At 47.6% G+C, this 61,471-nt stretch overlaps 1 pseudogene across 1 annotated transcript; it reads left to right on the top strand.

Annotated features, from left to right (window-relative positions):
* Window positions 1-3,680: 3,680 nt before the first annotated feature.
* On the top strand, window positions 3,681-60,010 carry LOC147115568 (monocarboxylate transporter 14-like; annotated as a pseudogene). The gene is made up of 5 exons (XR_015078638.1): window positions 3,681-4,041; window positions 17,849-17,992; window positions 18,702-19,718; window positions 57,314-57,481; window positions 57,772-60,010. The product of XR_015078638.1 is annotated as a monocarboxylate transporter 14-like (transcript).
* Window positions 60,011-61,471: the final 1,461 nt, after the last annotated feature.

The following is a 61,471-nucleotide window of genomic DNA, read 5'->3' as shown; positions in this document are numbered from 1 at the left end:
ACTCATTTGTAAATATTTTCTCTAACCTGAACATTCTTTTTCCTACCTTTCCCCGTTTTTTTCTTAGGCCTGAAAGCCTGCGCCTTTCTTGCCCAGCCACGCCCGAGCTAGGTGATTGGGCGTCTGCTAAGCTCCTCACCCCCCCCCCCGTGTCACGTTACCCAGGGCAACGGCGTCAGCCACGAGGGTCAGGGTGCGCGCGCAGCAGGAGCAGGTGAGACGCGGCGTCTCTGTTCCGCGCTCGGCTCGGGCGGGGGGGGGGCGGGGCTCTCGACAGTGCTCTCGGCCTTGGTGAGTGTTCCGCGCTCGGCTTGGGCAGGGGGGGGCGGGGCTCTCGACAGTGCTCTCGGCCTTGGTGAGTGTTCCACGCTCGGCTCGGGCGGGGGGGGCGGGGCTCGGACAGCGGGGCGGGGGCTCTGAGAGCGGCCCCTTCCCCCCCCGCCCCCCTTCCCCCCCCGCCGCCCCCCCTTCCCCCCCTCCCTTCCCCCCCGCCCCTTCCTCCCCGCCCCTTCCCACCCTTCCCCCCCGCCCCCCCTTCCCCCCTCCCTTCCCCCCCCGCCCCTTCCCCCCTCCCTTCCCCCCGCCCCTTCCCACCCGCCCTCCCTTCCCCTCACCCGCCCTCCCTTCCCCCCACCCACCCTCCCTTCCCCCCACCCGCTCTCTCTTCCCCCCACCCGCTCTCTCTCTTCCCCCCAGTCGCTCTCTCTCTTCCCCCCAGTCGCTCTCTCTCTCTCTTCCAACAACAACATGCCCTCGAAAAGGCCTCGGCACCGCCGGGCACTTCAGCTAGTATAACTTATAAAATTACTTGGATGTCAGGAGGTATCCCCTTACACTGTAAAAATTTTCGTACATAATTGCTGGGCAGTTGGTGGGCAATTCGCCCAACTCTGTGCCAGCAATTAGGATTTCCCCGTCGGTGCGGATCATCTGTTAAGTCAGAACTTGACAGATCGCAAGTTCGGGATTTAACGCATGTGCAAGCTCATTCGGAAATCCCGAACTTGCTGTCCATTTCAAAGGCGGTATGATGGTGAACTCTGAGAGTACGCCGTCATACCCATCGCAAATTCTGCCCAAATATGTAATATAATTTGGCAAAACTTAATTTCATGCTACAGTGGGGGGGAGGGGGGGGGCAGCAGAGGGTGGCGGTTGAAAGGGTTACTCGATGACGTACACTTTAGTACAGTGTCATTTAGCTCTGGGACTTAGCTTTAAATCCAGCCTAGACTGAAAGGTTAACTACTCATAATGGGGGTAATCTCACTTGACTCTTGTTAGAATGCTTTGGTTGCAGATTGGAAAATAAGGAAATTGAATTATAAATGGTGGATCCAATCAGGGTTTGGAGTCCAGAAATATAACTTTGTGGCTGCCAATTGTACAGTTGAATGACCTGGTCACACCATCAATGGATATTGATTCCCACTCAGAGTATGTTGGTTACTCTCCATGGGTGAGATTTAATATTTTTCAAACTAATTTCTAGGTAGTCCACTTCAGAGTAGCACACAGTTCCACACTGCTGGTGAAAGTCCAATGGAAGTTAGTACTCCATACATTTAGCAAACAGGACTGTCTTTTAGCTAATATAATACAAAAAGAAAATACTGCAGATGCTGGAAATCTGAAATAAAAACAGAAAATGCTGGAGAAACTCAGCGGGTCAGGCAGCATCTGTGAAGAGAGAAACAGAGGGGTCGATTTTCATTAAGCTGTCGGGAAGGAGGCGGGACTACAACTTTCGGGTTTTAGTCCCGCCTCCATCGACGTTCGGCCAATCCACGCGATTTTCCCTTGATTGACCTTGTTGAGCCTGCCCAGCGGGCTCAGCAGGCCAATTAAGGGCCACCCGGCAACAGGTGACGTCACAGACTGAAATTTCATCTGTCAAGAGGTCTTGGCAGATGAAATATCCGTGTTTCACAGCTGTTTGAAGCTGTCAAACTCTGACAGTCTGACTTCTAACCCGAGTCCTTCTACACAGACTCAGTTAGAACTCACACCAGCAATGAAAGCTGAAGGCTGTCACTTTTGACAGCTCACAGCCATTTTGCTTTCAGTGCCAGCTGAGTGATGGACTCCCGAAACCTAGAGGAAGAAAGGCTGTTAAGGTAAGTACAGGTAATTTAAACTTCTTTACACACTTTAGACACACCAAACACACTTACCTTTGCACTCATACACCCATCACTCACCTGAACACCGACATCGCGACCCCCTCCAAGTCCTTCAATCCGACGGCCCGCCTGCTCTAACCTGGCGTGGTTTGGAGCCGTCGGGAATCCCACACAACACCCCTCAAAATAGGGATTAGGCCAAAAGCTGCCTGTTAACTACCTGTTAACAGGCAGTTAATTGGCACTAATCCCTTCCTGCCTCGGGTCAGCGGGTCCCAGTGCGGGGCGGGTACCCGCCTCCTCTGAAACTTACGTGGAGGCGGGTTTTGGGCGGGATGGTGTCGAGACCCCCGAATTCGGGATTTCCATCCCCCCCCCCCCCCACATGCCTGAAACCCCGCCTGACGGCTCCAGGAAAATCGACCCCAGAGTCTTTTAGCTGCTACAGTGCGCTATTGATTGCCGCTGTAAAACGTTTGCAGCAAAGACTATCTAGCAGAGATTATTGTGGAAGTAGTGAGGCAGCAAAAGAAAAGAAAAAGCAGTTAAAATAATACAAAAATTGACATTGCTTCAAACAGCTATATTTTTACTATCTATCTAATATATAATTCCAATGACATAGTTCAGAATTATTGCAATTATAAATATGTGCTCCAAAAAATATAAAGTGAGGCTTGTGTTGTTGCTGGTGCTATTTCAAATCTGGGTGCAGGATATCTGTCCTTAAACATGATTAGAATGAATATTTAGGCTGATTTAGAATCCTGACTCTGTATATTTGAGACAAATCAGAAATTAGATTTATGGTTTCAATGTATTCAATTAATTCAAAGACAAGACTCAGGACTTTTGTGCACTAGAGAAGATAGAAAACGACTGTGTTGTTTGTTAGTTACTCAATAACCTGTATCTAATGATCGCCTAGTTTCTTAAACTGCATCCATGCAAAAAAGCCCTGAGTCTAATTTATAAAACAACTTGAATATATGGAAGTCCCAATTCCAGATTATAAATAATAATTCAACTTTATTGTCATTGCACAAGTACATGAACAACAAAATGTGATCTTGCAAGCTCCCATGACTGGGAGAAGCAAAGCCGCTGCGTTGGTGCGCGCCGCCATTCCATTCCCACCATTCCTCCTGTCTGACAATCTTCAGCCCAACGCCCGGGCCTGCTCACCAGCCGCTCCTCCTTCTGTGACCTTCTCACCAACTGCCCCTCCTCGGGACTCTTTCTGTGACCTTCTGCACCTGGTCTTAACCCTGCTGGTCACTCCTCCAGGTAATAACCAGGCCTGGCTCTAGCTTAACTTCCAACAAGCCTTGCCAGTGACCCTGTCCCTAGTCCCTAGTCCCAGGAACATTTGAGTACATCAATTTGCTAATTTGAAGTTCATAGTTAAGAATCGTTTCAATCTGAATGAATAGAGGGAAACATAAAGCAAAAAAATTGAAATAAAAATTAATTATGGGACGGTGCCACACCAAACAGTTAAAAGATGAACAAAGCATTTTTAACTTGATATAAAATCTGATGTGGGTAAATACAAAAATGAAGGGATGGAAAATTGCTGTTAACATTGAAAAGAAGTATGACCAATTATTTCTTATTATTCTTGCAGATTCTCTTCATCCTTGAATGTCAAGATGCCAATCAATGGGGGAAACATTGAACACCACTCAGAAGATTGTACTAAACCCAGAAGTGAAATGCAAAGAACAAATCCAAACGTAGACAGGGGCTGGGCTTGGATGGTGGTTCTGGCATCTTTCATCATGCATGTGCTTGTTATGGGATCACAGATGGCTCTGGGGATACTTTATGTTGAGTGGCTTGAGGAGGGAGTTTAATCAAAGTCGTGGATTGACAGCGTGGATTGGATCATTGGCAATGGGTATATCACTGATTATTGGTAGGTTTGTCATTTATTGCTATAATTTTTTTTGTTGGAAAGAGAAGGATGTCCTTTATTATAGCATTTTAGGGATGCACCTGCACATCAAATAGATGCGAGTGTTATGGTTCATGTCACAATCAGATACCACTCTCAACCAAACTACCTCTGGTAGAAAAAGCATTGTGCAATGGCAGGGGGTGAGCAACTGGTCAACCCGTTAACTCATCCGCACAGCTCAGCAGCCACTTACTGATCTATATCAGCAGAGGCCTGGGACCAGGTGGCTTGTCCACCATCTTGGGTAGGGAAAGTAAACAAAATGGATGGCAAATGGTTTCTTAGTTTATAAAAAGGCATTAAAATCAACAAATTCCCAAAAATATAAGCATGAAATATTCCAGTTAGAAGAAAACATTTGGCTCAATAGGTGAGTAAAGTGTTTGGATCGCTTCAAGGCTGAGTGAAACCAATCTCTGAGCTCCCGACCAGAGAGTTTGCTTAAGTGGCTGTTGCATTACTTGTGATTTTCCCAATGATTTTGCTACTGTGTATTATGTTTCACGTATTTTTTCTGTGTTCACTAAGGCAGGGTGCTAGTGCTTAGGAATGGAACATTTTTCCACTTCTTGGACCTCAGCTTCCAGCATTCCAAGCTCACTATAGTGCAGGCCAGGCACAGCTAAAAATGGTAATATTGTATCTCAATCTCAGCTTCAGAACAACATACCCAAGTGCAAATCATCTATGTAGACCAAGAACAATAGCAAAACTACTGCATGAGCATCTTGAGAACAGTTATCCATGTGGATTCTCTGAACGAGTGCCAAATTTATGTCAACTTTTGGTTAGGGATGTAGTGTATGTACTTTGCAGAAGGAACTATATTCTGCAGCCCCTGTATACTGCAGTACCAGTAGTGACCACCCCTGTATATAAACCTGTGTAGTAACATTTGCATAGTAGTTCCAGGTTGCCCCCATTCAGTAAAGACCTGTTATAACCAACTCCTGCAGTCCGTGTCTCAATTATACATGGACATAATACAGGCGACGAGCAGATACGAACTTACCTACAGTCTGCACCACCTCATGGGGATCCATCCCTGAACCGAAGTTATCAGAGGTCGAGGCCAGAAGGAAGAAAGAAACAGAAGAAACGGGCGTCGACCGTGGGCATCCGCCTCTGAGTAAGATTTGCAGGAGAGGCTGTCGAGAGCGGGGCTTGGTTATCCTGCCGATGGTGCTTCAGCTAATCGGGCTGGTGGCAGGTAGTACACTGATCCTTCCTGGGCTGCTGCGGTCTAGAGCTCGAGCGGGTGGCTTTGCAACGGGGCCGAGCAGCGTTGTCGGGAAGAGGAGAGAGAGAGAGGGTGGAGCACACAGGGCACGGCCGGTGCTATGAAGCCGGGTAGCGTACAGACCCGAGAAGAGGGAGGCAAGAGTCCCGCAGGGTTGTTCCGACGACGGGGAAAGAATAAAAATTAAACGCGCAGAAAGCCGCGAGGAGCTGCAGTTTGCCACAGGAACCGCTGAGAGCGGCGTTAGCAGCAGCGCGGGGGAAGTGCGCGAAGACCATAGGGCGCCGCCATCAAGGCATAAAACGCCAGCAACAGCGCTAGCAACAGCGTAGAAGACAGAAAGCGCGGGAGGCGCCATCTTAATCCAGCAGGGAAGAAGGCAATTTTGTTAGCGCCATTTTGTTAAATCAGGGAAGAAGGCAAAGCGCGGGAGGCGCCATCTTAGATTTCCAAGATGCCGAAGACTGGCAATATCACTGCCTTCGATAATGCAATAGAAGACTGGACCACGTATGTGGAAAGTGTCGAGGTATATTGCGAGGCAAACGAAGTAGCCGATGAGAAAAAGGCATCGGTACTGCTAAATTTAATGGGCGCAAGAACGTACGGCCTATTGCGGGACCTGATTACTCCAGCCAAACCGAAGGCGAAGAGTTTTAACGAAATTGTTGCTATCCTACAGGAACACCTAAATCCTACACCGCTGCTGATAGCAGAAAGATTTAAATTCCACAGGAGAAATCAGCATAAAGATGAGAGCAATGCTGATTACCTTACGGAACTACGCAAGCTATCAAAGCACTGCCAGTTCGGAGCAGGACTGGCAGATACCTTACGGGACAAATTTGTCTGTGGACTCCTGAGTGAAGGAACCCAGAAGAGGTTACTCTCAGAGAAAGAGCTGATGCTAGATAAGGCTTTCAGCGTGGCAGTATCATACGAAGCAGCAGCAAGGGGAGCTGTGGAAATACAGCAAAAGCCACAGGAATACGGCAACCACGAAATGACACGGGGATTTGCAAAATGTTATCGCTGCGGCAGAACAACCCATGACCAGAAGGACTGCTGGTCCAAGGACAAAATATGCAGGCAATGCGGAATGATGGGACACATTGCACGAGTTTGCAGGTCTGGGAAGAAGACCAACGACAACAAAAAGGCTACTAAGGAACCGTACAGGAAAGTACAAAAGATGACGGACAGTAGTTCCGAAGACCAGATGAGCGATAGTGAATCCGGGAACAAGAGACTAAGCTGTCTCAAACTTCACAACGTAATCGCAAAAGAGGATCACCGAACCATTTGGGTCACCCTCACGATAGCAGGGTCCCAAGTCAAAATGGAATTGGATACAGGATCAGCTCTAACCGTCATGAATCGACAAGACTACGAGTGGCTATTCTCACACATACCCTTGAAAGAGACATCCATTGTCTTGAAGACGTATACGGGGCAAAAAGCATACCCCAGAGGAAAAATAAGGGTGCCTGTCGAATACAACGGCAAGGAAATACAGAAATTGTATCTGTACATACTGCAAGATGGTGGACCACTGTTATTGGGACGTGAATGGATCAGAAAGATAAGTTTAGACTGGCACTGCATTCAGGCACTGACGGTGGCTGGTAAAAAGGATGACGACGTCACTCCTGGACGATTGTCAACAATCTTAGCTAACGCCAAAGAGGTATTTCAACAAGAACTGGGAACTCTTAAAGGCGTAACCGCCTCGATAAAAATAGAAGAGAATGCAATTCCCAAGTTTTTCAAAGCAAGACCGGTACCATATGCAATTCGCCCAGCCGTTGAGGCAGAGCTGGAGAATCTGGAGAATGCAGGCGTGTTATCTAAGGTAGACTGGAGCGAGTGGGCGACACCCATCGTTCCTGTCATGAAGAAAACGTTAAACAATAAGTCTGAGGAGCCAAGGAAGGTTCGCATCTGTGGGGACTTCAAGGTGACAGTGAACCCAGTCCTTCACACAGTACAATATCCTCTTCCAAGGAAAGAAGATATCTTCGCCTCACTATCTGGAGGGAAGCGTTTTACAAAAATTGACCTAGCACAAGCATATTTGCAGATGGAGATTGAAGAATCCTCTAGGAAGTATCTCACGATAAACACTCACAAAGGCCTTTACCAGTATAATCGACTGGTATTCGGAGTAGCATCAGCTCCGGCGATATGGCAAAGAGCGATGGAACAAGTCCTGCAAGGAATTCTGGGGACTCAGTGTTACTTGGACGACATCTTAGTGACAGGTGAAGATGACAGTGAACACCTTGCCAACCTAGAGCAGGTGCTCACTAGACTACGTGAACATGGGCTACGGGCCAATCGCCCCAAGTGTGAGTTTTTTAAGAAACAGATATCGTATTGTGGCCACGTGATTGATGAAGAGGGGTTACATAAGCCCCCTGACAAAATTGAAGCGGTAGTTAAGGCTCCAGCGCCTGAAAATGTGTCACAACTGAGGTCATTCCTCGGATTGGTGAATTACTACCATAAGTTTTTGCCGAATTTGTCCACAATTCTGCACCCACTGAACGCCCTACTACAAACGGGAGTAGCATGGAAATGGAGCGATGAATGTAAGCGGGCCTTTCAGAAGAGTAAGGACCTAATCACTTCAAGAGAAGTATTGGCTCACTACAACCCATCACTACCGATAAAACTGGCGTGTGATGCGTCTCCCTACGGCATTGGGGCGGTACTGTCACATAAATTCCTTGATGGTTCAGAGAGGCCGATAGCTTTTGCGTTACGCTCGTTAACTTCAGCCGAGCGTAACTACGCCCAGATTGACAGAGAGGCCCTCAGCCTGGTGTGGGGGGTGAAGAAGTTCAATCACTACCTGCACGGTCAGAAATTTACTCTACTTACTGATCATCAACCTCTTGTCTCCATTTTCAACCCTCAGAAGGGCGTACCGATAATGACAGCACAACGGCTATAGAGGTGGTCCCTTTTCCTAGGGGCACACCAATATGACATCGACTACAAAGGAACTAAACAGCATGGGAATGCTGATGGATTGTCGCGCCTACCGTTGCCGACGGTGGAAGAAGAACTTGCAGTGGATCCAGTGGAGATATTCCACTCGACCATAGTCAAATGTCTCCCTGTGATGAATGCAAACATAGAAAAGGAAACACGAAATGACCCGACACTCTCCTGGGTCTATGATTTAACGGTGAAGGGGTGGCCAGCACATGGCGAACCACTGCTGCCAGCATTCTCGCCGAGAAGAGAACAGCTGTCAGTGTGCAGAGGAACCTTGATGTGTGGATCCAGAGTAGTAATTCCACCCAAATTGAAGGATAGAGTGCTCAATGAGCTTCATGAGGGTCATCTGGGAGGGGTAAAAATGAAGAACTTAGCCAGAGCGTTTGTGTGGTGGCCGGGAATCGATAGAGAAATCGAAGAGATGACCAAGAGCTGTACAGGATGCCAGAAAGTCCAAAACGCCCCACCACAAGCCCCTCTACATCCATGGGAGTGGCCCTCATCTCCATGGCAAAGGGGGCACATTGATTTTGCTGGTTCATTTATGGACTTGATGTTTTTAATTGCGGTGGATGCACATTCAAAGTGGCCAGAGGTAATAAAAATGTCCTCAACCACCACAGAAAAAACTATCACAGTCTTACGAACCATATTCGCCAGGAATGGGCTGCCTGAACAGATTTGCTCCGACAATGGACCACAGTTTGTGTCTGAAGAGTTCCGGAGGTTCTTAAAGAACAATGGTGTTAAGCATTACACATCCGCCCCATATCATCCAGCCACTAATGGATTGGCCGAGAGGTTCGTTCAAACATTCAAGAAGGCTATCAAGGCAATGTGTAATGAAGACATACCCTACAACACAAGGTGGATAACTTCTTGTTTGCCTACCGGAATGCGACACATGCGGTTACCAACCAAACTCCAGCCATGATGTTCTTCAATCGAAGACTAAGATGCCGCTTGGATTTGGTTAAGCCAAACATCAGAAGAGATGTGGAGAACAGGCAGTTTCAGAATATGAATGAAAGGCCAACCAGGAGTTTTAAGATAGGTCAACCAGTTTTGGCCCGGGACTACCACACAGAGAAATGGCAGCCAGGAACGATCTGCACACGGCAAGGACCACTAATGTATACCGTGGACGTTGGAGAGAGCATTGTAAGACGCCATGCTGACCAGATTCTAGAGTCACTGGAAAACGTCAAATCTACACCACGATCCTATACACCTGGTGATGAAACCGAAGTACCAATTGCATCTACCTCAGAATCGGTGATATTGGAAGCAGACGAACCAAACAACGACATTGATCCCGACTCAACTTTGCCAGAAGAACCTGATACCCCAAAGAGGCGTTATCCAGACAGAATCAGGAAGCCGCCTCAAAGACGGGGTTACGGGGATAGGGCTTGGGTGGGATGGCAGTCGGTGTAGGGACTGGGTGCTAGGGTTTGGATGATCAGCCATGATCTCGTTGAATGGCGGAGCAGGCTCGAAGGGCCGAATGGCCTACTCCTGCTCCTAGTTTCTATGTTTCTATGTAAGACTGAATTTATAATTGCTTAACTTCAACGAATGTATCTAGCAACTGTAATTGTAAATATGTTATTTCATTGTTAATCGAATGTTATGCACTGTTTAGCTAAAAGGGGAGGAATTGTAGTGTATGTACTTTGCAGAAGGAACTATATTCTGCAGCCCCTGTATACTGCAGTACCAGTAGTGACCACCCCTGTATATAAGCCTGTGTAGTAACATTTGCATAGTAGTTCCAGGTTGCCTCCATTCAGTAAAGACCTGTTATAACCAACTCCTGCAGTCCGTGTCTCAATTATACACGGACATAATAAGGGAGACTACCAATTTATGTCAACTCATGGTAAGTTATGTGGTGTGGACTCCTGCCCACTGAAACTTGGGTTAAAATAGCCTCCGACATGTTTGATTTCGGACCCTTACAGCCAGCCAAGTGTGGAGATGTTCATTCTGTCTATTGGACCAGATTCAACCTCGGATGTCAGAAGTGAAAGAACATGTATTGCACTATATCTCTCAGATAATGTTATCATAGAATTGTAATATAGTTAGCTGTTGCAGTATATAATTGGTGATCACTTATACTGATATTCACTTATGTCCTGTAACTGCAGAAATGCAGACTGCTGTCTACCTGTCATTAATTCAATTCAATTCAATTCAATTCAAATCGCTTTATTGGCATGACAAGGTACATCTTATGTTGCCAAAGCATCGAAAAACATTTATGGTTGAACACATAAACGCAGATCTATCCATACAGTGTATAAACAGATATATCCCTGAGTGTATAAATATACATTCATATAATTTGTATATACTCTTTTCTTATATTTAGTGCTTGTCCCTCTGTTTATGGCAAACTGTAACATAGTGTGCCGCTAAGGTTACACAATTTCTCTGTTCCCCTAGTAGATCTGGTCTATCTTTCTCTTCCCTCTTGAACAAAGGTGTTACATCGGCCACTCTCTAGTCTCATGGCACAATTTGCATATTTAAGGTGGATTAAAAAGTTGTGGCCAGAGCTTCTGCTATCTCCTCTTTGACTTCTTGCAACAGCCTCTGTGCCTGCATTCAAGTTCCAATGACTTATCAACCTTGAGTTTTGCTAATTTTTTTTCAAAACCAACTCCTTTTCTGCAGTTGCGCTGTTACCACATCCCTAATAATAGACTCTAGCATTTTCCCTGCTACTGATATGTTTACATATATACTCACACATGGGTGAACAGTTTTAAAAAAATATGCGTTCTCACTTATATTATAATTTGTAAAAATCAATGCACAATATTTATTTTGTATCTCCCCCATACCTTTATCCCCCACAATTGGACCTCGTCTGTAGTGTATGTACCTTTAAGAGGAACTATGTTTTTGAAGCCCCTGTATACTGTAGTACCAGTAGTGACCACTCGGGTATATAAGCCTGTATAGCGTCTTGTGTAGTTAGTTCACCTCCAGACTTTGTTCAGTAAACACTTGTTAAATCAACTCCTGCATTCCGTGTCTCCATTAACACACGGATCTAACAGTGGCGACGAGTTAGAAACGAACTTACCTGCAATTCGGCAGCACCTCAAGGAGATCGATTCCTCAGACGAAGGTCGAAGCCAGAAGCAAGAAAAAAAACAAAACTGTGGTTTCACCAGCTAAACGGGCTGGTGGCAGGTAGTGCACTGATCCTTCCTGGGCTGCGGCGGGCTAGAGCTCGATCGGGTGGCTCTGCAACGGGGCCGGGCAGCGAGTCGGGAAGCAGAAGCAAAGAGAGAGAGAGGGTGGAGCACTCAGGGCGCAGCCGGTGCTGCAAAGCAGGTTGGCGTTCGGACCGAGCAGAGGGAGGGGAAAATCCCAGAGGGTCCGCTCCACGACAGGAACGGTTCTCCAAGTAACGGAGAAACTATTGAAGCGATATATAAAAAAAATTAAAATAGAAATACCGCGAAAAGCTGCAGGTCGCAACGGGAACCGTGGAGAACAGCGTTGGCAGCAGCGGCAGTGGCGGGAAAGCGCAGGAGGCGCCATCTTAACTCGGTGGGGAAGAAAGAAAAGCGCGGGAAGCGCCATTTTAGATTTTCAAGATGCCGAAGACTGGCAATATTACTGCTTTCGATAGTGATATAGAAGATTGGACCACATATGTGGAAAGAGTGGAGGTATATTGCAAGGAGAATGAAGTAGCAGATGATAAAAAGGCATCGGTACTTCTAAATCTGATGGGCGCAAGGACATACGGGCTGTTACGAAACTTGATCACTCCAGCCAAACCGATGGACAAGCATTTTAAGGAGATTGTTGATACCTTACAGGAGCACTTAAACCCAACACCGCTGCTGATAGCGGAACGATTCAAATTCTTCAGGAGGAATCAGCACAAGAATGAAAGTAACGCTGATTACCTCACCGAATTACGAAAGCTGTCAAAGCACTGCCAATTCGGGGCAGGACTGGCAGATTCTCTATGAGACAAATTCGTCTGCGGTCTCCTAAGCGAAGGAACACAGAAAAGACTACTTTCTGAGAAAGATTTGACACTGGACAAGGCTTTCAGTGTGGCTGTATCATACGAAGCAGCAGCAAGAGGAGCTGCAGAGATACAGCAAAAGCCACAGGACTTCAGCACCAATGAACTGACACAGGGTTTCGAGAGATGTTATCGCTGCGGCAGATCCACCCATGACCAGAAGGACTGCTGGTTCAAGGACAAAGCATGCAGGCAATGCGGAAAGATGGGACACATTGCACGTGTATGCAGATCTGGAAAGAAATCCGCTGACAGTAAAAAGGTCAATAAGGAAAAGTACAGAAAGGTACAAATGATGACGGACAGTAGCTCCGAAGACCAGAAGAGCGATAGCGACTCCGGAAACAAGAGACTAAGCTGTCTCAAATTACATAATGTAATTGCCAAAGAAGATTACCAGACCATTTGGGTTACCCTCACGATAGCGGGATCCCCAGTCAAAATGGAACTAGATACAGGATCAGCTCTGACCGTCATGAGTCGACGGGATTACGAGCGGCTATTTCCGCATATACCTTTGAAAGACACATCCATTATCTTGAAGACATATACGGGGCAGAAAGTATACCCCAGAGGGAAAATAAGGGTGCCTGTTGTATACAACAGCAAGGAAATACAGAAGTTGTATTTATACGTTCTGCAAGATGGTGGTCCACCGTTGTTGGGACGTGAATGGATCAGAAAGATACATTTAGACTGGCACTCCATTCAGGCACTGACGGTGACCAGTAAGAAAAAAAACGATGATGACATCATACCTGGACGATTAAAAGAAATCTTGGCTAACGTCAAAGAAGTGTTTCAACAGGAACTAGGAACCCTGAAAGGTGCCACCGCCTCAATAAAAGTGGAAGATGCGGCAATTCCCAAGTTTTTTAAGGCAAGGCCGGTGCCATACGCAATTCGTTCAGCCGTCGAGGCAGAGCTGGAGAATTTGGAAAAAGCAGGCGTGCTATCCAAGGTAGATTGGAGCGAGTGGGCAACACCCATCGTCCCGGTCATGAAGAAAACATTGAATAATGATAAATCTGAAGAACAGAGAAAAGTTCGCATCTGTGGGGACTTCAAGGTGACTGTAAACCCGGTTCTTCACACGGTACAGTATCCTCTTCCGAGGATAGAAGATATTTTCGCCTCACTATCCGGAGGGAAACGTTTCACCAAAATTGACTTAGCACAGGCATATCTACAGATGGAGGTTGAGGAAGCCTCTAAAAAGTATCTCACGATAAACACACACAAAGGCCTGTACCAGTACAATCGACTGGTTTTCGGAGTGGCATCAGCTCCGGCTATCTGGCAAAGACCTATGGAGCAAGTCCTGCAAGGGATTCCGGGGACTCAATGCTACCTAGACGACATCCTTGTAACAGGAGAAAACGACAACGAGCACCTTGCCAACTTGGAGCAGGTGCTCACGAGGCTGAGAGAACGGGGCCTACGAGCAAATCGCCCCAAGTGCGAATTTTTCCAGAAACAAATATCATATTGTGGCCATGTCATTAACGAAGAAGGGTTGCATAAGTCACCTGAAAAAATTGAAGCGGTCGTAGAGGCCCCAGCGCCTGAAACTGTCTCACAATTAAGGTCGTTCCTGGGATTAGTAAATTACTATCATAAATTTTTACCAAACTTGTCGACGGTTCTGCACCCTCTTAACGCACTGCTACAAACGGGAGTAGTTTGGAAATGGAGCGAAGAATGTAAACATGCCTTCCATAAATGCAAAGGCTTGATCATGTCCAGGGAAGTGTTGGCTCATTACAACCCATCACTGCCAATCAGACTGGCGTGCAATGCATCCCCTTACGGCGTGGGAGCGGTATTATCGCATAGATTCCCTGATGGCTTGGAGCGGCCGATAGCTTTTGCGTCACGCTCATTGAACTCAGCTGAGCGTAACTATGCCCAGATCGACAGGGAGGCACTCAGCCTGGTGTGGGGGGTGAAGAAATTCAACCATTACCTACACGGACAAAAATTTACCTTGTTGACTGACCATCAACCCCTCGTCTCCATATTCAACCCTAAAAAGGGCGTTCCCATTATGACAGCGCAAAGGCTACAGAGGTGGTCCCTTTTCCTAGGGGCACACCAATATGACATAGAATACAAAGGAACAAAACAGCATGGGAATGCTGACGGGTTATCGCGCCTACCGTTGCCAACGGTGGAAGAGGCGCCTACAGTGGACCCAGTGGAGATGTTCCACTCGACCATAGTCGAATGTCTACCGGTGACAAATTCTACCATTGAAAAGGAAACGCGAAATGACCCGACTCTCTCACGAGTCTACGATTTAACGGTGAAGGGATGGCCAGCACATGGCGAACCATTGTTGCCAGCATTCTCGCAAAGAAGAGAACAGCTGTCAGTGTGCCGAGGAACCTTGATGTGTGGAACCAGAGTGGTGATTCCACCCAAACTCAAGGATAGAGTGCTAAAGGAGCTTCACGAGGGGTATCTGGGTGGAGTGAAAATGAAGAACTTAGCCAGAGCGTTTGTGTGGTGGCCAGGTATCGATGGAGACATCGAAGAAATGACCAAGAGCTGTCTAGGATGCCAGAAGGTCCAAAACGCCCCACCACAAGCCCCTCTACATCCATGGGAGTGGCCCTCATCTCCATGGCAAAGGGTACATATCGACTTTGCTGGTCCATTTATGGACTCAATGTTCTTAATCGCGGTGGATGCACACTCCAAGTGGCCGGAGGTAATAAAGATGTCCTCCACCACCACGGAAAAAACCATCACAGTATTAAGGACCATATTCGCCAGGAATGGGCTGCCTGAACAGATCTGTTCTGATAATGGACCGCAATTTGTATCCGAAGAATTCAGGAAGTTCTTAAAAAACAATGGGGTTAAGCACTACACGTCCGCCCCATACCATCCCGCCACCAATGGATTGGCTGAAAGGTTTGTCCAGACCTTCAAGAAGGCCATAAAGGCCATGGGTAATGAAGACATAAATCTACAACATAAGGTAGATAACTTCTTGTTTGCGTACAGGAATGCAACACATGTAGTTACAAACCAAACCCCCGCCATGATGTTTTTCAATAGAAGCCTAAGATGCCGGCTGGATTTGGTCAAGCCAAACGTCAGAAGGGACGTAGAGAACCGGCAATTTCAAAGCATGAATGAAAGGCCAACTAGAACCTTCCAGATAGGTAAACCAGTTTTGGCCCGGGACTACCGTACCGAGAAATGGCAGCCTGGAACTATTTGCACACGACTAGGACCGCTGATGTATACTGTGGACATTGGAGAAAGCATAATAAGGTGCCATGCTGCCCAGATCATAGAGTCATCCGAAAAAGGACAACCTGCATCACAACTCTATACGCCTAGTGATGAAGCAGAGATACCCATAGTATCTACCTCCGATCCGGTGATACTGGAACCAGATGAACCCGACACTGGCATTGAAGCCGAATCGACCTTGCCAAAAGAACCTACTACACCACCGAGGCGTTATCCGGACCGAGTCAGGAAGCCTCCAGAGAGACTGAATTTGTAATTGATTAACTTCAGCAAATGTGTATATTATTGTTCTTGTAAAAATGTTATTTATGATTACTTAAAATGTTATGTACTATTTATCTAAAAGGGGAGGAATTGTAGTGTATGTACCTTTAAGAGGAACTATGTTTTTGAAGCCCCTGTATACTGTAGTACCAGTAGTGACCACTCGGGTATATAAGCCTGTATAGCGTCTTGTGTAGTTAGTTCACCTCCAGACTTTGTTCAGTAAACACTTGTTAAATCAACTCCTGCATTCCGTGTCTCCATTAACACACGGATCTAACATCGTCCTTCATCTCTAAGTGGTCCTCCATTCTCGTTAACTATTTTATGTGCTTATAAAACCCTTGACAATTTCATAGAAACATACATAGAAACATAGAAGATAGGAGCAGGAGTAGGCCATTCGGCCCCTCAAGCCTGTTCCGCCATTTAATGAGATCATGGCTGAGCATCCAAATTCAGTACCCTGTCCCTGCTTTCTCCCCAAATCCCTTGATCCCTTTAGCCTTAAGAAATATATCTAACTCCTTCTTGAATATCTATATATATAAACCGGTACGTCTCTCTGTCTGTCTCTCTGTCTGTCTCTCTGTCTTTCTGTCTGTCCGGCTATACAATCAAAAGTTATAGAGCGTACCTACACGTATGTTATATCGAAAGAAAGCTTATCGTTAGGTGACTCTCGTAGGTGTATTTACTTTTTCGTCAGACAAAAATTGTTTGGACAGTATACAAAAAACGTTCAAAAATCCTCAAAAATCCACGCATTAGCGGTTGACCAATCCTACCTCTCATTAGCGTTGAATGACGTGCTGCTTGACCAATCCTACAGTTCACTCACCTGATGGTTGACCAATCAGTGCGTCACGGGCGGGTCCTAATCCTCCAGTCTCCCTAAACTTCGCTGCCATTTTTTCCATCCCCACAGGGACAGCAGCAGCAAAAGAAACCCCCACATTGCGGCTCCCGATCCCGCTCCCGCCCCGCCGGAGCGGCAGGTAAGTTGTGCTCACTTGGGCCGTGCCTCGCAACCGCTCGGCCTGACACACACAGCAGTCGGGGGAGCGGCAGCGGCCGGCCGTCAGCCGCGCGATCCACGGGGGAGCTCAGCTCGGGTCCGTCTCGGCCCGACAGCCCGGCCGCGCCTCAAGCACTAGGCCCCGCACGGCCGCTATCACAACGGCACCGGGCCTCAGGCGCTAGGCAGGGAGAGGGGAGGGAGGGGGATGGGAGGGAGGGGGGACAGACAGGGGCAGGGAGACCGTGTGCCCCAAGATTGCCCTGGCAACGCCGGGCACCCCCTGCTAGTATTTAATAAGTTGGCCTCAACTGCCTTCTGTTGTAGAGAATTCCACAGGTTCACCACTCTCTGGGTGAAGAAATTCCTCCTCATCTCAGTCCTAAATGGCTTACCCCTTATCCTTAGACTGTGACCCCTGGTTCTGGACTCCCCCGCCATCGGGAACATCCTTCCTGCATCTAGTCGGTCTAGTCCTGTTAGAATTTTATAAGTTTCAATGAGATCCCCTCTCATTCTTCTGAACTCTAGCAAATATAAGCCTAATCGACCCAATCTCTCTTCATACGTCATTCCTGCCATCCCAGGTTTCATTTTATATTATCTGCTTGTTTTTTTTTCATAATCCCTTTTAGCCCATCTGATCTTTCTATTCGCCTCCTTATTACACTTTCTATTTTCCTCCTGATCATCTTTAGTAGTGTTAGCTTGAATTTTATCATATCCTCCCTTTTCAGTTTCAGTTTAGTTTTAATCTCTCTATTTATCCGTGAGACTCTATTCTTTGATGCTTCCTCTCTTTGCCTTATGGAATACATCTATGCATCCCAATGCCTAATATTGATCCGTCAATCTGTTTGCTATCTTTTCTGCCCAGTTAATTCAGATCTTTCCTTTTTCTGCAATACAGGCCCATTTGTGAGTTTTTGTGTGGACGCATGTGGATGTCGTACAACTGCAGTAATTGGAGGGATAATATCTACACTGGGCTGGGCGCTGAGTGCTTATGCAACAAGTGTTTACTATCTCTTTATTTCATTTGGGGTAGTAGCTGGTGAGTGCATTTTAAGCATTTGATCAAATGATCTTTTATAATAATTGTTATAATAATTTATGCTACACTAGTTTAACCATTTTCAATTACGAGTTAGCTGATGGTTGAATGAAAATTCTTTTACTTTGTCATGTCTGATCATTCTGAAGGTGTGCTTGCTATAATGTTGCTGGACTGCCTTCTGCTTTATCCTGTTGGAATGTGGTCCTTTCCATTACCACAATTCAGAAAGATTTATGGCAAATACTTGCACGAGATGTAGAATGAATCAAACTTTTGGATATACTCGTGTTTCCTAAAACATTTCAAATCCTGAATTTATCTGTTTCAAATGAGTTGTCTGGATAAACTGTCTAAAAACAATGGTCCCATCTCACATTGCAATAGTGTTCATCTCCTGCTAGATCATCCGAGGAGCACCACTGGTGCTATCTGAGGGATGATGTCTATAGGATGGACCATCCTGTCTAAGCAATGGATTGGAGGGACGGGGGATGGGGGGGGGGGACAGGCGGGGAGGGGGGGGGAGGAAAGGGGAAGATGGACTCAGAACAAAATGGCTTTGGCATAATAATAAATATTTTATGTTATTTCATTGGTTTTTAGTTTATGCTACTAACATTGGTTATGTTCAGAAGATTCCATTTGAAAGAATACCCATAGCTTTTTTCTGCAAAATTAAAATCTCTTTTCTTCATTGTGTGATCAGGGATTGGCAATGGTTTGGCTTACTTGCCTAACATAGTCATGGTGGGACAGTATTTTCAAAAGCGGCGAGCACTGGCACAGGGAATAAGCACAACTGGCACCGGGTTCGGAGCATTCCTTGTAACAATTTTACTGAAAACCCTTTCTGCTGAGTTTGGATGGAGAGGTACAATGTTGATCCACGGAGCAGTAAATTTAAACCTGTGTGTCTGTGGCGCTCTATTAAGACCACTTTCATCCGACAAAGGAAGTGTACCAGAGTTATGTGGCATGTAGGAGTGTTACAGGAAGCAGTCTGCTGAAAGCGGGGACCCAGTGCTCGCCATCAACAACCAAAACAATGAAACAAGGAAGACCAAAAACAATGCAGAGGAGTGTAAAGAAAATTCAAACACAGACTGTGTGAGAAGTGCATCAGAAATGAAATGGAAATACAAAGACACTAAAAGCATCATCTTTAAGGACATGTATGCATTGAGCCTCTTTAAAACACTTAGCTAGTGCACGAACACTGTGAGGCTGGGATTTCACATTTGGTATTCAAGCTACTTCGGAGGTGAATCGCTGTTCCAAAATAAGCTTTTTGTCGCGTTCATTTTCTGGGCTTTATTTGCTTACTGTAGTTTTGTTATACCTTTTATTCATCTACCAGAGATTGTAAAACAGTATGGTTTATCCTCTGAAAATGACAAGTTTCCTCTAACCTCAATCATAGCTATTTTCCATATTTTTGGAAAAGTGATTTTGGGTATAATCTGGGACCTCCCATTTGTCAGCGCCTGGAACGTATTGCTCTTGTCTAACTTTTGTCTTGGCGTCTGCATTTTGATAATTCCACTGATGCACACGTTTATCAATCTGGCCATTATATGTGCACTGATTGGGTTTTCCAGTGGGTATTTTTCAGTCATGCCCTGCGTAACTGAAGACTTGGTGGGACTAAGCAATCTTGCCAATGCTTATGGTATCATCATCTGCGCTAATGGAGTGTCTGCGTTGCTGGGACCGCCATTTGCAGGTAAACATTGGAACAGTTTTATATCATTAATAGTAATTAGTAAAGCAATAGTACTATAACCAATAAAGTACAAACTAGACAAGTGTTCTATCAATGGTAATATTTCCTCCAATACTTGTTCATCTTTATACTGCAGTCCAGCCACGGCGTCAGCAGGATGCGCTGCGGTATTGCAGGCCTCCGTCCCCTGATTAAAGGGGAGGGGCCTTGCGCTGCGCGCACTGGGGCCCTGCTAGACCACTGGGGAGCGGGGTGCTGGGAAAAGAGCCCGGCACTCAACTCGGGCTGACCGAAATCGGCCGGCACCCTGAATAAAAAAGGGGAAGGGGGCAGGTGCTGGCAGGCGGACAAACAAAAAAATAGCTGCCCCAACATTTGCCCTTTAACTTGCACCACCGCGGCTGCAAAAACGTCACCCTGACCCTGTCGGACATATCGTCCGGCGATAGGTCAGGGGGCACAACCGAAGATTGCGGCCAGGGCGCTGCGCACAGCGATGACGTCATCGCCGGCGACGCAGCATCACTACCGCCGCCGCTAACCTCCCACTGAATTTCACGGGAGGCGTTAGCGGTGCTGCGCCCGGGCACTAGGGGTTTTGCATCCCGTTAGCGCCCCCCCCCCGGGGGCGCTGACGGCAGGCGCAAAGCAACCCAATTTTTCCCTCTTAGTCTTGAGTAAGCTGTCAAAGGGAATTGTAAAAATGAGAGAGCGATATTGCTACTGGAAGGGAGAAGGAGCAAAATTATACCTATCTATGTATTCCAATGCTCTCCTGACCAGCCTTCCACCTACCACCCTCTGTAAACTTGAGCTCATCCAAATCTCTGCTGCCCATAACCTAACTCCCGCCGAGTCCCATTCAACCCTGTGCTTGCTGACCTACATTGGTTCCCAGTCCAGAAATGTCTCGATTTAAAAATTCTCATCCTTCTGTTTAAATCCCTCCATGGCCTCGCCCCATCGCATCTCTGTAACCTCCTCGAGTCCTACGACCCTCCGAGATCTCAATGCTCCTCCAATTCTGGCCTCTTGCACATCCCCGATTTTAATCGCTCCACTATTGGCAGCCATGCCTTCAGCCACGTAGGCCCTAAGCTTTAGAATTTCCTCCCCAAACCTCTCCACCTCTCAACCTCCCTCTCCTCCTTTGTCACTCCTTAAAACCTACCTCTTTGACCAAGCTTTTGGTCACCTGTCCTAGTGTGTCTTTGTGTGGCTTGGTGTTAAATTTTGTCTGATAACACCCCTGTGAAGTGCTTGTGATGTTTGATGATGTTAAAGGCACTATATAAATGCAAGTTGTTATTGTTGTATCGGGATGGTCAACCAAAATCATCTTTGCTGCTATAGAGTAGCACTGGCTGAAGAGGAAACCAGATCACCTGCTTGTCCATACATTCAAAGAATAGTATTCCAGCATCCGCAGTATTTTGCGATCGCATTCAAAGAATAGTGTTCATTTCACTGGTACTTAATGAAGAGAAAAGTAATTTAAAATGAGGAAGGTGCATGTAAGAGCATGTTATGCAAGTGTAATAAGGGTCCTCATGGCCTCCCAGCTTCACTGGCTAGACAGACCATGTGGGGCCTGTTCATGATTAAATTCGGATGAAATTCTGTACAGTTAGGTAATCCAAAAGCAGTTTATTGAGACATAAAATAAGACAGCCAGGTCACATACCATGTTGAAAATATTCTATGCCATATCGAGAACAATTTCTTGGTAATATACAAAATTAGTCTTGTTTCAATGGCCCAGTAATTCCGGTCCCAACACATGAGTACGGACGGGGTACTCATGCGTGGGCCCGTTGGAAGTGCCGGATTTCAGCATGCACAGCACATGCGCGGAAAACCGGCATTTCCTCTCCTCTGAACCAAGGGGTTAGGAGGCGGTTCCCTAGCGACGTTTGAGGCAGCGGGTACGCGTTGAACTTCGGTTTTTTTGACAGGTTTGTCTGTGCGTGAAGGCCTCCACTTTTTATGAATGTAAAAAGCAGACGTAAGGACTTAGTTTTATAAGGTAAGTGGTCTAATAATTAAAGTTAGAATTTTTTTTCCACAGGTTTATTATTTTTAAAGAATTTACAGTAAAGTAAGTTAATTTTTGGACCCGATTTCTTGAAAAAAAAATTTTGGCAGAAATTTGAATAATTGTTTAAATTAGTTTTTTAAAGTTATTAATAGTTAATTTAATTATTGGAATGTTTTTTTAACTTTTATTTAAAGTTTAAGTAGTGTTTTGGGCGCCCGTACTTTTCATGAGTTTGACAGGTCTTATGTCTAACTCATGAATGGACTTTTGTAAACTCCCATTGGTTGCCCAGTGCTCACGTGATCCCAGCCGGCTCATCGCATTAAGTACGCCGCTGGATCACACACGCACAGCGCGCTGGGAGCTGAACCGGGCCACAGACCAGAAATCCAAGCAGGCCCAGTCTTCAAATGTCAGCGCGAGATGTAAGTGTAGGTCGGGGGCTTGCACCCGCGGGAAGCCCCCGACCCGAATTTCTGGGCCGTTCTGAATATGACAGAATAAAAAGCACTAGCAAATAAAAACTTTTGTTTCATGTACAGTAATAGCCATTGTTACAGAACAATGCAACATATCTTCTCTGGCGTTTCCTCATTTGTAAATAAAGCCATTGGAAGTTCCTCCAGGAAAGCCATCAGCTCCTTTTTCCCAGTGGAATCGTTTCAATATGTCTTTACCATTTAGAAATACCCCACCCTCACAGCTGTTCTCTCTTTTTGCTGATACAGCCATGCAGGAAATTCTGCAAGGAGACTAGCTGGCATCCAAGCACACAATGGTACAATAACCATCTAGGTTTTACAGTGAGTCAGAAGTTACAGTGTTGTCTCCATAAGACAGTGTGGAAATTCCACCAGCTTTGTTGTTTGCAGAATTTGGAGGGACAATGGTATTTAGCCTATAGAGAATTAGCTTATTTTGTTCACAAAAGAGCTGCTGGCTGGAAGGTCCGTGTGTTTTTTTGGTAAACAACTCCAATCACAAAGGCAGCAAGAGAGCCGTGGGATAAAAACAGAAAATGCTGAAAATACTCAGCAGGTCAGGCAGCATCTGTGGAGAGAGAAACAGAGTCAGAGAACTCTGACAAAAGGTCATCGACCTGAAACATGAACTCTTTCTCTCGCCACAGATACTGAGTATTTCCAGCATTTTCGGTTCTTACTTCAGATTTCCAGCATCCGCAGTATTTTGCTTTTGTAAGAGAGCCATGGGAATTGACAGCCTAGTAGTTAAACACAATTCGGCAACAAGAAAAACCCAGCAGGATATTTGAAAATATTAATGATACTAATAAAGGGAGCAAATGAAAAAATTGCACAAGTTGTGGAACTGAAACGAGATGATAAAACACAGAAACATTTATGTTCAGCACAAGAGAAAATCCTTTCACTGTTTCCCAAGATCCTGCAAGGTGTTTGCAACATAAAAACTGGAAGCAGCTTCACAGACTGGTAAGCTTTTATTTTAGTTTTTCAGATTACTTAGTGCAACTGGTTACTTACTGTTTGTCAACATACAACTGTGTCCATCTGCCGATATGCAATGACTATTAAAATGAAGCAATGGACTCCTAACTTTATTTTCTTCTCTTATAGATGCACCTGGAACTTCTAGTCTAGCCACAAGGCATTAAATATCCCAAAGGCTTAAAATTGCAAAGCACCACTATTATTCCACGTTTCATGCAAACATTAGTTATATTTTCTGCATATCGGTAATGAGATTCTCACAGAGGATTTAGCACCAGAAGTGTCAGTCTGGGCTTAATGGTAGCACCCTTGCCTCTGAGTGCTTAGGTTGTGGGTTCAAGTGCCATTCCAGGGACTTGAGCCCAAAATCTAGGCTGACACTTCAGTGCAGTACGGAGGGAGTGTTACATTGTTGGAGGTGCCATCTTTTGGATGAGACGTTAAACCAAGGCCCTGTCTGCCCTCTCAGGTGGACATAAAAGACCCCATGGCACTATTTTGAGGGTGAGCAGCGGAGTTCTGTGTGGTGTCCTGGCCAATATTTATCCCTCAATCAACATCACTAAAAACAGATTATCTGGTCATTATCACATTGCTGTTTGTGGGAGCTTGCTGTGCCCAAATTGGCTGCCACTTTTCCTACATTACAACAGTAACTACACTTCAAAAAGTACTTCATTGGCTCTAAAGTATTTTGGAATGTCCTGAGGTCATGAAAGGCACCATATAAATGCAAATCTTTCTTTTCTTTTTATTAATCATTTTAAGAGAACTTTTTAACGACTGGATTTTTCAGAAGGGACGGAAAGCCTGTGAGGGGTTATATTGGGCTAGAAATTGGTATGCGTTTCGCCCATTTCTCGGGCGTAAAACAGGCACATCGTTTACTCGTTCCGGGGTGTGAGGTCATAGAGTCATAGAGTCATAGGGCTAGATTTTCAGTTGCTTGCGCCAGCAGTTAGCGCCTTAAGAGAAGTGATTTCCGGGCGCTATGCGTGTAGCGCCCGGGCGCAGCGCAGTTTGCGCCCCGCCCCAAATTAAGTTGCCCGTTAGCGCTGGCGCAAAGTTTAGCGCCCGCCCGGCTGCGCGCGCAGAAAATGACGTCACATCCTCGTGCAACGCCCTTTGGCCGCCCCGATTGCAAACTTCAGTCGGACCGCCCCATTGTGCGGCGGGCGGCCGGAGCGTTTGGAAAAAGGAACGCAACACAACCAGCGCGGGCCCCGGGGGGCGCTAATTAAAGGGAACGTCCTCTCCAGTATAAAGGCCATCCATTATTTCAGAAAACAGTCTTGTGCAACGCATTTCTGGAGACACAACAAGGAGGATAGCTAACTGGTTTCAAGCAGCAAGAGCCAGGTATTTTTGGACTCAGGCAACAGCGCTGCAAGTGGCCATTTGGAAATTAGAGTGTTTGCCAGGATTTGATGGGGGTTGCATGGGGTGCCAACGCGGAGCTGCAGCTCCATGTCCGTAGGGCTCGCAGACGCATTGTGAGAGGGGCAGCCCTGGCTAGAGGCAGAGGGGGCTACAGGCGTCGGCCACGTAGGCCTTACCCAGTCAGGCTATACCGCCAGCAGCGCTCCTACCTAAACATGAGTGCCGCGCGATGTGTTAAAAGGCTCCGATTCCGAAAGGAGGTGATTGCAGAGGTCTGCCACCTGCTTCGCCGAGATCTGCGGCCAAAGCTCAGGTGCAGGACGTCTCTGTCGGTGGAAGTGAAGGTGACGGTGGCATTGAACTTCTATGCCACCGGCTCCTTCCAATACGCTGCTGGGGACATAGCAAACATCTCCCAGTACGGCGCGCATCGCTGCATCCGCCAGGTGACAGAAGCACTGTTCAGAAGGAGAAGCCAATTCATCTCCTTCCCCATGGCCCTGGAGAGCCAGCATCAGCGCGCATTGGGATTTTCCAGACTCGGGGAATTCCCCTTGGTGCAGGGCGCCATTGACTGTACGCATGTGGCTTTGCGGGCCCCTCTGGAGCATGGCGAGCAGTATCGCAACAGGAAGGGCTACCATTCTCTGAATGTGCAGCTGGTCTGTGACCACAAGCAGCGCATCATGGCAGTCAATGCCAGCTTCCCAGGCAGCAGCCACGATGCCTTTATCCTGCGGCAGAGTACTGTGCATGACATGTTCCAGGCACAGCCTCCCCCAAGAGGATGGCTACTCGGGGACAAAGGCTATCCTTTGTGCACCTGGCTCATGACCCCGCTCCGCGCGCCCAGGACCGCTGCTGAAGAGGCCTACAACGAGAGCCATCAAACCACCCGCAACATCATCGAGCTAACTATTGGGGTCCTCAAGCAGCGGTTCCGCTGCCTTGATCGCTCCGGAGGAGCTCTCCAGTATTCGCCGGACCGGGTCTCCCAATTTGTGGTGGTTTGCTGCATGCTACACAACCTGGCTATCCGCAGGACTCAGGCACTGCCACCTGACGTTGGACCAGCACCTCAGGAGGAGGAGCAGGAGGAGCATGAGGAGGAGGAGGAGGAGGAGGAGCAGGAGTACGTTCCCAGGAGGGAGCGACCAGGGCCAAGGGCCGCACGACGCCACCTTATTACACGGTACTTCTAAGCCCCCTGTCAGGGAATGGCCAGGGGCCATGAGGGAAGATGAATGCAGCTGCTCCGCAAGCCCTCAGCCGGCGAAGCCAACAAACACTAAGAAGAACAACCATGGAGACTGCATGAATAAAGATAATTTTTTATTAAACAAAAATGGAAAGCCCTTCCCACATGAATCCCCAAAAACAATAAACGGGCCCCACAAAAAGCCCAACAAACGACTCACTCCCACAAACTGGGGAGGAGCCACTCCACCTTTATTGAAACCGGGCCTCAACGTCGGCCTAACGCAAAAAAAAAGCCCTCCAAAAGCACAACCATGGGCAAAATAAAGATGGCCACCGCCATATTAAAGGAAAGCTGGCCACACCCTCTACTGAGTGGCCCGCGAGGGCGAGACCTTGGCCAGCATTTTGCCTCCCCTGCCCTGCCTGCTGCTCCTTCGCAAGCTCTGCCCAGTGGCTGCTGCGAGGCTGGGGGAAGGCGCCTGAGGCTCAGATGCCCTTCCGCCAGATGCCGCTGGGGGGCGGCCTACACGGCGTTTGGGCCTCGAGGGGCTGTCTCCTGAGTGGCGCGCCTGAGCCTGGCCACCATCAGCTGCAGCCGCTTGCCCTTGACGCCCCAGAGGGGGAATGGCGGCGACGGATGGTGCAATGTGGGCCAGCTGGCGTCTGGGATGCGCTGGCTGGTGCTGTGGCGCGGTGGCACTCGGCCGGGCCCGCACTGCAGGATCCGCAGCAATCAGCCGACGGCCGGCTTGCTGGGATGGTCCAGCGCGGCGCCTGCCCTGGCGATGCCTGCCTGAGACAGCGCGTGTGGCAGCAGTGAGTGGCCCTGTGGTCCTGGTGTGCGCGCGCATCACATCCGCCAGGGTCTTGACGGCATCAGTTAGCATGCGGCCAGTCGCGGCAGTTGCTGCCCCGAACTCGCGCACACTGGTCGCCAGCGACTCGATGGCCTCAGGCATGCGCCCCACCACGCTCATGAGCTCCGTGTGGCGCCGGTCCGAGTCGTCGGCCATCTGATCGAGCTTCCGCACCTCCTCCGAAGTGAAGGTGTCCGGACTGGAGTCGCGACTCTCCCGCTGGGGAGGAGGGGGCCGAACTAGGGGACCCTTGCCGCGTTGGTGACGGCGAGTGTGCCGAGCAGCAGCACTCCCCTCTGATCCTTCCCCCCTTTGGGGGGAAGGCCGCGGGCCACGCGCACGGCTGCTGGGTGGCTGGACGCCACTGGTCCCAGAAGCTGCATTGCCCTGCGACAGTTCCTCCAGGCACTCGTCCAGTGAGGAGGTGTCGAGCATTTCCTCCTCTCCTGCGGGACGTGACTGTTCCCCCGAAGGTCCGGCTTGCTCCTCCTCCTCCTCCTGGTTGGAGGTGCTGTCACTGGCAGCCTCAGGGTCCTGGTCGTCACCAGCTGAAAGCAGGAATGCACAAGAGTAGCTTCAGAGTGAGGAGACGGCGTCAGCGAGGGAGTTAGGACTGGTGGGATTCAGCGCATTGGTGGGACAGTGGCAAAGGAGGTAGCTCGGATGGGCCAGTGCGACGCGAGAGGGCCAAAAGGCGAGGTCCTTACCATTGCCGGGCAGTGGAGGGTCGGATACACCGCACGCTGTGGGGACAATCACACGTGCTCCCATGAGCACACACACGCGCTCCTCCAGCCGAGTGAGCTTCTGCAGCTTGGCGCGGCCACCCCTGGCACGGGCCTGGCGATTAAACGCTACTTTAGCCTGCAAGAGAAAGGACGGGCTGTAAGTGCGCAGTGAAGCCCTGATGTAGCGTGCACTGCCTCCCATGGTGGAATAGCTTGGACAGAGTGAAGCCCTGATGTAGTGTGCACTGCCTCCCATGGTGGAATAGCTTGGACAGAGTGAAGCCCTGATGTAGTGTGCACTGCCTCCCATGGTGGAATAGCTTGGACAGAGTGAAGCCCTGATGTAGTGTGCACTGCCTCCCATGGTGGAATAGCTTGGACAGAGTGAAGCCCTGATGTAGTGTGCACTGCCTCCCATGGTGGAATAGCTTGGACAGAGTGAAGCCCTGATGTAGTGTGCACTGCCTCCCATGGTGGAATAGCTTGGACAAAGTGTAGAGTGCCGAATGGCCATTTGATGCTCATGACTGTCCCAATGCTGCTGGCTGAGGGCTGGCCAAAAGGACTTTCAGGTCCCTTTGCCCATCATGTCAGGTGTACATGCAAGAATGAGGAGGAGACTGGAAAGGCTACTCACCCTCACAATCCTGGTCAGATCGTTGTACTTCTTCCGGCATTGTGTGTGGGTCCTGGGGGCCTCGCCGGTGAACGTCACCCTCTGAGCGATCTGCTTCCAGGCTTTGGTGTAGTCGTGGTGGGTTGGATTCCTCCCACTGTCTGGAAACAAGATCTTGCGCCTCACCTCCAGAGCTGTGAGCATGATGTCCAGATCACCCTCTGAGAAGCGCAGGGCACGCTGACGGGCCTTCTCTGGCGTTGCCATGACTCCCTGGGGCTGAGCAGTAGTGTTGAGGCCTCTTTGCAAGGCTGCAGTGTGCAGGGCGTGGCAGCAGACCAATTCGTCCCTTCCCCCTTTAAGAGCTGGTCGGCACCACGGGGTCTGCTGTCAGTGCAAAAATGACCGCACCCGTGCTGCGCCCCGCCTGGGCGCTATCCCTCTGGACCGCCGGCTTAGCGCCTAAAGAGAGTAGTGGAACGCCTCTTTTAGCGCTCCACCAACCTCTTAGGGCGAAGCCACTGAATTCCCGGCAACGGGGCGCTACTTTGGGGCGGGCGCTAACTTCGGGCGGGCGCTAAAGCTAGCGCCCCAAAACTGCCTAAACTGAAAATCTAGCCCATAGAGTTTTACAGCACAGAAAGAGGCCCTTCGGCCCATCGTGTCTGCGCCGCCCATCCATCCCTGTCCAGTCTAATCCCATTTTCCAGCATTTGGTCCATAGCCTTGTATGCAATGGCATTTCAAGTGCTCATCCAAATGCTTCTTGAATGTTGTGAGGGTTCCTGCCTCTACCACCCTTTCAGGCATTGAGTTCCACATTCCAACCACCCTCTGGGTGAAAAAGTTCCTCCTCAAATCCCCTCTAAATCTCCTGCCCCTTACCCTGAATCTATGCCCCCTTGTTATTGACCCCCCTACTAAGGGGAAAAGTTCCTCTTTGTCTACCCTATCTATGCCCCTCATCATTTTGTACACCTCAATCAGGTCCCCCCTCAGCCTTCTTTGCTCCAAGGAAAACAACCCCAGCCTGTCCAGCCTCTCTTCATAGCTGAGGCGCTCCATCCCAGGTAACATCCTGGTGAATCTTCTCTGCACCCTCTCCAAAGCAATCACATCCTTCCTATAGTGAGGCGACCAGAACTGCACACAGTACTCCAGCTGTGGCCTCACCAGCGTTTTGTACAGCTCCATCATAACCTCCCTGCTCTTATATTCTATGCCTCGGCTAATGAAGGCAAGTATCCCATATGCCTTTTTAACCACCTTATCTACCTGTTCCGCTGCCTTCAGGGATCTATGTACATGTACACCAAGGCCCCTCTGACCCTCTGTACTTCCTAGGGTCCTACCACTCATTGTGTATTCCCTTGCCTTATTTGTCCGTCCAAAATGCATCACCTCGCACTTTTCAGGGTTAAATTCCATTTGCCACTTTTCCGCCCATCTGACCAACCCGTTTATATCGTCCTGTAGCCTGAGGCTTTCCTCCTCACAATTTACCACCCCACCAATTTTCGTGTCATCTGCGAACTTACTGATCATACCTTTTACATTCTCATCCAAATCATTTATGTAGATCACAAACAACAAGGGACCCAGCACCGATCCCTGAGGTACCCCACTGGACACAGGCTTCCAGTCACAAAAGCAACCTTCGACCATCACCCTCTGCCTCCTGCCACTCAGCCAGTTTATGATCCAACGCGCCAAGGCACCCTGGATCCCATGGGCTCTTACCTTCTTGACCAGTCTCCTATGCGGGACTTTGTCAAAAGCTTTACTGAAGTCCATGTAAACCACATCCACAGCATTTCCCTCATCCACCCCCCTAGTCACCCCCTCGAAAAATTCAATCAGATTTGTCAGACATGATTTACCCTTGACAAAGCCATGCTGACTATCCCCGATTAATCCTTGCCTCTCCAAGTGGAGACTAATTTTGTCCCTCAGAATTTTTTCCAATAATTTCCCTACCACAGATGTTAGGCTCACTGGCCTGTAATTCCCTGGTTTATCCCTGCTACCCTTCTTGAATAATGGTACTACGTTAGCTGTTCTCCAGTCCTCTGGTACATCCCCTGTGGCCAGAGAGGTTCTGAAAATTTGTGTCAGAGCCCCTGCAATCTCCTCCTTTGCCTCCCACAGCAGCCTGGGATACATCTCGTCTGGGCCTGGGGATTTATCCACTTTTTGGCCTGCTAAAACCGCTAGCACCTCCTCCCTCTCGATGCTAATATGTTCAAGTATGTCACAGCCCCCTTGCCCGATTTCTATGTCTGCATCGTCTTTCTCCATAGTGAACACAGATGCAAAAAATTCATTTAAAACCCCGCCTACATCATCTGGCTCTACACACAGATTGCCACTTTGGTCCCTAATGGGCCCTACCCTTTCCCTGGTTATCCTCTTGCCCTTAATATACTTATAAAACATCTTAGGATTTTCCTTTATTTTGCTCGCCAGTGTTATTTCATGGCCCCTCCTCGCCCTCCTAATTTCTTTTTTAAGTATGCCCCTGCATTTTTTATACTCCTCTAGGGCTTCTTCCGTCTTTAGTCTTTTGTAACTGCCAAAAGCCCCCCTTTTATTTCTAATGCATTTTTGTATGTCCCTTGTCATCCAAGGTTCCCTTTGCTTGTTGGTCCCACCCTTGACCTTTACAGGAACATGTTGGCGTTGTACTCTCTCTATTTCCCTTCTGAAAGTCTCCCACTGTTTTGATGCGGATTTTCCTATAAGTAGCTGCTCCCAGTCCAATTTGGCCAGATCCTGCCTTATCATATTAAAATCGGCCTTCCCCCAATTTAGAACCCTTATTTCCGGGCCGTCTTTGTCTTTTTCCATGACCACCTTAAATCTCACCGAATTGTGGTCACTGTCGCCAAAATGCTCTCCTACTGACACTTCCACCACTTGCCCGGCTACATTCCCCAGAATTAGGTCCAGTACCGCCCCCTCTCTTGTAGGACCTGTGCTAGCGGCATGGCCACCGCTATTTTGGTCCTCGCTGTTCTTAGGCATCCCTGGCGGCCGACTGAAATCAGCATTAGCCCATGTTAAATAGGCAAAGACGGGTCCTGTGCCTGTTTCAGGACCCTTCTTCAAAATTTGGGAAAAACTCGGCAAAACACTGCAAGGTCCAACTAGTTTTTCCAGTTCCACAGCGGTCTAACCAGTGCAACCAAAGAGAATTAAACCCTCCTGTGCAGCCTAAAGGAGCAAGAGTGCTCCCCCTGGCTCCATAGTATGACAGTGGGCCGCTGCTGGCCCATGCTCAGCCTCAACCGACCCCCCACCCCCCCCCCGTTTTCCTCGTGCCCTCCCGCAAGATTTACCTGTAGGCCACTGCTGGCGAGGCAGGCCGGCCCAAATTTGATCCCCGAAATCAGGCAAGCTACCTCTGGGGGCAGGACAGGTGCCGGCAGTTCGCCTCTATTATAATGAGGCCTGAGGCCCTGAAAATGGCCCCAAACCAATTACCTGATTAATATTGTGCGGAAGAGGCAAAGGTAAAGAATTTTTTTTTTTTTAAATTTCTTACCTACCACTATTCTTTTATTCCTAAAATTGTATTCACAGAATTATTCAATACAATCTCGCTGGAAATAGCAGTCCATATTGGTATATGTTCTTTATGCAATTCATTTCCATTTATCCATTATTTATGTAATTGCTCAGAGGCTATTTGCCCCCTTTATATAATCATGATGATTCCTCACTTGGAGAGGATCTATCAATTCCTTTAACACAAGTAAATAGAACTGTTGTCCCAAAGCTGCGGTATAAGCAGGGTAACTGACAGATTTCCCATTTAACCTCCGTAGGAGCCTTGACTCATTGATTTGGTCTGTGATGCATGGAAGGTAAATAGATATGGCATAAAATAATGAAGCTACAGGCTGAGAGGACCCAGTTCATCAGTATGCTGCGAGCATGTTCTGTACGTTGAAATTGTTGCCTAACCTTGTGGAGAAGAGATGATTATAAGAATCAAAAAAGATTGCAGTCTCTTTTGACCAAGGATCTCTGCAGTTCAATTAATAATTTCTGTCCAATTTTAGTTTGTCTTATATTATGCACTTTGGGGGGACTAACAAGGCAATGGAATACACAATGAATGGTAAGACCCTAGGCAAGACGGAGGGTCAGAGGGATCTGGGTGTGCAAGTACACAGATCCCTGAAGGCGGCGGAACAGGTGGATAAGGTGGTAAAAAAGGCATATGGGATACTTGCCTTCATTAGCCGAGGCATAGAATATAAGAGCAAGGAGGTTATGATGGAGCTGTATAAAACACTGGTTAGGCCACAGCTGGAATACTGTGTGCAGTTCTGGTCGCCACACTACAGGAAGGATGTGAACGCTTTGGAGAGGGTGCAGAGGAGATTCACCAGGATGTTACCAGGGCTGGAGCACTTCAGCTATGAAGAGAGACTGGGCAGATTGGGTTTGTTTTCCTTGGAGCAGAGGAGGCTGAGGGGGGATATGATTGAGGTGTACAAAATTATGAGGGGCATAGATAGGATGGATACTGAGGAGCTTTTTCCCTTAGTGGAAGGGTCAATAACTAGGGGGCATAGATTCAAGGTAAAGGGCGGGAGGTTTAGAGGGGATTTGAGAAAGAACTTTTTCACCCAGAGGGTGGTTGGAGTCTGGAACTCACTGCCTGAAAGGGTTGTGGAGGCAGGAACTCTCACAACATTTAAGAAGCATTTGGATGAGCACTTGAAATGCCATAGCATACAAGGCTACGGACCAAATGCTGGAATATGGGATTAGATTAGACAGGGCTTGATGGCCGGCGCGGACACGATGGGCCGAAGGGCCTCTATCCGTGCTGTATAACTCTATGACTCTATGCGGTCTCCTGCACCATTCACCATCCCCCAGCCAAGGTATTGGGCAAGCAACCTGCCCCCCAGGCCAGCATTAATGCTACTCTGTAACTCACTGTCGGAGATGCCTGAGAGCAATCGAATGTACATTTTCTACCAGTTTTCTTCCCTCAAGGAATGTGGGGGAAGATAATCATAGCACTTTCTTTTCCCCTATCCTCAGACAATGTTAAATCAGTAGAAACTCTCCATTGTGAGGAAACACAGAAGGGAAAGTGTCAGGGAGCAATAATGGACATTTGGAAATGAGCTACGTGAAGAAATGACACTAATACAAACAAAGGCTACTTATTTATGCCATTTGCAGAAACTTTCGAATCGCAGGGAGATAATTATTGGAGTTGTAAGATCTGGATCACAGGTCACACACAGATTACCCAAAGGGTCTTAGGAGTTGTAAGGCTTTTTATTAAAGAACTACAGTTTAAGCATAACTCAGATTGTGCTGCCTCTCCCTCTAACTTAACCTCACTGTATGTATTTAACTTACTTATATATGTATAACCTACCTGTTGGGGCCGTTGCCCCTTTAACTTACCTTTTAGGGCCATTGCCCCTTTAAGACGCGCCTTAGCGTGCTGACGTCACGTCACGTACAACGTAGCGTGCCGACGTCACGGCACGTACGACGTGACGTGCGTGAGGCGGCTGCCGGCCCGACTCGGCCTTCCAGAAAGGCTGCCGGCACAGCCCGGCCTAGCGTCTTTGGCCGCATCTACCAGCCGCCGGGAGCGACGCGATCTTCCGCTCCCGCGGCAAGCATCGGCTCAGCCTGGCCTCCAGCTCCCGCTCCCGACTTCGGCCTCCACGGCCAGAAACGCGACCACGCGCATCACGTGACGCCCCAAGCGCGGACAACGCTACCGAGCGTGATGAGGTCATCACGCTCCCCACAGGACTGCTACGTAGTCCTCGTGGAGTCCTCGCTGGGACACAGACCTACATCACGGTGCTCCTACAGCAGCACAGGCTCCGAGCAGTTGTATTGTCCCCATGCTTGAGTCTTGGAAATTGTTTGTCTGTAAGTATTTTAGAATGCTATGGATGATTAGTGTGCACTGCATGTTGTAGAAAATGTTTAGTTGCAACTTTTCTCTGTCTAGCTGATTAACTAGTAGCTGTATTTTGATGCACTATGTACAGGGCTAATTTAAAGAGAATGCCTTCCAGTTTACTAAATGTACTGTGTTGCTCAGGCGTACCTAAATTTGTGTATACATATCAGTTATGCGCTTGTATACTAATGTGTGCTTCCATTTCTGTGTTGTATTTCAGTTTTACAATTAGAATCGTTCAGTAAAGCGTTACAAGAAAAGTCAAGCCTTGTGATTTTATTGGAAGATATCGAGTTGTTCGCTATCTGTCTAGCTCTGCATAGAATCGCGTTGCGAGGGCAGAACAGTAAAAAGACAACAGCACAGCGGGCTCAAGCGCAGGAAGATACCACTCAGCTACCATGAGTCTACGCTCAGGAAAACAATATACCCTAGAGGACGTCGACCAGTCAAGCGAGAAGCATGAGCCTCTCCTAGCAAACGATGCCAAGTCACAGCCCTCTAAAGTATCCCCTAGGTCATCTCGGCGGTCCAGCAGACCGTCGTCATCGACAGCTTCTGCAGCCGCCAAAGCACGTGCCAAGGCAAAAGCTGCCCAGGCTCAATTGTCCTTCGCTGAAAAGGAAGCTGACCTTATGAAGCAGAGAGCTGACCTCGAAGCTAGTATGATGAAGCAGAAAGCTGACCTTATGAAGCAGAGAGCTGACCTCGAAGCTAGTATGATGAAGCAGAAAGCTGACCTTATGAAGCAGAGAGCCGACCTCGACGCTAGTGTGATGAAGCAGACAGCACAGTCCTCTAAAGTAGCCACTAGATCATCTCGGCAGTCCAGCAGACCGTCGTCATCGACAGCTTCTGCAGCCGCCAAAGCACGGGCCAAGGCAAAAGCTGCCCAGGCTCAATTGGCCCTTGCTGAAAAAGAAGCTGGTGTGATGAAGCAGAAAGCTGACCTCGACGCTAGTGTTACGAAGCAGAGAGCTGACCTTGCTGCCAGTCTCCACATTCTCCAAAGCCAGAGAGCTGCCGCTGCCGCTAAAGCTAAAGCCGCAGCTTATGAAGAAGGTGAGGAGAACGAAGGCGGGGAGCCCAGCCAGGAAACATATGTTCTGGGACAGCCCCTCAGTCCAGTGCAACGTACAAGTGAGTACGTCCAACAACACTCCAAATTGTTCTCCAAGGAAACATCCAACCATCTCGACGCAGAACCAGCTACTCACCACAGTAGCAAACAGCCTGTTTTTGGAGACACTGAGCTTAAAGGAGAAGAAACAAGCAAGACTTACCTACATAGACCTCCACAGCACTCGGCCAATCCGGCCAAGCAGTCCCCACCCGAGCCACAGGGTACACAGGACCTCGCTGGGTGTCTTATCCGCCGAGAGTTGTTGAGTTCGGGCCTTCTGGAGTTAGATGGCCGTCCTGAAAGTTGTTGGCCATGGAAAGAGTCCAACCCGAGACTACACAAGGTAGCATCGAACAGTGGACAGGTGATGGAAGCCTTCCCTGCAGAGGACCGTGCCAAGGATCTGAAGGATTTGCACCTTGGAGTGGATCCTCCCCCCCTTCAACGGAGCCTGGGGCTCTCCTGGAACCTGGAAACAGACAGCGTCACATTCCTGGTGTCCCGTGAAGAAAGGCCATTCACACGGAGAGACATCCTGTCCACAGTCAACAGTTTGTACGACCCTTTGGGGTTCGTAGCTCCCATAACAATGCAAGGAAAAGCATTAGTACGGGAACTCTCATCGGATCAGAGTGAGTGGGATGCTCCACTCCTCCCAGAAAAAGAAGCAAAATGGAACCTACAGTTGATCAGAGACAAGATTGACATCGATGTGGGCGCCGTCAAGTTCTTCACGGACAGCAAGATTGTACTTGGTTACATCCACAACTCCACAAGAAGGTTTTACGTGTATGTTTCCAACCGGGTGACTCGTATCAGACGATCCACTCACCCTGACCAGTGGTGCTATGTCTCCACAGACCTGAACCCTGCAGACCATGCTACCAGGTCTATACCAGCAGCACACCTACAGCAAAGCAGTTGGTTCTCGGGCCCCTCTTTCCTGTCTAATGTCAACACAGAGGAGACTCTTGAGTCCAATCCCTTCACCCTTGTGGAGCCTGAAGCTGATACTGAGATTCGGCCTGAAGTTACGACCCTGGTCACCAAAGCCTCAGAATCTCAGTTGGGCTCACAAAGCTTCGAGCGATTCTCAAGCTGGAGAACACTCTGCCGAACCACAGCCCGACTCATTCATGTAGCAGCATCCTTCAAGGGGAATTCGGACAACATAGAACGCAAAGGATGGAAATGTTCTAAAGAAGTATCCAGCACAAGTGAGCCATCACAAGCCAAAGGTGTGATCATTCGCTCTGTCCAGCATGTCTTCAAGGAGGAATTCAAATGTCTTGAAGAGGGACAGACATTCCCCAAGCAAAGAGGAGAGTATTTGTCCACCCTACAGAGCCGTAGGAAATGGACAGAAGACAAGCCAAACGTCAAAGTGAGAGACGTTGTCTTGCTGAAAGACAGCCAAGCACGCAGAAATGAATGGCCAGTGGGCCTGGTTGTCAAAACTCTGCCGACCAGGGACAAGAGGGTCCGCAAGGTGGAGGTGAAGATTGTCAAGGAGGGGCCTATCAAAGTGTTTCTGAGGCCAGTCTCAGAGATCCTCCTTTCTGAAGTAACCTAGAGAACGGACTCTGAGTATGTTGCAGCCAAAGGACGTTTTCTTCAGGTTTATTTTGTATCTGTAGTGGTACAATGGAATTGTACCAAGCGGGGAGTGTGCTGCCTCTCCCTCTAACTTAACCTCACTGTATGTATTTAACTTACTTATATATGTATAACCTACCTGTTGGGGCCGTTGCCCCTTTAACTTACCTTTTAGGGCCATTGCCCCTTTAAGACGCGCCTTAGCGTGCTGACGTCACGTCACGTACAACGTAGCGTGCCGACGTCACGGCACGTACGACGTGACGTGCGTGAGGCGGCTGCCGGCCCGACTCGGCCTTCCAGAAAGGCTGCCGGCACAGCCCGGCCTAGCGTCTTTGGCCGCATCTACCAGCCGCCGGGAGCGACGCGATCTTCCGCTCCCGCGGCAAGCATCGGCTCAGCCTGGCCTCCAGCTCCCGCTCCCGACTTCGGCCTCCACGGCCAGAAACGCGACCACGCGCATCACGTGACGCCCCAAGCGCGGACAACGCTACCGAGCGTGATGAGGTCATCACGCTCCCCACAGGACTGCTACGTAGTCCTCGTGGAGTCCTCGCTGGGACACAGACCTACATCACGGTGCTCCTACAGCAGCACAGGCTCCGAGCAGTTGTATTGTCCCCATGCTTGAGTCTTGGAAATTGTTTGTCTGTAAGTATTTTAGAATGCTATGGATGATTAGTGTGCACTGCATGTTGTAGAAAATGTTTAGTTGCAACTTTTCTCTGTCTAGCTGATTAACTAGTAGCTGTATTTTGATGCACTATGTACAGGGCTAATTTAAAGAGAATGCCTTCCAGTTTACTAAATGTACTGTGTTGCTCAGACGTACCTAAATTTGTGTATACATATCAGTTATGCGCTTGTATACTAATGTGTGCTTCCATTTCTGTGTTGTATTTCAGTTTTACAATTAGAATCGTTCAGTAAAGCGTTACAAGAAAAGTCAAGCCTTGTGATTTTATTGGAAGATATCGAGTTGTTCGCTATCTGTCTAGCTCTGCATAGAATCGCGTTGCGAGGGCAGAACACAGATACTACTGCATGCGATTGAAATAGATACAGTAGACATACAACCCGTGACAGATGAGGGCGATCTACGGCCCTGGAACGGAACGAAACAACCGGATGGACGGACGGATGGTGAGACAGTACAGTGGTCTCGGATTGGGTTGTCCCTCGAGCTGTTGGAGGTGTTAGGCTGTCAGCCAGAGGCTAAAATTGACCACGGTGTTAGGCCGTAGCCACCTCAGGGAAGCCTTCACCCCTAACTGCCTGTTTTCCTCTCTGTCGTCTGTTTTTATACCTTATTTCGATGGGCTGGTGGATACCTGGTGTCAATCATTTTTACCCATCCCATTGTCCAATTACAAGGGAGAGGCTATCTATGACAACCCCCTCCCAGCCTCATGAGGTCATTTTCCTCCTTATATCTGTTCTAAAGGGCTTGTTGCCCTCTCGTAGTCAGCTTGTTTATCCTACAGCTCCTTGCTGCATCTCTTATCAGGCCTAGCTATGCCCACTCGAAGGTCTGATCTCGTAATTCAGCTCTCTGTACAACTCCTTTTCTGACATGACTGGAATCCTTCTGTGTCATCAACTTAGACCAACTGCTGATCTAGGGAACCCGTAACAGACTATTATTTCTTTCAATTCACGATTTCTTACAGAGTGTCAGCACAAGTATCCAGGCTGACACTCCAGTGCAGTGTTGAGGGAGTGCTGCACTGTCAAAGGTGCCGTTTTTTGGTTGAAACGTTAAACCCAGGCCCCGGCTGCTCTCTCAGGTGGACGTAAAAGATCCCATGGTACTATTTCAAAGAAGAGCAGGGGAGTTATCCCTGAAGTCCTGGCCAATATTTATCCTTCAATCAACATCACGAAAAAAAGATTATCTGGTCATTATCACATTGGTGTTTGTGGGAGCTTGCTGTGGGCAAATTGGCTACATTACAACAGTGACTACACTTCAGAAACGTACTTCATTTGCTGTAAAGCGCTTTGGAACGTCCTGAGGTCGTGAATGGCGCGATATAACTGCAAGTCTTTCTTTTTTTTACGTTGTACACAATCTGATTAATCCAATTTTTAAAATAGGATTGCTCAACATATATTACGACAGTGACTGCAGTTCAAAAGTACTTAATTGGCTGTGAAGCACTTTGAGATGCCCTGAGGTCGTGAAAAGCAGTATATAAATGCAAGTCCTTTCTTTTCTTATATGTGTATATGAAAAGGACTGATTATGTCCATTTACAAGCAAAAGTTCTGTACATACAGAACACCAACTTGTTACTAGCAATTGTTTTAAGAATGTGGTATTAACTTGGTCACTGACAATCTTCTTGTTCTGGGGCCATTATGTAGTCGTGCTTGTAAGAAGTTCATTTTGAGGCGAAGAAGAAATGAGTAGAAGTGATTATAGTAAACAAGGTTGCAATTCAGAGCTCAGATGCTAGTATGTAATAATCCTATTGATTTCCACTTCAGTGGAAGAATCAACTTGATTGTCCTGTTTTCACAATCGGTAAAATGACCCCCCTTAAAACCTACCAGTCGGCAGCAGGCAGCTGTGCTAAATATATGGGGCAAGAGTTGCGCTGTTTTTTTTTCAGCAGAAATTCGCCCCAAAATCAGCAAAGCTTGTGCAAAAGATCAAGAAATTCCAACCACAAATTACGACCAGCGCAAATCGAATTCCACGATTTTTGGGCTAGTTTTAAAAAACATCGCGCTGGAAGTTGGCGATGCCCACAAAACTGGCCACGCCCCCAAATCAAATCAATTACCATTGTGAGTTTCCGCTAATTTGTGCCCGTTTTCGGGCCTTGAAGGAGGCTCTTAAAATTAAGAATTTTTTAGGCACAAGGACAGTAATAAGCATGTTTGAAAAAGCTTTTAAATATATATGTTTGTAATTTATTAAGAAACTGACTATTGTACACCAATATAACTAGCAAATGGTTCAGTATTATCTTTTGAAGTCATTTTCAGTTATTTAAAACAGGCACTCTGATTAAAAGCAGCACGGTGGCATAGTGGTTAGCACTGTTGCCTCACAGCGCCAGAGACCTGGGTTCGAATCTAGCCTCGGGTGACCGTCTGTGTGGAGTTTGCACATTCTCCCCGTGTTTGCGTGGGTTTCCTCCGGGTGCTCCGGTTTCCTTCCACAGTCCACAGATGTGTGGTTAGGTTGATTGGCTATGATAAATTGACCCTTAGTGTTAGGGGGATTAAATACGTGGGGTTAGGGTGGGACATGTGTTGGTGTAGGGGTTACGGGGATCGGGTGGGATATGTTTCGGTGCAGGCTCTATGGGCCGAAATGGCCTCTATCTGCACTGTGGGGATTCTGTGATCTGTGATAAAAATGCTTACTTTTTGTGATAAACCCATTTTCAGCTGTATTAATAAAACTGCACCAGGTTACCACTCTTAAATATATCAAGAAATATTTTTTAATGCCAAATGAGTTTTAGCGGGAACTTGAGCAAAAAAAACCACTTCTTAAAACCAGCAAAAGTTTGAGTGCAATTTGCACCCCGATTGCCAATTGCGCCCAAAGCGGAAACTCTTAGCTAAGGTACTTTGGCTCAAACCTAACGTTTCCATGTCTGCAGGGGATAAGGGGCATTTGGTTACTGCCTCCAAACCACATTATCCCCAGAATCAGGGTTGCCAATATTGAAATCAGATCTCGCCAGCAGCAAATGTGCTGTGGGCAAGGGTGAAGGGGTAGAGTGGGCTGTTGCAAAGATATCCTCTGTAACTGTAACTAACCGTTTATCCATCCTCAGCCTTCTCAACTTTTCTGCAGTCTTTGACATGGTCAACCACCCAGAAACTTAACTGGACCAGCCACATAAATACTGTGGCAACAAGAGCAGGTCAGAGGCTAGGTATTCTGCAGCAAGTGTCTCACCTCCTGACTCCCCAAAGCCTTTCCACCATCTACAAGGCACAAGTAAGGAGTGTGATGGAATACTCTCCACGTGCCTGGATGAGTGCAGCTCCAACAACACTCAAGAAGCTCGACATCATCCAGGACAAAGCAGCCCGCTTGATTGGCACCACATCCACCACCTTAAACATTCACTCCCTCCACCACCGGTGTACCGTGGCTGCAGTGTGTACTATCTACAAGATGCACTGCAGCAACTCGCCAAGGCTTCTTCGGCAGCACCTCCCAAACCCGCGACCTCTTCCACCTTGAAGGACAAGGGCAGCAGGTGCATGGGAACACCACCAACTCCAAGTTCCCCTCCAAGTTACACACCATCCTGACTTAGAAGTATATCGCCGATCCTTCATCGTCGCTGGGTCAAAATCCTGGAACTCCCTCCCTAACAGCACTGTGGGAGTACCATCACCACACGGACTGCAGCGGCTCAAGAAGGCGGCTCACCACCACCTTCTCAAGGGCAACTAGGGATGGGCAATAAATTCTGGCCTTGTCAGTGATGCTCTGATCCCTTAAACGAATTTTTTAAAAAACACCATCCTCCTCCAACGCCTCTCCACCATTGTCCATCTGAGTGGACTGTTCTCGCTTGGTTCCACTCTCATTGTAAAGTCTGTGGGTTGGTTAGTTAATTAATACACAGACTCCAAGAGTAACTTAAAACAGGACTTTACTATTCGAAGGTCAGGGCGAATCTGCCCAATAATTCCTGACACAGCACTTATATACCGGTGTGGTCACCGTCGGTATTACAGTATACAGAAGCCAACAAAGTAGTGCAACACCTAAAGTAGTTCTCTTAAAGGTGGACGGTTACATACAATAGTTCTCTTAAAGGTAGACGGGTACATACACTACAATCCTCCCTTTTTAGCTTACAACATACTGATTCCCCATTAAACATACATTATAACATATATACAACTTTATGCAAGACAGTTCACAGATTCAGTCTCTCTGGAGGTTTCCGGATTCTGTCCGGATAACGCCTCGGTGGTGTCGTAACTCCCGGTGGGGTAGTAGGTGCTTCTGGCAAGGTCGATTCGGCTTGAAGGACAGTGTCAGGTTCATCTGATTCCAGTATTACCAGATCGGAGGTAGGTGTTCTGGGTATCTCTGTCTCAACATTAACCGTGTAAGGTGGTGGAGTAGGTTGGCCATTTGTGGCTGACCCTATGATCTGGTCAACATGGCGCCTTATTATACTGTCCCCAATGTCCACCGTATACATCAACGGCCCTAGCCTTTTTCCAATAGTTCCAGGCTGCCATTTCTCGGTACGGTAGTCCCGGGCCAAAACTTGTTGACCTATCTGAAAAGATCTAGTTGGCCTTTCATTCATGCCCTGGAATTGCCGGTTCCCTACGTCCCTTCTGACGTTTGGCTTAAGCAAATCCAGCCGGCATCTTAGTCGTCTATTAAAAAACATCATGGCGGGAGTTTGATTTGTGACCGCATGTGTTGCATTCCTGTACGCCAACAAGAAGCTATCCACCTTATGTTGTAAGTTAATGGCTTCATTACCCATGGCCTTTATGGCCTTCTTGAAGGTCTGGACAAACCTTTCAGCCAATCCATTGGAGGCGGGATGGTATGGGGCTGACGTGTAGTGCTTAACCCCATTGCTCTTTAAGAATTTCTTGAATTCTTCGGACACAAATTGCGGTCCATTATCAGAACAGATCTGTTCCGGCAGCCCATTCCTAGCAAACATGGTCCTTAACACTGTGATGGTTTTTTCCGTGGTGGTGGTGGACATCTTTATTACCTCCGGCCACTTGGAGTGTGCATCCACCGCTATTAGAAACATTGAGTCCATAAATGGACCAGCAAAGTCGATGTGTACCCTTTGCCAAGGAGATGAGGGCCACTCCCATGGATGCAGAGGAGCCTGTGGTGGCGCGTTTTGGACCTTCTGGCATCCTAGACAACTCTTAGTGATTTCTTCGATGTCCCTATCAATGCCTGGCCACCACACAAACGCTCTTGCTAGGTTCTTCATTTTCACTCCACCCAGATGTCCCTCGTGCAGCTCCTTTAACACCTTCTGTTGAAGTTTGGGTGGAATCACCACTCTAGATCCACACATCAGGGTTCCTCGACACACTGACAGCTGTTCTTTTCTCTGCGAAAATGCTGGCAGCGTTGGTTCGCCCTGTGTTGGTCATCCCTCCACCGTTAAATCACAGACTCGTGAGAGAGTCGGGTCATTTCTTGTTTCGTTTTCGATCATCGAATTTGTTACTGGTAGACATTCCACTATGGATGAGTGGAACATCTCTACCGGGTCCACTGTAGTCGCTTCTTCTACTATCGGCAATGGCAAGCGCGATAACCCATCAGCATTTCCATGCTGTTTGGACCTTTTGTATTCGATGTCATATTGGTGTGCCCCAAGTAACACGGACCACCTCTGTAACCTTTGCGCTGTCATGGTGGAAACGGCCTTGTTAGGGTTGAATATGGACACCAACGGCTGGTGGTCTGTCAGTAATGTGAACTTCTTGCCCTGCAGGTAATGATTGAATTTCTTTACGCCCCACACAAGGCTGAGGGCCTCCCTATCTATTTGAGCATAATTTCGCTCCGCGGAGGTCAATGATCGGGACGCGAATGCCACTGGCCTTTCCGAGCCATTTGGTAACTTGTGTGAAAGTACTGCTCCAATTCCATAGGGGGAAGCATCACAAGCTAGACGAAGAGGTAACGTTGGGTTGAAATGAGCCAACACTTCTTCAGAGGTAATCAACGCCTTGCTTCTGCGAAAGGCCTTTTTACATTCCTCACTCCACTTCCATGGTACTTCTTTCCGCAACAGAGCATTCAGCGGATGCAGCACCGTGGATAGATTTGGCAGAAACTTGTGATAATAATTAATCAACCCCAAGAATGATCTTAACTGTGATACGTTTTCCGGAGCAGGGGCCTTCACGACAGCTTCTATCTTGTCAGGTGACTTGTGCAGCCCCTCTCGGTCAATGACATGACCGCAGTACGAGATCCGTTTTTGGAAGAACTCACATTTCTTGCGATTAACTCGAAGGCCATATTCCTTCAACCTAGTGAGCACCAGTTTCAAATTTGTGAGGTGTTCTTCCTCGTCTTCTCCCGTAATCAGGATATCGTCTAAGTAACACTGCGTGCTTGGAATTCCTTGTAATACCTGCTCCATGGCCCTCTGCCAAATTGCTGGAGCCGAAGCTACCCCAAAAACCAGTCTATTATAACGATACAAGCCTCTGTGTGTGTTGATGGTGAGGTACTGACGCGACTCTTCCTCGACTTCCATTTGTAAGGATGCCTGTGCCAGGTCTATCTTGGTGAAGTGTTTCCCTCCAGCCAACGAAGCAAAGATGTCTTCAATCCGCGGAAGCGGGTATTGTACCGTGTGAAGCACCGGATTCACTGTGATCTTGAAGTCTCTGCAGATGCGGACCTTCCCCGGTCCCCCTGGCTTGTTACTTGGTGAAGACTTCATGACGGGAACAATGGGCGTGGCCCACTCACTCCAGTCCACTTTTGACAGTACCCCTGATCGTTCAAGTTCTTCCAGTTCTGCCTCCACAGCAGGTCGTATCGCGTAAGGTACCGATCTGGCTTTGAAAAATTTTGGGCTTGCATGTTCTGCAATCTTAACCTTTGCTTTAATTCCTCGCAGTGTTCCCAGTCCTTGCTGGAATACCTCTTTAGCTTCGTCCAATATTCTGGACAACTGTTCAGGTTTGACATCTTCCTTTCCGGAATCTACCGTCATGGTGTTTAGTGAATGCCAGTCTATCTTTATTTTCCTGATCCACTCCCGTCCCAGAAGTGGTGGACCTCCCTCAGGCAACACATACAGGTCCATCCTTTGGTGACCTTTGTCCTTGTATCTCACCTTGACTTCTATCTTTCCGATGGGGTATACTTTGTGCCCCGTGTATGTCTGCAATACTAGTTCCGTATCCCGTAGGGGAATATGCTTGAATAACTTTTTATAATCATGCTTATTCATGACCGTCAACGCCGATCCGGTGTCCACTTCCATTTTCACTTGGACTTTTGCAATCTGTAGTGTGATCCAGATAGCTTGTCGGTCAGCTTCATTACTCACATTGTGAATTCTCAGACTATCCAGTTCCTTGCAGTTGGAGTGTGAGTCCGAATTCTGTTCTTCCGGACTCTTCCTAGTCACCTCATGTACCTTCCTGTACCTCTTTTGTGGTGACTCATTATTGTTGGTCTTCTTTCCTGACCGGCATACCTTAGCTATGTGACCGAGCTTGCCACATTTCCTACATTCCTGGTTTTTAAACCAGCATTGGTTCTGGTCGTGTGTTGTCTTCCCACAACGATAGCATTTCGTTGTACCCGAAGTAATTTGCTGCACACTGAGTGCCGCTGCCTTTAGCTGCATTTCCGCAGTTCCCTTCGCTGCGGCTTCGTGCGATGCTGCAATAAGGACAGCCCTGTCAAGTGTAAGGTCGTTCTCTTCGAGTAGTCGCTTTTGCGTTCCTTCCTTTGACAACCCGCACACGAACTTGTCTCGCAATGCCTCTGTCAGATTCCCTCCAAACTGGCAGTGTTTCGCTAGTCTACGCAGTTCGACCAAGTATTCTGCATTGCTTTCGTCTTTCCTTTGCGTTCTCGCGTAAAATTTGGATCGTTCCACTAACATCAGTGGTGCGGGGTTAAAATGATCCTTCAGGACAGCAGCAATATCATCGAAAGTCTGATCCGCCGGTTTAGCTGGTGCTAGTAGATGCTTCAAGAGCCCGTATGTCTTCGCGCCCATCGAGTTTAGCAAGGTTATAGCTTTGTCATCTTCTTCTATTTTATTGGCCTCACCATAGATCTCAATGCGTTCCACATACGTGGCCCAGTCTTCTACCTCGGAATTAAAATCGTTGATGTTACCACGCTTAGGCATCTTCCTCTCTTCCTGATTACACCACGGATTATTTCTTTAAATTTTCTTTTTTTTTTCTTCAAGATGGCGGTTCCCGCGAAAATGGCGGTTTCCCGCGCTTATCTTCTCTCCCCGCCCACTTCAATGGCGGTTCCCTGCTTCTGTCTTCTTCTCCGCCTAATGGCGGCTTCCCGCGTTTCTTCCCTGGCGGGAGGGGTACACTTTCCCCACGGGCGACGGTCGCTGGCTTTCAGGTTCACAGCCTGCGCGTCGGCTTCAGTGCTTTCCCTTTTCTCGGCAGGGCAACCGGCGCTGGGTACACCCCGTTGACGGCGAACAGTTTCAGCCGCTGGGCTGGCTCTCGCTCAGTTCCCCTTGCTCGGGCTCTGTCTCTCTCCCGCTCGCTCGGCTCTACCGGCGCTGGGTACACCCTGTTGACGGAGAACAGTTTCAGCCGCTGGACTGGCTCTCGCTCAATCTCCCTTGCTCGGGCTCTGTCTCTCTCCCGCTCGCTCGGCTCTACCGGCGCTGGGTACACCCCGTTGACGGAGAACAGTTTCAGCTGCTGGACTGGCTCTCGCTCAGTCTCCCTTGGTCGGCTCTGCCTCTCCCGCTCGCTCGGCTCCCAATCGCGCCTCCCAGCCCTCTCGCAGTCCGGTGCTTCCCTCCCCGGCTGCGGCTGAGTTTATCTCTTCCCGCGCCTACGTTCCCGGTCGCAGCGCTTCGTGGCTTCGGTCGCTGCCCGGCCTTTTTCGCCGGTCGCGGTCTAGCTGTCTCACGACGCCGTTGCGTCCCCAGCCTGTCTGTACCGCGGCTTCCTTGCTCCACGCTGCCCCAGTCTCAGCGCCTCTGGGCCCGACTTCTGTCCGGCTCCTTTCCCCCTCGACCGTGGTCGAGTGCACCGCCCTTATCCTCCGGTTATTCTTTTTACTTTTCCCTTACTCACAGTCACCGTGGCCGGCTTGCTTCTCGTGCTGATCGGCTCACTCCTCACCGTGGCAGAAGGGACAGTCAGTGCCTGTTGCTGATGGAAGTCTTTGTCTCTGAATTCTTCCTCCTTTCCAGCTCTGCAGACTCGAGTTTTCTCCCAGCAGAATGACGAGGGCGGTTGCCTCTTCTCGACGCTCGTTAACTGCTTCGGAAGTATTGTTGCCGCAGGGTACGATCGGACTCATCGCCACTGTAAAGTCTGTGGGTTGTTTAGTTAATTAATACACGGACTCCAAGAGTAACTTAAAACAGGACTTTACTATTCGAAGGTCAGGGCGAATCTGCCCAATAATTCCTGACACAGCACTTATATACCGGTGTGGTCACCATCGGTATTACAGTATACAGAAGCCAACAAAGTAGTGCAACACCTAAAGTAGTTCTCTTAAAGGTGGACGGTTACATACAATAGTTCTCTTAAAGGTAGACGGGTACATACACTACACTCATCAGCGAATCTCTGCAATGGCTTCTCTTCTCCCTCCCGCACCGTTACCTCTGGAGTCTCCCTAGCATCTATACTTGGCCTGCTCCTATTTCTCATCTTCATGCAGCCCCTCAGTGACATTCTCCGACGTCACGTTCCACATGTACACTGAAGACTCGCAGTTTTACCTCACCACCACATCTCTCAACTGCTCCACTTTGTTGTCAGCCTGCTTATCCGATGTCCAGTACTGGATGAGCTGCAATTTCCCCAATTAAACTTTGGGAAGACCAAAACCATTGTCTTTGCTCCCCGCCACAAATTACATTTCCTCATCAATGATTTCAGCTCCCTTCCCGACCAATGTCTCAGGCTGAAACAAACTGTTCGCAACCTCAACATCCTATTTGACCCTGAGCTGAGCTTCTTACTCCATATCCTCTCCAGCACAAAGACCACCTACTTAACATCACCTGTCTCTGCCCCTGCATCAAGTCATCTGCTGCTAAAACCCTCAACCAGACTCAACTATTTCCATGCTCTCATAAGAACATAAGAATTAGAGGCACGAGTAGGCCATATGGCCCCTTGAGCCTGCTCTACCATTCAATAAGATCATGGCTGATCTTCGACCTCAATTCCACTTTCCCATCTGATCCCCATATCCCTGGATTCCCTCAATTCTTGATTGCCTAGCTGGCCTCTCATCTTCCACCCTCCATAAATGAGTTCACCCAAGTCTCTAGCTGTGTATATCCTATCCTGCGCCAAGACCCTCCATTCCCTTTGCCCCACCATTGGCGGCCGTGCCTTCAGCTGCCTAAGTTCTAAGCTCTAGAATTCCTTCCCTAAACCTCTCCACCTCTACAACTCTCTTTCCTCCTTGAAGACCCCCCTTAAAACCTACCTCGTTGACTAAGCTTTTAGTCACTCTTCCCAATATCTCCTTCTTTGGCTTCGTGTCAATTTTTATCTCTCCTGTGAAGCACCTTGGGACAATTTCCTATGTAATTATTACATAAAGTGTGTGTAGGAGATTAGTGTGCAACTGTTTTAAGTTATCTTGGCAGATGTTGTAAAAATAAATAAAATGGTAGATCTATAAGTAGGCTCAGAGAGAATAAGTTCAAAGAAGTGAGCATTACTGATATCTGATGTCAATTTTCCAAGTATGAACTGCCAGAGGGAACCTCACCCATTGCCATGTGAAGAAATTGCAAGCGGGCTGCCTGTGATATTTCGTTCAGTGCCTGTGACTTTTGGATGGGCAAAATTCTTGGCTGGCAGAATGTGCTTGGAAGTTTGTCCTTCACATGTGCAATATTGTATACATTTATGTAACATAGTGGGTGAAATTCCTCATGATCATTGGCAGTAATGCCAGTTACGCATTACAGTGCTGGAAAGATCAAGGAAATTTGCACTTCAGCATTTCACACCGTTTATGTGCCATTATTGCGTGAAACACAAATTTCCCAGATCTTTTTGTCAGCTTTGAGAATCCGCCCACTCAAGTCTGTGGGGCTCATTTGCATAGGAGTGCCAATCGCCTTGTGGCACCGTGCATGAGAATTTCCTGTCTTAACAGCACGACTGCACTCTGGGTAAATTAGACCCATGTAAACTACATGGCTCCCCAAGTCACCTGATACAAGTGGTAGTGAGGAGCTTCAGAGTCTTGAAGAGTCCCCACACTTTCGTTGCTGATTTTTGGATTCACAAATGTTTTTCAACCCTTTTTCCCCCACAGTGTTGCATATTGAGATTTTCACTTTACACCACCACCCCCCCCCCCCACAACAGTCCTGCAGTCTCACACCACCACAACATTTTCCGAATGCCCCAACCCTCCCAGCATCCCCCATACTCGGATGGTATGGGATTCGTCAAAAGGCACCAAAAGATCTGCTGATATTCAGGAAGGGATTCCATTTACTGAATGTTGTGATTGTCTGTGATGCGAATCAGAAAATTCTGCATGTGAATATCAGGCATGCTGGCAACTGCCACAATGGTTTCATTCTGAAGCACTCTTCACTCGCTGACCTCTTATGCGAAGACAACAATGTCTAAAGATGGCTCCTTGGAGATAAGGCATGCCCCCTACAGCCGTGGCTCAGGATTTCACTGAGATAACCAAGAGCACAAGCACAAGACCTGTGGCAGAGAGGACCATAGGACTGTTGATTTGATGAAGAGTTGTAGTACACAACTCAAAGGGTCACAAGAATCATCATATCATGCTGCGCTCTGCACAATTTTTCACTTCAGGAAGGCCATCAATGCAGCTTCGATGCCAAGGAATCTGTGTTGCCTGAAGAAAGGAAGCTGCAGGCCTCAGCCGCTGGGGACGATGAATATTCAGAGCGAACATCCTTGGCTGCTGCAAGGGCCATCCAAAATCAAATTGTGCAGGAGGTGTTCAACCCAACTACAACAGCATACTGCACTGTTACCTCCTTCTGTGCCAGTTGCCAAGAAAGTAATCTTCCTGGAAACCACTACCAACCTTAACACATGATTGCTGAGCAGCCCTCAATGCCCCAACAAAACTGTGCCAAAATTCATCACCTGTCCAGTGTGCTGCATGGACCTGGTTGCATGCATCCTCTGCTTGTGTTCTTGGTTACCTCAGTGAAATCATGACATGTCCAGTGGAATGCTCCATTTGAAAAATTACTTTAATGTCCACAAACAACAAAGTACAAGATCAGTGCAAATTTACAGTAATTAATAAACTTGTTTTTCATTTAAAATAAACATAGTTCTCTATATTTACGCCCCGATTCCTCTTGCTGACTAGGGACACTTAGACATAGCACCATACAGCACAGAAGGAGGCCATTTGGCCCATTGTGCATTTGCCAGCTGTTTGAATTAGTCCCACTCCCCTACTCGTTCCCCATAGCCCTGCAATTTTTTCCCCTTCAAGTAGGTATCCAATTCACTTTTGAAAGTTACTACTGAATGTGCTTCCACCACCCTTTCAGGCAGTGCATTCCAGATCGTAACAACTTGCTTCCTATCTCTTTATCTGCTGCTACTTCTGAGTACCTCCTCAGCCGCAGGCTGGCAGGAGATGGTGACTCCACATGTTTGAATACACTAGGCTTTGAAACACATTTAAAAAGCAACACTTTTTCTCCAAATACTTACTGCAGAAAAATGGTCAAAAAATCCCAAAACGTGACACAACCCTGCCACCTTCCAATTACACCATCTATCCATTTACTAAATACATTGGGGGAAAAATTCAGTTGGTAGCGCCACCCGATAGCGCCTTAAGAGGGCGCTAAGTGGGGCGCAAACCAACTAGTGCCCGGGCGTGGCGATATCTGCGCCTCTCGCGAAATTGACCGGACATTTTGCGGCAGTGCTAAACAATACCGCCCGATCTTCTGCGCACGCAGATCTTGACGTCATTCGAGAGTGCAATGCCCTTGGGGCGCCCCGGACCGGAAATTCAGTGGTGCCCCCCTCCTTTCCACCCGGCGCTACCAACGACAGGTTGACTGGAATGCTTCCCAGTCGCTGTGGGGCTTGGGGTGCGCTACTTAAAGGGGGCCTCTTCCTGGCTTTTGTGTGGTAGCCATTTTTGCACCACTCGTTCTGAGAGAGAGAGAGAGAGATTTGCAGAGAGACAAAGAGAGAAAGAGAGACTTCTGCATTGAGTCAACGCTGTCTGAGGTAGTTTTGGCTTCTGACCATAACTTTGCAGGCACTTTGCTTTTTGACTTTCATAACTTTGATTGCCCAGATACTATGGGGGCTGCAATGAATGGGAATGTTGTCCTTCTCCATCACATTCGGAGGGCACAGAGACACAGAGAGTGGCAATCATGGCCAGACGGAGGAGGGCCAACAGGCCTTGGTACAGGAGACCTTACCCTCCCAGGGTTTTTCGCCAACAGTTCTCCTACATTAATATATCTGAGGAGCACTGTTTGCGAAGGCTGTGATTCAGCAAGGAGGTGGTCACTGAGCTCTGCCACCTGCTTCAGCCAGCTCTGCAGCCTCAACTGAGGAGCAGGACGTCTGTCAGTGGCAGTGAAGATAACAGTGGCTCTCAACTTTTATGCCACCGGCTCATTTCAATCAGCTACTGGGGACATCGCCAATATCTCCCAGTTCGCGGTGCATTGCTGCATCCGTCAGTTAACAAATGCCCTCTTTAAAAGGAGACGAGAGTACATCTCTTTCCCCATGACCCCGGCCAAGCAGCAAGAACACGCAACGGGCTTTGCGATGATAGTGGGCTTCCCCATGGTGCAGGGCGCCATTGACTGCACGCATGTGGCTTTGCGGGCGCTGCAAGAGAATGCCGAGGATTTCCGCAACTGAAAGGGCTTCCATTCCTTAAACGTCCAGTTGGTCTGTGACCACAGACAGCTGATACTCGCTGTCAATGCCCACTTTCCAGGCAGCAGCCACGATGCCTTCATCCTGCGCCAGACTTCTGTGACAGACCTTTTCCAGGCACCGTATCACCCAGGAGGTTGGCTTCTCGGGGACAAGGGATATCCTCTGTGCACCTGGCTGATGACACCGCTCCGTTCGCCCAGCACCCCTGTTGAGCTACGATACAACGAGAGCCATCAAGCTACCAGGAACATCATTGAGCACACAATCGGCGTGCTCAAGCAATGGTTCCACTGTCTGGACCATTCTGGAGGAGCCCTGCAGTACTCGCCTGAGCAAGTCTCCCACTTCGTTGTTGTGTGCTGCATGCTGCATAACCTTGCAATCCTCAGGACACAGCCAATGCCACCAGACATTGGAGCACCAGCAGAGGAGGAGGAGGAGGAAGATGAGGAGGATGATCATCAGCAGCATCAAGGCGCGAGGGAGGCACAAAGTGGAAGGGCCGTCCGTCATAGGCTCACAGCAAGTCACTTCTAGGCCCCCTCTGAGGGAATGGCTTCTGCCATTCAAACAACCTGAATGAAATCATCCTGCAACCCCTAAGCCGGTCAAGGCAACAATGAGTACAAAGACCAAACATGTACATTTTGAATACAGACACTTCTTTATTTCACAAACTGTGTCTCATTTCCGCATGACAAAGTAATAGAAAGAAACACAAAAAAAAGCAGTCATTCACATAACTGGCTCTCACAACCTGGAGACAATGTCCAAAACAGTAACAAAAATATGACCACGAACCTCGGCCTTCAATAAAACAATGAAACACATTTTGCCACACCTCCTACTTTTTGCCCTTCGAGGGTGATCTGCTTCCCTTGCGAAATTCCCCCCTTCCCACCCTGCAGCTCCTCCGTAATGGGACCCCAGTGGCTAGAGCAAGGCTGGGAGAAGGCTACTGAGTGTCAGAAACTGAGACTGCAGATGCCCTTGAAGGACGGCCTGGACCAGCTCTGGGCCTGGAGGGCCCGGCTGCTGACTGCTCCAACTCTGCATGGGCGGCAGCAGTCTGTCCTACAGGTGATGGCAACTGTAGTGGAGAAGTGCCAGTGGTGGCAGCAGGAATGCTGTCATCTTGAGAGAGGACAGCAACTCCCTGCTCGACCGACACACTGGCACTCTCACGGGGCAGCACTTCAGCATCCGGAGCAATCTTATGGAGCACAGATTGCTGGCCTGCTGCGGCGCGGCGAGAGCCCCGGGGAAATCTGCCCGATCTAGCGAGGGTGGCAGCAGTCAGTGCCCGTGTGGCCTCAATCTGCGTCTGCATGAGACCAGCTACTGACTGCATTGCAGCACTTAGCATTTGCGTGGCAGCTGCCTGTGCTACAGCGAAGTGCTCTACACTCCTTGCCAGTGATTCAATGGATTCGGGCATCCTTGCCACTGCAGCCATGAGCTCAGTGTGCCTTTGCTCCGCCTGGGTGCTCATTTCAGCGAGGACCCACTCCTCGTCTGCGTCCAGTGCAGCAGGACTCGAGGCCATACTCTCCCTCCGGGAGAAGTTGTCCCTGAGCTTCCCTACCCCCCTCGCGTTGCTGCAGCCCACTGGGTCCTGGAGCTTCACCCTCATCAGACCATTCCCCCCTGCTCCCCTCCAGGGAAGGCGTGTCCCCAGTATGGGCATGGGCTGCCTCGGTAGAGGGTGGCGCTGATGGTCCGGCTTCCTCTTCCTCCTCGCCTTCAGCTTCACTCTCACTGGCAGCTTGAGGGCCCATCTCCTCACCTGGTGAATCACCATCTGAAAGCAGGGAGGTACAAGAGTGGCTTTAGCGTGAGGACAGGGTGGCAGCAAGGGAGGCATGAGTGCAGCGATTTAGTGATTTGGATTGAAAGTGTCAAAGGCTGCTGTTGTGAGGAACAAGTGGAAGGAGAGAGGACAAAAGGGTGATGACCTTACCATTGCTGTCCAGAACGAGGTCGGCGTCTCCAGCGGCGACGGGACCAATCACCCGGCTTGCCATAATCCTGTGGACGCGCTGCTCAATATCGCTGAGGGCTTGAAGGTGAGGCCGCCCTCCACTGGTCCGTTGCTGCTGTCTCCTATTATGAGACAGCTTGGCCTGCAAGGAAAAGGACGGCATCTGAGTAAATATGCAGCCATGATCTTGCCTGAAATGCCTCCCATGGTTGAATAGCCCTCACTGTATGCAGCCATGATCTTGCCTGAAATGCCTCCCATGGTTGAATAGCCCTTACTGTATGCAAAGTGTGGAATGTGCGTGCGTGTTTCATGAAAGGGCCATAGGTGTTGGATGAGTGTTGGGCTTTGGGGCTTTCAAGACCCTCTGGCCATAAAGTGAGGTTGAGATGGTGGGATGAAGATGTTTTGAAAAAAAGGCACTCACCCTGACGACCCGAGTGAGGTCGTTGAACTTTTTCCTACATTGCACATGTGTCCTAGGCACCATGCTGCTTGAGGACACTCTCTGAGCCACCTCCCGCCACACTTTTCTGTACTCGCGTGGCAAAGGCCTCCTGCCACTCTCTGGGTACAGAATGTATCCTCTGCGCTCCACCCCGCGAACCAGAGCCTCCAAAGCCCGCTCGCAGAAGCGCTGTGCTTGCTCCCTGGCCCTTTCCATATTGTCTGGCTGCTAGATTTAGCCACAGGTCTGCCCAGGCCGAGATTCAAGGCTCCACTGAGCAGGGTGTGGCTGCAGAGCAAGATTGACCCTCCCCTTTAAGAACTGACCGGCGCCAGTGTGTCTGTGTTCAATCGCTAACTGACAGCACCTACGCTGCGCCCGCCCTCTGAGGTAGCGCCTCGCTCCTCGGCCTTTGCACCTTAAGACAGGTGTGTAGCGCCTGATTTAGCGCTCCAATCACCTCCAGGGGCGATAAAAGCCAAGTTTGCTGTCGGAGGCGATAATTAGCACCAGGCACTAATCTTTGTGCCCGGCCGATAATTGCGCCCCAAATGGGGCGATACCGAATTTCTCCCCCACGGTGCAGGCTCGATGGGCCGAAATGGCCTCTATCTGCACTGTGGGGTTTCTGTGATTTCTGTGATATAGTTACAGCACAGAAACAGACCATTTGGCCCAACAGGTCCGTGCCGGTGTTTATGCTCCACACAAGCCTCTTCCCACCCCTCTTCATCTAACCCCATCAACATATCCTTCTATTCCTTTCTCCCTCATGTGTTGATCTAGCTTCCCCTTAAATGCATCTATGCTAGTCACCTCAACTACTCCTTGTAGTAGCGAGTTCCACATTCTAACCACTCTCTGGGTAAAGAAGTTTCTCCTGAATTCCTTATTGGATTTATTAATGACTATCTTATATTTAGTTCTGGTCTCCCCGGCAAGTGGAAACATCTTCTCTATGTCTACCCTATCAAACCCCTTTATAATTTTAAAAACCTCTATCAGGTCACACCTCAGTCTTTTCTTTTCTAGAGAGAAGGGCCCCAGCCTGCTAAATCTTTCATGAAAGGTATAACCTCTCAGTTCTGGTATCATCTTGTAAATCTTTTTTACACCTTCTCCAGTGCCTCTATATCCTTTTAATAATATGGAGACCAGAACCGTTCACACTACTCCAAGTGTGGTCTAGCCAAGGTTATATACAACAACAACTTGTATTTATATAGTACCTTTAACGTAGTAAAACGTCTCAAGGCGCTTCACAGGAGCGTTATAAAACAAAATTTGACACTGAGCCACATAAGGAGATATTAGGACAGATGGTCAAAGAGGTAGGTTTTAAGGTGTGTCTTAAAGGAGGAAAGAGAGGTGGAGAGTTTTAGGGAGGGAATTCCAGAGCTTAGGGCCTTGGCAGCTGAAGGCATGGCTACCAATAGTTGAGTGATTAAAATCGGGGATGTGCAAGAGGCCAGAATTAGAGGAGCTTAGATATCTAGGAGGGTGGGGGTGTTGGAAAAGATTACAGAGATGGAGGGATTTAAAAACAAGGATGAGAATTTTAAAATTGAAGCGTTGCTTAACCTGGAGCCAATGTAGGTCAGCGAGCACAGGGGTGATGGATGAATGAGACTTGGTGCGAGTCAGGACATGGGCAACAGAGTTTTGGGTGACCTCAAGTTTACGGAGGGTAGAACGTGGGAGGCTGGCCAGGAGTGCGTTGGACTAGTCAAGTCTATAGGTAACAAAGGCATGGATGAGGGTATCAGCAACAGATGAGCTAAGGCAAGGGTGGAGTCAGGCGATGTTCCAGAGGTGGAAGTAGGCGGTCTAAGTGATGGCGCGGATGTGTGGTCGGAAGCTCATTTCAGGGTTAAATATGACACCAAGGTTGCAAACATTCTGATTCAGCCTCAGACACTTGCCGGGGAGAAGGATGGTGTTGGTGGCTCGGAAATGGAGTTTGTGGCAGTTTAACATAACTTCTCTGCTTTTCAGTTCAATCCCTCTTGAAATGAATCCCAGTGCTTTGTTTTCTATTTTTATGGCCTTATTAACCTGTGTTGCTAATTTCAGTGATTTTTGTATCTGTACCCCCAGATTCCTCTACCCCATTTAGACACTTAGGGCAGGATTTTCATTGGGCCATGGAGGCGGGATTGGAGGCGTGCAGGGGGTTAAAATCCCGAAATCAGGGGTCCCGACCCCATCCCGCCTCCATGCCAGTTTCAAAGGAGGCGGGTGCCTGCCCTGCACTAGGACCCGCCTCCCCAAGGCGGGGAGGGATTAGTGCCAAATAACTGCCTGTTAACAGGTAGTTAACAGGTAGTTTTTAGCCTAATCCCTATTTTTAATGTTGAAGTGTGGGATTCCCGACGGCTCCAAACCATGCCAAGTTAGAGGAGGCGGACTGTCGGGATGAAGGGCTTGGAGGGGTCGAGATGTCAGGTGTTCAGGTGAGTGATGGGTGAATGAGTGCAAAGGTAAGTGTGTTTGGTGTGTGTAAAGTGTTTAAATAAGTTTTACTTACATGTACTTACCTTTACAGCCTTCCTTCCTTCAGGTCTCGGGAGTCCCTCATCTCACTGGCACAGAAAGCAGAATGGCCGTGAGCTGTCAAAAATTGCAGCATTCAGCTTTCTGTTCTGGGGAGATCTCTAATTCATCCTGAGAGGAAGGAATTAACTTGTAGTACAGATTGTCAGTGTTTGACAGCTGATATTTCATCGGTCAAAAGATCTTGATAGATGAAATTTCAATCTGTGACGTCACCTGTTGCCGGGTGGCCCTTAATTGGCCTGCCGAGCCCGCTGGGTGGGCTCAACAAGGTCAATCAAGTCTAAATCACATGGGTTGGCTAGAACTCAATGGAGGCAGGACTACAACCCCGAAAGTTGTAATCCCGCCTCCTACCCGACTTCTCAATGAAAATCCAGCACATTTTCCAAGGAGCTCCTTATTCTTCCTATCAAAATGTACCACCTTATACTTATCTAAGGAACTCCCTACCTAACAGCACTGTGGGAGTACCTGCACCACACAGACTGCAGCAGTTCAAGAAGGCTGCTCACCACCACCTTCTCGAGGGCAACTAAGGATGGGCAATAAATGCTGGCCTTGCCAGTGCCACCCACATCCCATAAACTAATAAAAAAATATTGAAGTTCATTTGCCAATTACATGCTCATTCTGCAAGCTTATTAATGTCCTCCACTGTATTAACTACACCCCCCAATTTGGTGTCATCCACAAATTTTTAAATTGTGTTTCTTGTATGTGAAATACAAGATACAATAGATCAATTTTATGTGGGGTTGATTTATTCTATTCTGTGAGTATGGGCAATGCCTTGAATGTTCTGACCTACAATCATGTTCACAAAAAGACTGCAACATTATTTGAGGTCCAACAAAAATAATCTAGTATTTTAGTAAGGGAAAATTCTGTGGCCAGTATATATGTTGTAAAGAGATCATTATTGCAAAGTCTAAAAGCACTAAATGAAAATGAAGAATAACTGAAATGACTAAAGTATAAGAATATCTACTGTTGGATACTTAATGAGTCTTCTCTTTAATTAGGCTGGATCTTTGACTTGACAAACAAGTACGACTTCTCGTTTTTTTATGTGGTCTCCTCTACATGGTTGGAATAGCCTGCCTGCTCATGAAGCATTGTGTCCAGATAAAGGGAAACACTGAAAAGAAAAATGATGGAATTTCTGAAACCTGACACATCTGCAAAAAAAGGTAGTTCTTGTTTTCATTATTTCACTTGGGAGAACAACTTTTGAGATTTTAAAAACGATTTCATACCTTTATTGTATGAAATAGTCACAATTTGTGCTAGAGCTGGCTTTCTTCATTTATATGTAAACTATATTTACAAGATTCAATATTCTGTTTCAAACACTTACTTAAGCAAGTAACCTAAGTGTTAATTTCCACTGAGGAAATACTTCAGATTTGATAACTACTCACAATGATAGCTTTACCACTGATTTATGTTCATAACCATTGTTTTATTTGTGTTTACACAGGTTCTAAAAAATATTTCTATTGTATAATTAATCTCACATGTCAAGTCCTGGAAAGTAGATTCTGCAGAGCTAGCTTATCACATCCATGTCACAAAGTACGATTTACTAGCCAACTACCCTTGCCAGCACGTGGAATCTTCATATGATTATATTACAGTTAACCTGTACTGCTTTTATGCTCATTCAGTGGTTACAATTAAAGGCTTTGGACACAGTGAACTAAGTATGATTTAAAGTTCAATTTTTCACCTCGAGCTGAAAGTGACAGAATAACTCTCTCCAAGTGTAGCCAGAGTACAGATCTTTTAAGAAGGAAATTAACAACTTCCTAATTAAGGGGGAAGTGGAAAGATACAGGTATAGCACAGGGTAGGACAGATTAATTTCTAATTAGAAAAGGAATGGAAGGAGACAAGCTCACAATGGGATAGAAGAAAGTGCAATAGTCTTGAACATGGAGGAATGAAGGGACAATAGCACTTGAAAAAGAGACTTTATTTGGAGTGAGGGGAAGGGAGCAAATGGGCTACAACACCCCCGCCAATATCTGGCCTCTTGTGCATCCCTTCTTCCCACCATTGATGGCTGTGCCTTCAACCGCTGAGGCCCCGCATTTTGGTAAAGCTTTCTTTATTCTAAGTTGATTTGTAGATTCAGTATCCCAACATTTGGTGCCATGACACTGATCAGTAACTTTAATGAAACCACAAGGTATTACTGAAGAAAACCAGTCTGGCTTCAGTGCAAAGCTTCATGCTGGAACATGATAAAACACAATCACATGCCCCCCTTCCGGGCCATTAACCAAAATATTTTTTAAGGATGTAACATGCAATGTCTTTAGAAGCAGAATTTCCATATAATTTTTGATAATGTAGGATTCAGTGTTTGTAAATGGATCTTTGCACAACATAGGCACTCGAACATTCATGGTTTCTATATTTCATCCTCAACATTTGATAATATATCAAGAGGGATTTATGGCAAAAATACTCTCACATGAAATTCAATTAAGTATGACCACATGGACAGAGAGATGGTTGAATAGTAAAATTGACACCAAATAAGGGGATATGGTAAGATGTGACAAGGATTATGAAAGATCACAGTAGGACATAAACAGGATAGCAGTATGGGCAGACAGGTGGCAGCTACAGTTAAATGCTGAAAATGTAGAGAAATAGATTTTGGAAGTGAGAATACAGAAAAGAAATAAACCTTAAATGGTAAGATTTTAAATAGGTAGGTCATTAAAGTGATAGAGCAAGTAGATAAGACCTTAAAAAGACAGACAGAATTCTTGGCTTTGTATCTAGAGACACTGAATACAAAAGCAATGAGATAATATTAAACTTAGTTAGGCTGCAGTGGGAGTATTGTGTATCTTTGTGGTGGTCCATTATAGGAAGGATATAAAAGCAGTGTAGGTTTAATAAGACCAGGGATGAGGGATTACAGTTATGAAGAGATACCTGAGAAGTTAGGGCTTTTTTCACTCGAGCTGAGAAGTTTAAGGGGTGACCTGAAGGGGGCTTCAAGGTTATGAACGGTTAATGATAGAGTAAAGAGTGCTAGTTTTTCCCCATTGGTCTGTGAAATGGTAACAAGAGTGCACAAACTTAAGACAATCACAAAAAGAATTAAAAGGGAGGTTAGAAAAAAAATCAGTCCAAAAAAAAACCTTGGGATGCAATCTCGTTTGTGATACTTCCCCAGCTTGGACCTGATTAGTGAGGCTTACATCCACCCATTTGAAGATCAGTATGCCTCACTGGGTGTACCAGCCCTTACAGATACACCAGGTCCTGACTAAGCCACTGGATCGTTAAATCCAGCAGAGGGACTCCCTGCCTGGGTTCTGCCCCCTTGGTGTCATTTGCTTGTAAAACAGAGGTTCTGCCCCTTGCAAGGTAAATCAGAAAATCACAAAAAAAGGTGGCTACCTGGCAGAGCTAGGTCTCCACCATTTTCTAGGGGATCCACTGGTCTCCCATTTGAGTTAAAGCAGAAGACCAAGGGAACCCTTAAGGAATTTTGGTCCCAGTGTCTTTGCCGAGGATAGTTAGAATGTAGAATTCTTTGCCACAAATCATTGTTGAAGCTGTATCAATACTGGTGTAACTTTTTATCTATAGTCAAGTATTTGAAGTTTCCTGGCTTTTCCTCTGACCTGTAAGTGTTTGTATGATTGACAATTACACGTGGTTGAGTTGAAATCGCTGATCAATAAAACCACAGATTTGAAAGCTCTGACATCTTTTATAGTTTGTTATCAACTGAACTCAATAACAAATTCTACATGGTGTCAGAATTTAAATTAATTCTGAATTTAATTTAAAAAGATACAAAGAAAAATAAACATTTGAAGTGAGAAAAGTCAGCTTCTTAAAATAAGATGTGCTTTCAGCCAAGTACTCAAAACTTATTCTAAACTGATCAAATATTTAAAGCAATACTAACCTTAAGAATCTATTTACCATCTGAACCACTATTATTTTTGATAAACAATAAGGTACAAGTCTGAGACCTAGTTTATTCCTGCTGATCTGTATCTACTCCACAAGAAACCACTATCACCCATCCTGGAACAGAGGGGTTTTCCCCAAAGACAAAGGTGGAAATGTGGGGCTAGAATCACTGCTTAAATTCTGTAAAACCATTAAAATACCCTTTATGATGCCCTGATCGAAGGGAACCCTTGAACTACACTACTGATACTGGCGTATAAGATAGAAGTCAAGTCTAGCTTACTGACGAAACACGTGATAACTTAATACAAGCTGGGTGTTTCCCCATTGTCTGGAAATATTGTTTAAATATTTAAATATAAAGGCCTTACCATCCACAAAAAAAGCATCAGGAAAGGCAGAAAGAATGCCTTATTTCTGTGGGTGATATGGCCTACACTTAGCCATCTTAAAATCCATTCTCCTCAAAGTCTCTTAACTTAGCTGTTAAACACGAAAGCAATTTTTGGAGGGAGTGCCATGAATATTAATTATGTTTTGCAACAGTATCCGTGGAACTAACTTTTTTCATCAATTTTTTTAATGTTTCTTTATACAAGTGCTCTATGGATCTTTGTGCATCATCCATTTTAGCAGCCTCCTTGACACTGTAGTGTGAAAAAAGTCAAGGAGATTGCACCATTCAAGTGGTCCCTGTATCCTGATACTGGTGTGGGTGGTGCTGGTCTATTTGCAGACTGATTCTGAAATGCTTTTTTTCCCCCCTCAGGTTTTGCTCAGTTTTGTTGTGTTGCCTTCCCCTTTATATAGAATCAACAAGTAGCCTATTTATCCACCATTTTGTAGTTATTTTCTTTTCTGTTAAATCTTCCCTTAGGCATTCGCGTTCTTCAGCCAACAAAGCTGGGAGACAACTTAGTCATAGGCCAACTCCCAGTGCCACGCAGCAACAAAAACTTTATATAGCGCCTTTAACATAGAAAACTGCCCCAAGATGCTTCACATAGAAGCATAGAAAAATAGGAGCAGGAGTAAGCCATTCGGCCCTTCGAGCCTGCTCCACCATTCAATATGATCATGGCTGATCCTCTATCTCAATACCATATTCCCACTCTCTCCCCATACCCCTTGATGCCTTTTGTGTCTAGAAATCTATCTATCTCCTTCGTAAATATATTCAGTGACTTGGCCTCCACAGCCTTCTGTGGTAGAGAATTCCACCGGTTCACCAT

The sequence above is a fragment of the Somniosus microcephalus genome, chromosome 6 (genome assembly GCF_052327205.1).
Source record: "Somniosus microcephalus isolate GS21.2 chromosome 6, FLI_Smic_1.0, whole genome shotgun sequence".
Classification (NCBI taxonomy): domain Eukaryota; kingdom Metazoa; phylum Chordata; class Chondrichthyes; order Squaliformes; family Somniosidae; genus Somniosus; species Somniosus microcephalus.
The sequence above is the reverse complement of the archived record's forward strand: the minus strand, read 5'-3'. Positions and strand labels throughout refer to the sequence as shown.